The sequence below is a fragment of the Hydra vulgaris genome, chromosome 09 (genome assembly GCF_038396675.1).
Source record: "Hydra vulgaris chromosome 09, alternate assembly HydraT2T_AEP".
Classification (NCBI taxonomy): domain Eukaryota; kingdom Metazoa; phylum Cnidaria; class Hydrozoa; order Anthoathecata; family Hydridae; genus Hydra; species Hydra vulgaris.
Window position 1 is genome coordinate 31574977 of NC_088928.1, and position 72089 is coordinate 31647065.

General features: G+C 27.6%; 2 protein-coding genes and 1 long non-coding RNA gene across 3 annotated transcripts; all 3 read left to right on the forward strand.

Moving 5' to 3' along the window:
• The first annotated feature begins 17953 nt into the window (after window positions 1–17953).
• Window positions 17954–45302, forward strand: LOC100215586 (ubiquitin thioesterase OTUB1). The gene is made up of 8 exons (XM_065805363.1): window positions 17954–18106; window positions 20326–20375; window positions 21440–21538; window positions 21744–21862; window positions 25486–25570; window positions 31424–31480; window positions 32332–32469; window positions 44877–45302. The coding sequence occupies exons 1-8, from the start codon at window positions 18070–18072 to the stop codon at window positions 45090–45092; spliced, it is 801 nt and encodes a 266-aa protein (XP_065661435.1). The 5' UTR covers window positions 17954–18069; the 3' UTR covers window positions 45093–45302.
• An 11694-nt stretch (window positions 45303–56996) lies between these two features.
• LOC136084717 (uncharacterized) lies at window positions 56997–63787 on the forward strand. Its single transcript, XR_010640809.1, has 3 exons — window positions 56997–57305; window positions 63223–63291; window positions 63610–63787. It is a non-coding gene; the product is annotated as an uncharacterized LOC136084717 (long non-coding RNA).
• A 1509-nt stretch (window positions 63788–65296) lies between these two features.
• LOC100209615 (small ribosomal subunit protein eS27-like) lies at window positions 65297–68669 on the forward strand. Its single transcript, XM_065805364.1, has 4 exons — window positions 65297–65419; window positions 66028–66136; window positions 68344–68454; window positions 68540–68669. Exons 1-4 carry the CDS (start codon window positions 65414–65416, stop codon window positions 68566–68568), a joined length of 255 nt encoding a protein of 84 aa, XP_065661436.1. The 5' UTR covers window positions 65297–65413; the 3' UTR covers window positions 68569–68669.
• The last annotated feature ends 3420 nt before the right edge of the window (window positions 68670–72089 follow it).

Here is a 72089-nt window from a genome sequence, read left to right on the forward strand (position 1 = left end):
CCTGTATAGTTCTATTAGCTCTTTCAACCAGACCACTTGCTTGAGGATGGTAAGCAGAAGTAATAAGTTGACAGGTTCCAGTAAGATTTAACAAAATTTCAGAAACTTTATTACAAAATTCTTGACCTTAATCATTAATTTTATTCGATGCACAACCATAACGACAAATGAGTTCATAAAGAAATCTAGATACCTCTTCAGCACTTTTATTATAAATAGACTTTGCTTCGATCCATTTTGAGAAGTAATCAACAACTACACAAATGCCAATGTAACCTTCTGGATTTTTAGGAAGACTACAGAGATCAACACCAACTTGATGCCATACTTTTGTTGGAACTGGTATTGTATGCAACTCTGGAGAGACTTTTTTCATTTTTGAATTTGATTTTTGGCAAGACATACAAGTGGCAACATAACTTCTAATATCTTTATTCATATTAGGTCACCAATATCCTGAATCAATCAATTTCCATATTGTTTTATCCCTCCCTACATGTCCACCTGTAGCCTTCGATTAAGTTGATGTGCCTAACCCATCATGTGCTGCTTTTTTGTACTGATCACGAGATATTTGATCTTTGACGACAGATAAAGTCTCTGGACCAGAAGTAACTTTCATGATTTTTCTATATTTGTAATGTAACAGTCCATTAACAATTACAAACCTGTCGCTTTGTTTTTTAAAGTTTGTTTTATTACCTATGTTTTCTCTTCCTTGTAAATGTTCAGGAAAAACTCCTGATTATAAATAATTCTCAATGTCACAAAATTTTGGTTCTTTAATTATTTTTTCAGATAATTTTGAGTCATCAATCTCTGAATTTTTTTCTTCCGTTTTATACTAAAATATATATAATAGTAAAAGAAGTGTTCATAGCATGTCCATAACATATCCATGTCCATAACATATATAGTATAAAGAATAATTATGATAAATGTAGAATAAAATGTAAACAATATTGAAAGAAATAATTTAAAATGGGGGCATTTTAAATTATTTAATAGAACGTTATAGAATGATTATCACTTTAAAACAGCTATAAAATCTAGTATTTAATAATCTTAATTTGATCTAAAAAAGTTACTACACAATTTTCAAAATTTTAAATGTTTGATTTTAAAATTTTATTTAAACTATACGGCTAGTGATCATATGTTTTTCGTATCTTTTCCCACGTTTATTACTTTTTTTTATATGTTAAGTGTTCGGTACCCAAGTACAGTGTTCGGCACCTAGGTAGAAATCACTTGTCGAGTGATCGGTACCGTCAGGTAGGAGTTACTGTACAGTGATCCGTATGGGTTTAGTACTTCGTACCTCCTACACCGAAGCAAGAAAAAGACAAATACCGTCTTATCGCTGAGCCCCGTTACATTATCGCCGTTACTTAATATTACTGTTTAAAAATTAATTATTAATTAATTACTGATGCAAATTAATATTACTATTTAAAACTAATAAAAAAAAAAATAGAATATAAGTAAATTACAATACAATCCACACAGATATTACAAACGCTAACCAGTATGATAAGATATGAAAAATAAATAATTTAGCAGCCGTGGCGCGGTGTTTAGAGTTCTGGCTCAGAACCCAGAGGTCCGAGGTTCGACGCCGGCCAATAAACAGCTCAATAAACAACATTGGTAATGAAGGAGGCGTGAACTTCCTTGTTAAATGTTCTTCCGCGGTGCTCTGTGTAGACAGTAAGGACTTCTGGGAGCACCTTATTAACTAAAAAAAAAAATACCAATGCTGACTTTTTCCGTTCGGGGTCATCCATAAATGATGTCAGTAAGAATAGGGGTGGGGGAGTGAGTGCTGGAAAGTTTGACACTAATTGACTATGGGGAGGGGGTGTTGTGACCAAAATGATGTCAATCTAAATTGTTTTTTTAGTTTTAATGAGCAGATTTTAACGGTATTTACATCTACTAAATGGTATAGAAATAATGTTTTGTTTGCGGGGAAAATTAATATTAAATGCGGGGAATTTGATATTATATTTTATTAAGTTATTTATAATACAACATAAATTAATATAATAAGTTTCCCAGAGACATTAAATAAATAACAACTACTAACGTAAACAAAAATTACTATTGTCTTATTAATATATTACCATTTGACTGCGAATCAAATTATGTAAGAAATATTACCTCTTTGTATATTAAATTCACAATCGTTATTCGCTCCCTAGCGGATAATAAAATGTGGTTCAAAGTAAACTCATAAAAGTAAACTCATAAATTTGTCACTTTTTGAAATTAAGTTGTCGCTATTTCAAATACGAAACTCTAAATGCTCTCAAGTTGATTGTAAAACGTGATGTAGTGCAAACACATAAAGTCTATTGAAAATTCGAAACGCTAATTTCTCCCTAGCGCACAGTGAGTCAAAATCCATAAAAAACGGCAAAAAACCCCCCATAAAAAAAGTATTGCTGAAATTAATTAATTTAATTATAATGTTACTAAATACCACTAAAAGTCAATAATTAACTTTTTTGTGAACAGTTTTCAAGATTTCACCAATTTATACGCCTTTTTCCGAGACTTATTTATTTTATTTTATTTATCGGAAAACTCGTTCAAAAAAATCTAGCTTTTGTGTCACTCTTTTAAGATTGACATGGGTAAAAACAGTTTAAAATTTAATTTGAAGTCATATCTTTAAGATGATTGGCAACTACTAACAACATTTTTGACAATAAATTTTGTTTTTAGTTTTTCATTACTGAGATCTTAAAAATGTGTCATAAATTGATTTTTTTAAATTAGTTTAATTATGAGTTTAGTTTAAAAACTAAACGATTCCACTAGATTCCATGGTAGTTTTAATATTTTCCTATTAATAGGTATATATGAAAGCAGAAAAAATAAAAATCATTTGCCCAAACTTGCCCCAATTAAAATAAGACCTTTCAAATACTTCGGTTTTTTTGTGTTTTTTTTTTCGTTTTTAATTAAAACTTGCCGTATAAAGTAGCAAATATTAGTTCATTGCTTTCATTCATTACACAAATTATACATTTAGTTCCTATTAGTAAAAAAACTCATGCTCATGCAGATGGTGCTAATTATCAAATCTCAAAAACCAATATATGCAACGTTTGATGGCATAGTGCACGTTTTAAAATTAAAACTTGTGTATAAAATAACTTAAAATAGTTCATTGCTTACATTCAACATGAAAAGAATACATTTAGTTCCTATAATTCAAGAGTTAGGAATTAATCATGATAACTTACTCGAGGCTCTTCTACGTGAGTTTTGTAGACTGGAGGGTCTATACTATGAAAGTATTGAAAAACCTGAAATGATAAATCTAAAGAAAACTCTAATAATATTTAAATGTAAATTCCGATCAAAGTTGCGGAAGTTTGCAAGAACCTTCTCTAGACTTTTAGAACACGAGCGACCTTGGTTGAACAAAGATATTACTGTTAACAAAAAAAATGTTGCATCAGGTTCAGGTAGAAAGTGCAAAAACTGGGAAGATTTAGGTGATAGAAGCAGAAGATCTAAGGTATTAATAAATAAATTAAATTCAACCCAGTTAAAAAAATAGTTTATAAGCTTAAATATTAAATATTATCTTGTTTAAGGTTGCCAAATTGGCTGAACATCCTGCTGAAGCATTGGCATTAGCTTCAATAAAAAAAGCCACTAGAGATCCTAGCTAAAAAGACTTCGTTGATCTTGTGAAAAGTGCTACAAACTCTGAAAAAGATAAAATCAAAAAGATAAATTTTCCGATAAAAATGAAAACCGAAGATGCCTTGAGCTTAAAAATTCAGTGTGACCTTTCTGATGAACAGTATCAAATTATTAGAAATTCATCGATAATACATAATGCCGATATTTATCCTTCACTTCATGAAATTAAGAATGAGAGACACAAATGTTATCCTGAGGGTTTAATTGTGACAGAAACATCTGCTTCAACTTCTCTACAGGATATGTTTAATCATACTCTGACAAGGATATTAACTTTTACGGAATGCCAAGACTCTATGAGAATGTTTGCTGAAATTGGGGGGAGGTTTAAAGGCCTACTTCATTTTAAAGGTGGTTTTGATGATGCCTCCAGTCAAAGTATCTATAAACAAAAATACACTGATACAAATATCGGTGAAGCCCAAGTTAATGAACAAGTCTTTTCCAGACAGCTGTTGTTCCACTTAAATTAACCATCATGAACAAAAGTGTATGGTTAAATAAAATACCCTCTAGTACACATTACTGTAGACCCCTTCATCTCCAATATCAAAAAGAAACGGAAGAATTGATAAGAAATGAATATGATTTTTTATTTAGGTTATATTTTACGCGCGTAAAAATTATTTTTAATGGAAAATTTAAATTTTTTGACCCAAAATACGATAATATTGATGTATCACATAATTATATATGATAGTTATATAATTTTTGCCGTTTTTTCACCTTTCTGACTCATTGTGTAGCGGGTTGAAGAAACTCTTTTAAAAAGCTCGCGCTAACGATGAGCAAAATCATTATTCTGATTGTGATGTAAACAATACTAATAAATCAATATTAAAATATGGATAAAACCGCATTACTTAACTTATTGATGGTCTCGTATGGAAATGCTCATCCCGATAAAAAAAAGGCTAATATCCAGAAAGAAGTCCATAGTATATGGAATTCATTAAAAGAAGAGAAACTGGTGCACAAGGATCTTGAATCAAGAGTAATGTATTTAATCAATTTATTTAATGAAAAGGCAACGAAGTTCAAGAGCAAGCAATTATCATTTTGGGCCAATACTCCAAAACAGTCTGCCCCCACGTATACTCCACTTGAATTTGACAAGAATTCCTCACAGTTTGTTGAGCCCACCAATGAGCGATCTGTTATTGATGATCAACAAAGTGCATTAACTTTGAGTTTGTTGACCACGAAAAATCAAAAAAATACAAAAACAGTGGCTCAAGATCGACTCAATTCTGAGATTGCAGCTTTAAATTTTGAAGTTGCTGGACTGAAGACTAGAAAGAGAAGTGGATTCATTGCTGAAGCTGATGAGGATGATTTGAAAAAGAAAAAGAAGAAACTAGCTTATCTATGTAAAGAACTGGCCAAAAAAAATATGATCAAGCTCAACAGAAGAAAACTAGAGAACCGAAAAAAGTTAGAATGGAGGAAATCTGCTTGGAGCATCCAGAAGTCAAAGGAAAACTAAAAATCAGAAAGAAACCTGGTCGACCGTCATTAGAAGTAGATCAACCTCTTTTTTTGAAGGCAATTATGGATATTGCTCTCCATGGTTCGTCCGCTGATGAAAGACGTCGGTCAGAGGTTCTTCGAGTAATGATAGCTTAGCTATGTTTGTTAATATTGTATTTGTTAGAATTTTACTCTTAATTAGTACTTGCACTATTGTAAATATTCTTGAAATGTTAACAACTAATTTCAAGATTTGATTTGAATATAACTTACGAAATAAATCCCGTTTTCTGTAAAAAAGTTAATTATAACCAAATATATTTTTTTATTATTTAAAGCATTAAAACTCTCGACGAATTGACATCCGAGATGAACAAAATTGGATTTGCAATCAGCAAGAGCGCCCTCTATACTCGTCTACTTCCGAGAAGTTACGGAACATTAGAAGGCAAAAGGCATGTCAAAACAGTCCTGTTAGATTGATCAGTCCTCAGAATGAATCTCATTTAAAACATGTTGACGGACTCTTTTGCAGTTCAAATATAAAATATGTGGAAGAAGTTTGTTCTATTTTAGGGCCAGATGAAGTGTGTTTCATTAGCCAAGACGACAAGGCTAGAGTGCCAATTGGAATCACAGCAGCCAATAAACAGGCGCCGTTGTTGATGCATATGGAGATCATCAAGTTTAGAAGAGTTTTGATTTTAGCAATATTTGATAAGAAATTTTTCAACAGAAATGGTCCACGATATTAAATTTGAAATGAACTGAGTTTTAAATAAGATCTTGGAATAACAAATCTATAATTTGAAAATTTTGTAGGGTGTTAGGGTGTTTATGAGAAAATTTGTTAAAGTAAGAGTAAAAGATATTAGGATATAAACCATGTTTTGATTTAAATATGAACAGCATAACTTGGTATATATTAAGCTTATAAACATTGAGTGCATTAAATTCCTTTAAAAGAGATTCTCCATTACCAGTTCTGTTAATGCCAAATATAATCCTGCAAGCACGTTTTTGTATACCATAAATTTTTTTAAGTTTTCCATAGTTGGTACTTTTTTTGTTGTTGTTATTAATTACCTTTTAAACAACGTGTCGTTATAAACTTCCCCATACAGTATTGCAATGGGAAAGATAGCTGTAGGCGAGTCTTTTTTTTATAGAAGCATTCATTTTTGGTGGTTTTTAACAAAATATGAGTTCATTAAGATTTTTAATTTATCATAAACAAAGATATTTGTAACAAATAAATAGAAAAAAAGTCGTATATTAAAGGTAATCTAGTCAAATTTTATTAAAGATAAAACTTTTCCAAAACCAAACTACAATTAGTTTAAAAGAAAAGATTTTCGGACCATATCAGTCAAATTTAAAAGAAAGTTCATTCGCTTATCATTGTTTGATGAAAAAACTGCACGATATTTATCTCTAGCACAGATATCCTCATAAAGTCTTTTAACATTAACAATTTTGAAAAATTTGATAAAAAATAGATTAAAAACTGTTGTATCATCAACATTTTCCATTGATGGGTGAGTTTTTAAAGCAGCTAAAGTCTCATCACAAAATACTCTTAAACAAGTTGACACATTTTGACGTTCAATTGGTTTAGGAAAAATTGCTGTTTCGTTAAGTTTAGACAATTTTATAGTAGAATCTTTTTCAAATTGAAAAAGCTTTTAAAGATCTGACCATTTTGCAGTTCTTGAAATACCTTCATAAGTAAAACAGAGTTCTTGGCATTTTTCTGTGAGCCAATTGTTGCGAATAGATTTTATTAAATGAACAAAGTAATACAGAAGAAAAATGTCATCATTAGTGCACCAATTATTATGTAGATTAAACATTTTAATAAACTTTTTATTTACTTTGTTATTGTCACAAAGAATAGCAACAACAGAACCGCCACAATTTTTTATTGTTTCAATTGTTTGATCATATTGAAAGCTAGCATCTAAACCTGTTAAAGAAAAACAAATCATTAAACCCAAAACTGTTTTTGTCAATTCATTTGGGGAGTTTACAGATTTACCAAAAATGTGTTACCTCCTTGATATGTTAACTGTGGTTTTTCTAACTTTAGACGTCAATTTTGTCATCAGTGATATACTTGGTAGTTCATAATCATCACGTAATGCGGTAGTGGTGTAGTGGTAGACCGCTCGCTTCGTAAGCGAGAGGTTCCGTATTCGATTACCACCACGTCCCTGGTAGTACCGCGCTCAACTTGTTTCTCCGCGCAGCGGCCTTGTTCGTCAAGGTTCGTGTTTCGGAAATATAGAGTTGAGAGAGGGTGATAACCACAAGTAGCCTCCTCATCTGTAGTGGCCTTCTCGGCTTTGGAGAGGTGAATTATTTAAAAAAAAAAAAAAAAAGCAAGAATGAAGAGTTTTTGACAATGAAAAGTATTTAAACGCCCTAGCAACCATATCAGGAGAATATTTTTTTTCCCCAATGAACACTAATGAGTTCATACTTAACATTTGTTCCATAACAATACTTTTCTTGTGATCAATTGGAAAAGAATTCAGATAGTGTATAGCAGCATGGAGCCGATTAAAATAGTCAATATTATTCATATAATTGTAAGAAAAAGGTTTTATGGTGCACTTAACACTACAGTGGTAGCTATCAAAGGATAAATCATTTTTTATTTTCAAAATAAACTTTGCAACACCCAAGTTGTCCGTGTATCAGCAGATTGAAGATGTAAACAGTTTTCATCAATATTTGATATTATCGAAAATGGAAAAGATATAGTTTTAGACATTATTTTATTACACAAATCTTCAAAGGATGAAATTTTGTCAGCCTTTAAAAAATCCTCCATTCATCAGGCACAATATTTCTTAAAGATGGCAATGATTTAGTTGTTAATCTTGGCAGTACATGTGGAGTCGGAACTTGACTTGGATTTACACAAGAAAATACATATGGTGGATGTTTTAGTCTTAACTTTCCATAAACTAAAACTTTTTCATAATCTTTAGGCCAATGATCTTCGCAAATAAAAGTATTTGGGTTATCTGGAATATTCTCACGAGGTATAGCACTTATCCATCTTTTTCGTTCATCTACATTTTTTTTATTTGAAAAGCAAAAAACTTTTACAGACTTTGTCACATCGTAGTAACCTCTGCATCCAGTGACACAACACTTAAAAACCATATTATAACAATCTAATTATTTAGCTCTAAAAATAAAGCAAATTTAATATACATATAAGTGAAATTTATCACATAATAAATTAAAAGTTTAATTTATCCCATAATAAATTAAAAATAAAAATTTATCACATCACAAATTAAAATTTTTTTGCCCTCCTGCTCCTGCAGCGAAAAGTGTTTATATAAAAAAAGAATATTACGATGAAAAACATCAAAAAAATTATTTCAAGTAAACTTGAGGAACATAAAAAAAAGTATTCTCAAAGAAACGGAACGTTTATTAAAAGACCAGGAAAAATCATTTACCTCAATAATCAGTGCAAAAAATTATCACAGATAGATTAGACATACTAGAGAGAGACATTAATAATAACAAATGTAAAATATCAAATATAGAAAGACTTCGGTGACATTAAAGACTAAATTTTCAAGATAATAACATCTCGGAAAAAATATCACAAATAAAGAAATACTATGACAAAGAAATCAATTCAATATATAAAAAATCCATAGATCTAGAAATTCGATCGAGAAGAAACAACTTAAGAATAGATGGACTACAAGAAACACCAGGCGAAAGTTGGAAAGACTGCGAAAAAGCTGTTAAAGAAATTTTAAAACAATTTGCGAAAAAGCTGTTAAAACAAAACTGAAAATACAAAGCAAAGTGGTTGTTGAACGAGCTCATCGTATTGGACAATTTAAAGACAACAAACCAAGAACATTAGTCTTAAAACTTTTAAACTTCCAAGACAAAAACAAAATTCTCAATGCTGTAAAGTATCTTAAAGGAACTGGTCTATACATAAATGAAGACTTTGCTCAAGAAACAATATATCATCGAAGAATGCTCTGGGAAGAAGTTAAAAAACTAAGAAACGAAGATAAATACGCCATTTTAAAATATATAAATACACGATTAAATACATGATTAAAAAATACACGAGATTTTAAAAAATAGCGCAACTCACTTTAGTTTTATCATAGTCATAATAACACATAGTCCGGCCAGTTGGGCCGTTATCGCAAGATTCTTTTGTTTTTTAACAACAAAAATTAAAAATTTGAATTAATGTTGAAAATAGTTTATTTATCGTGCCCAGACTACCAACCACAATAATTTAAAAAATGTCAGACTATGGAGAGGAACAGTCCATTGATCTCTTATTTTAGATCTAGAATCAGAAGTTTCTTAATGATGTCGATGCTTTTCTTACAGAAATTGATAATGGAAGCGTTTCAAACAACTTTAACTGCCAGCAGTGTGTGAAAAAATGCAAATCAGTGAAAGAACTCAAACGCCACATAACAACACATCACTCTAAGATTGACTCTTCAACACTGCAATAATGTGTATAAGTTTTTGTTTACAAACAGTGTGCACTAGTTAGTAGACTAGGTTCTAAAAAAACGCCAACAATAAGATAAACAAAAGCGCTCTTCAACTGGCCAGACTACGTATTTTATGACTATGGTTTTATTGTTAATATAAAAAATAATATAAACGCGTTCTAAATTTTACATTCTAAAATAATAGCAATAAAAAATCTCAATGACGCTGATACGCAAATTTTTCATATGAATAATTTTAATTCTCGATATTTTGAAACAGAAACTTTTAAAATTGAACTTGAAGCTTATAAAAATAATTTGACGGTAATTCACATAAATATAAGAAGCATAAATTAAAATTTTGACAAACTTAAACATTTCCTAATTGATTGAAATTATTTATTCAGTATGATTTGCCTAACAGAAACTTGGCGTTCTGATAAATCAATCCAAAATAACTCTAACTTTCAAATTCCCAATTATAAATTATTATCTTCTGAAAGAAAAGCATCCAAAAAAGGAGGAGGGATCGCAACTTATGTTCGGAATGATCAAGTGATAAAAATGAGAAAAGATCACTCCATTTCTAATCCCGATAGTAAGGTCTTTACAATAGAGATCATTAACTCCAAATTTAAAAATATTATAGTCTCTGTCTGTTATAGACCACCTGAAAATGATATTAAAAAATGTTCTAATTATCTAGAAGAAATTTTTCTCAAAATCATTAAAGAGCAAAAAAAGATGTTCTGTATCGGGAACTTAAACATTGATTGTTTAAAATACAAAGAGTATCCGATTACTAAATTATTTTTTGATAACATGTTTCAACAGTATTTAACCAATTATTAATAAACCCACAAGGGTAACCTCGAATTCTATTTCTGCTATAGATAGCATATTAAAAAACTCATTTCTAGATACCTCCTTAAAAGCAGGAATAATAAAAATTGATATAACAGATCATTTTCCAATTTACTTTACAATAAAACATGATTCAAAAATAAATAATAACTCGAAAAAATTTATAAAAAAAAGATAAATAAAAATTCTACTCAATTTTTTAAGACACACTATCGGCAGTAGATTGGGTTAAAGTGTATCAAGAATGTAACCTTGGGAACACAAACTCTGCATATAATACTTTAACAGATATTTTTCTAAAACACTTTAATTAATTTTCCAATCAAAGAAAAAGAAATCAAAGTAAAACATTTGAGCTGTCCATGGATCACCAGCGGAATCAAAAAATCTTCAAAAACAAAACAAAAACTATATGTTTGATATTTGAAGATAACCTATCTACTTATAAACAATATAAAAATCTTTTTGAAAAAATCAGAAAACATCCTAAAAAAATTTATTATTCTAAATTACTTCAAAAAACAAATGGAGATACCAAAAAAACATAGAACATCATGAAAGAAATAATCGGAAAAAAATATGTAAAAGTAAACAACTTACCGGATAGAATTATTATAAGTGAAACAAAACACAACGATAAGAACTTTATTGCCGAACAATTCAACAATTTCTTCGCAAATATTGGCCCTAACATGGCTTCTAACATTCAAACCCCAAGTAACTCCTTTGAAAATTATTTTACTGATCTAAATAGCGAACTTTCAACGGATTAAGCTATGAAGAACTCGAAAATGCAAAAAACTCTTTAAAAATCAACAAAGCACCAGGAATTGATGAAATTTGTGGCAATGTAGTATTGAGTATCTTTCCGATAATAAAGAAATCCCTCTTTGAAATATTTAAATCTTCAATTACAACAGGAACCGTTCCAGAGAAATTAAAAAATTGCAAAAATTGTACCAGTATATAAAACTGGAGAACCATACTTGCTAAACAATTATAGACCAATCTCAATTCTTGCTGTATTCTCAAAACTCCTCGAAAGAATAATTTATAATAAATTATACGAATATATAACAAACAATAACATTTTAAATACAAAACAATTCGGCTTTCAAAAGTAACATGCAACCGAACATGCAATCGTAGATCTTGTAAATAGTATCAATTACTCATTTGTTAATAAAGAGTTCGTTCTTGGAATCTTAATAGATCTATCGAAAGCATTCAATACTGTTGATCTATCCTGCTCAAAAAATTGGAAAAATATGGCGTAAAAAATGTTGCATTACTCTGGTTTAAAAACTTTTTGCTAAACAGACAGCAATTTGTTAATACTGATGAAAACATCTGTTCAAAAATACTTAAGATTAAATGTGGCGTTCCCCAAGGTTCCATTCTAGCTCCCTTATTGTTCTTAATATACATTAATGGTCTTCCGAAAGTCTTAAACAAACTTGATGTTATAATGTTTGCAGATGATACTAGTTTATTTTATTCATTCGTCTATTAAAGAATTCGTTGAAACAACGAATATTGAATTTGAAAAACTTAATATCTGGCTAAAATCTAATATATATAGATAATAAGATAATAAATTATCTTTAAACACAGAAAAAATCAATTACACCTTTTTCCATCCCAACCAAAAAAGAAAAAAAATACCAAATATATTACCATTGCTAAAAATAGAAAAAAAAATGTTGAAAGAACCTCAACAACAAAATTTCTAGGTTTACTAATTGACGAAAATATTTTATGGAAAGCACACATTGACTATTTAAATACTAAAATAACCAAAAACATTGGCGTGCTATACAAAGCTAGACCAATGTTATCCCAAGAAAATCTAAAACATCTTTATTTCTCATTTATATAGACCTATTATACCTGTGGTAATATAGCATGGGCAAGTACCAATAAATCCAATTTGAAATCACTTTATCGACGTCAAAAACATGCCGTTAGAATTGTATATAAAAAAGATAAATTCACTAATGCTGAACCTTTGTTAAAACTCCTTAATGTATTAAACGTCTATAGAATAAACATTTATCAAAACTTATTGTTTATGCTTAAATATAAATATGGCTTGTTTATGCTTGTTTAAATATAAATATAAATATGGCTTAAATATAAATATGCTTGTTTAAATATAAATATGGCTTGTTTACTTATTGTTTATGCTTAAATATAAATATGGCTTGTCCCATCACATTTCTCAAATGATTTCTTTAAAAGCAATAGAAATAGATATGACACTCGAGAAGTAGGAAACTTTAACATACCGTTTAGAAAAACAAAACTATCGCGTTTCATAATTTCATATCGCGGTCTCTATCTCTATAATAAACTGATGTCCAGAAATGCCACAATTACAAAATTAGATAACCTAAATTGTTTGAAAATTTTACTAAAAAAATTCGTTTTAAATATAAACAATTATATGAACTTACACTAAACTAATACTAAAACTTGAGCCAAAATTAACGTTGAAACAAAAATCCCCAAAAATTTCAATAACAAATATCAATATAAAAAATATATAAATCAAAAATAATTTTATTTATGCCTAATCATATATTTATGTGTACAAAATCTAGCATTAATCAATTATTAATTATCTTACATTTTATTATATGTGAATCCAATACAAAATGAACTGCAATTATATTTTGTGAAACTAGAAATATGTAAAACAAAAATACAAAAAATATTACTAATACAAGCGGTTTCTTGATGAATAGACCATCTGGCCTTCTGCAAGTTTCCCACGTTCTTTTAATATTAATGATACCCTACAGTTATATTTTTTGTATTCCATAAAGTTGTGAGATTTTTTTTTTTTTCTCTTACCAATATATATTTTATAAACATTGTAAATTTGTATCAGTTATATAGAATCACATAATTGATTTATATCAATTTTTAGATGATATAAAAGAATTATGTGATATTCATAACTGAATATGAAAACCTTAATGCTGGTTAAAAAAAGGAAAACTTAGAGTCTCAGAGAATGTAATTTCTGAACCCACTCTTCATATTTTGGTACAGACGGTTCAATCTCTCTTTTTTCTTAGTTTGTATTTTTACCTTGTAAATATGTTTTACACAGGGTGATTAATAAAATAATTATATATATATATATATATATATATATATATATATATATATATATATATATATACATATATATATATATATATATATATATATATATATATATATATATATATATATATATATATATATATATATATATATATATATATACATACATATATATATTTCGTGGAGCTTTTCTTTGGAATAAAATAGTTTTAAAACATTTTTCTTTGGAATGGAGAGTTATCTCTTATTCATAAAAAAAGCTTAAGGAAATCTGCTTTAACTCTCTAGCTGAAAAAACTGCTTTAACTCTCGTAGTGGCACGGTTTTGAAATTTTTTAAGTTTTTTAATGTTGTGTGCAGAAAGAGAATTCCATACAGGAGCAGCATACTCGAGGTAACGTCTGACCAGCAATGTGATAATCTCGAAACCGTTTTTGCAACGCTCAACACATTCTTGATACCTATCAAAACTTGAAGCTGGTGTAGTTGAGAAAGATGTTATTCGGTGTGTAGTTGGAGTAGGTGCTGCGGCAGCTTTTGAAGATGATGAAGCTATGATGGTTGAGCAAGATGGTTTCGGTGCTGCGGAAGCTGCTAAAGTTGGTGAAGGTGGATTAAACGTTTGTGTGATTGCTAAAGCCTTGTGATTTATATTATTTTTATTAAGTGGAAATAAACCAGTGTACTGGAAACCAGCGATTGCATGCAAGCGTGTAAAACGTTAACCACTCTCGTACAGCAGTTTGAGCAACAGTGGAATTTGTAATACTTTGTAAGAACTTCTTTCAATGCTTGTTTGACAATAGAAAATAGACATCTCTATCCAATGGTTGTAGAATATGCGAAGAATGCTTTGGTAGATAAATCAAGATTATATTGTGCTTTTTGCACAGCAATACCGCTTCCAAAGCTATGTGAGTTGTATGCCTATCTAATACTAAAATATGAATACCACCAATTTGCTCAGTTTCGGCTATAAATACTTCTTTCAGCCATTCAATAAACGTATTGTGGTCTATCCAACCTAATTTTGAAATTGAATATTTGGTGCCAACTAGACCACCTCTGTTTACAGTCTAAGGAATTTTTTCATTGTTGCCAGAAAGTTTAAATGCACGTCTTGTCCTTTTTCGACACACAACGATTGCTTTGCCTTGATCACCCGAAAAACCTGTTTCATTAAATTTCAAATATGCAACCCAGAAGTTATACCAGTCCGTTGATATTGCTTGGCGATTCATTCAAAATAACGATCAACTATTTCTGGCGTATAAGAAGCAGCTCTTTAAGTTATCCGCTTTTCATGTTGAAATTTCTTATGGCCATCTCTTCATAAAGGCATAAAACCAGCCTTTACCAGGCTTGCCAATTTTGAATAAGTGCAATTGATCTTCGTGTTTAAGGTAGCCATATACAAATCTAGGATTTCATTTTGGGTTAAACCATAACCCCAGTCACCAAGTAATTGGAACGCATGCACCATCAATCTTTCTGTTTCATTTTAGAGTACCGTTATTATAACTGAGCCATGGAAGCCTTTGTTGTCGTTATTTTTGTGATCTTCGAGCGTTGAGACTGGAACGCCATGTTTGAATGCAGCTTTTCTCAGTGATGTTTTATTTTCTTTCATATCAGTTAATGCGGCTAATATATCGACTTCCTTGTATGCTTTTGCTTTTTTAGTTGACATGTTAAAGTGAGTAAGTTAAATTGAATTGAGTAAGTGATGAATATATTGAGAAAAAATATAGTAATTGGTTTTTAATGAGTAGGAGATGATTATATTAGCAAATAACATTATAGTTCATTTTTAATTAAACCGGAACTAACACCAAGTTAATTAGATAAAGATAGGCGCTTAGTCACTTGCGAAAGATAGGCGCTTACTCACTTACGAAAAACTAAACTATGTAATTAATCGAGTGTGCGGTTTTATCAGAAAAATAAGTTTTTTTTACTTTTTTGATTTTTTATTTAACTTTTTTTTTCTAGCTGTATAAAAATTATACTATCAGAATAACAATTAAATTTCCAACAAAGTAGTGCTAAAATTATTCTTATATCAGTTTCGGTTCAAGTGCTATTTTGTTTGCAACGAAAAAAAATATATAAAAAATTTTGATACTCCGTTAATGTTGTATAAAAAAAAGGAAAAAATGGAGTTTGAATCAGCATATAATATTATCAATTCGAATAAAGGAAATAGTTCTGTATGAGAACCTATTTTTATTTTTTTCAAAGCCATATCCGTTTAGTTTTTATTTGATAATTTCGATCAGTGTGCGGAATGCTATGGTGTGCGGTTTGACCCGGTTTTACTGTATATTTTTTGTTTATTTATATTTTCTAGTTGTAAAAGGATTTTTTAATCTTAACAATTTAATTTGTTTGTATGACGACTTTTATAATTTGTATAAATTTTAAGTTTCAAGTTCTTCATCAGCAGTTCTCTGTAACAAGATCTAATGGTCTTTTCTTTGAGTCTCCACGTTCTTTTGTTTATTTATTTTTTATTTTTTTATTTTTACAATATCTTCACTTGTGATTTTTCTCTTGTATATTTGTATTTGTATCTTAAAAAATTGTAATAAAGAACAAAAAAAAAAAAAGGAAACGGTTTAATTCTATATTGCAGAAAAATGTTTTGGAGATTTTATTTTCAAGAAATTTAATATGAGATTTTCGTGATATATTCACTCCACGGAAGTTAACAGCTGATTCTCTTGTATTACTCATAAAAAGATTGGATAATTTTAAAAGAAAGGGATCACCCTTACTATGTTTGTGGTACAACATAAGTTTTTTCTATATTTAATAAAAGTTTATTACTTTTAATCTACATTAATTTTTAATACTTCTTCAATAAATGTTTTAAACAGATCTTTTATATTTTTGTTTAAGTAAAAAAGATTGAAGTCATCATCAAACAAAATAATGTTCAAAATTTCTTATGCTAAATATAAATCATTTATATACATTAGGTATAACAGTGGTGCTAAAATTGATCCCTGGGTAACACCACAAGTTAAAACGTGTTTATTGGTTTTATTATTACTATGTATTGTTTTCTGTTTGGCAGGTAATGCTTCATAAAGTTCTAGTTTTTTTATAAGTATGTCATGGTTAACTATGTCAAATGCTTTCGATAGATCAATAAAAACTCCTAATGTATAATAACCATTATTGAACCCATTGGAAATATAGTTTATTAGTTTTTATAGGTCTATGACTAAACATGCTTGTATCATCATTAGTTTTAATAGTAAGTGTGATTTTAGCAATTAATAACTTCTCCGGCATTATACCTGATTTTAATGAAAGGTAAAAATTTGAAACAAAGATGACACAATAATATCAAAGGTTGCTTTAACTACGTTCACGCTAATTTTATCCATGCCAGCAGATTTATTATGTTTATATTAATTATGTTTATATTAATTGATTTCAATTTTTTATCGATTTCAGGTAGGATTCAAAATTTGTGATGTTTTTTGGAATTTTATCAGCCAACTTTAGCCCAATATCAAAAAAAAAGTTGTTGACCTTTTCACTTATGGCTCCTTTATTATTAATCATTTTATGATAAATTTTTGTGCAAATTATTGTTTGCACATTTATCTTTATCAATTATTTGCTTAATCCTTTTCCTCATTTTTTTGTGTTTTCTTGGGTTTTTTTCATCATCTACACATATTATACTATTTTTGCGTTTTACTTTATTGTCATCATTATATGATAAACAGTCTATATTGAAATCCCCTATTAAATAGATCTTTTTCTTTTTGCCTTTGTTATATATGTTTGACGAGCTAAATTGGTGCAAAGGAAAAAATAAAATATAAAAAATATATCGTGGAGAAATCATGTTGGGCACATTGAACTAAAAATTCCATCTTCAATAGGTATTTTATATAAATCTGGCTTGATATAAATTATGATATAAATTTCTAGATTTCTGTTTAAGAAAAAAACTTTAGTTTAGTTTGATTTTTAGTCATCTTACATATGCTAGTATAGTGTGGGCTAATACACACGAAACAAAATTAATCAAACTACAAGGCTTGCGAAACCATGATTTCATTATGGAGGGAAGGGCGGAGAGAGCTCCGAACAACTTACCACGGCACTGGATATAAGTATATATCCAGTGCCTTGCATTAAATAGTTTATAATATAAAATGAATGTAAAAATACAAAAGCTTGGAGACTAGAATTGATTCCGAACAAAAAAAAAAATTCTGGGATTACAAAATTTCAAAATATGTTCCTCATTTGAATACGAACGTGTCCGTACAAACTTGTGCGAGCGTATACGAACAGGAACGAGACGCTAAACAGACTAAAAGAAAATAATTGGTATAATTAAATATCTAAATTAAATAAACAAATTAACATGGCGGAAAAAAGCTCCTCTCAAGTCCGTTTTGCGGGTATTACTAATTTTTTATTGTTTTTATAAGGTAACATTTTTTAAAAAATGATAAAATGAGCTTTCTTTTTAATGATACTGTGCTATACATATGCTATGCTATAGCATAGTCTATGTTAATCAACTTTTGCTGAAGTAAATTAAAAATACAGTCTAAAATATTATTTTACTGCTAAAATTGCTTTTAGCTTATTATTTTAATATTCCATTGGGGAATATAAAAAAAACCTAAAATAAAAAAATAAAAAACACCTTAAAACTAATAATTCGCTTTTTAAAGGTAAATATAAAACTATAACTCTAATGTTTGTTTTGTGAACGTGATAAAATGGTCTTTCACATTTAGCTGCTGGTCTTAATCATACTTCCTTTAATATCACTAAGTTTGTTTCATATGTTTATTAAATGTTTTTACTGGTAAAAAAGACGCCTTGACTGTTTCTTAACTCAGTAGTAAGTTAAGTGCTATCTTATAGATTTATCCTTATCATAGATCTAAAATGACAAACATGATCTTACTGATAGTCACTCGAATGTAGCTCTTTTTTTTATTATATAAAATAATTTAATTTTCAATATTGTTTCCAAAATAATAACTTGCAATAGTAATTTAATTTTAAATTAAAATTAAAACTTTTGATAGCTGCCCCCTTGTTTTTTAATAAAGATGATCCATAAAAAAACTTTTTTTAATGGTTTTGATAATGGCTGGTAGTAAAGTTTCCAGTACTCTTGTAGCTCTTGTAGAGATGCTAATTCCATCAATAACTGTAAAATATCAGAGTATTAAGAGTGCCATATTGCACATAGATAGTGCCACTATTAGTGCAAAATTCAATTTTCTAGAGGGTAATTATGCTTACATCATTTTATTTTATCAAATTTTACATTCTCCTATCAATTTTTACTCACTGTTAATGAGTAAAAATTGCTTCTGAGGCTGAATTTCACAATCTTAATTTACACAATAATTAAGTTGATGTAAGGTGCGGGTTTAAATCCTTCTAGGAGAATTTTTTATTTAATTACTTTAAATTTAATTTGTATAAGTTTTATCTGTTTTAACTATTATTTTTGTTTATTAATAATTATATTTGTTTATTTTTCAAAGTTTAATAGATTAAGTGCATCATACATTGACTTTTCAAAGTTTAATAGATTAAGTGCATTCATACATTGACTAATATACCCATATGTATTTTGACAGCATGGTGTCTTTTGAATACTTTTTATTTTTAAAAGATTTTTTATGGTTGGCAAAACATTTTATTCATTCACCCTCTGTTAAGCGAACATATTGATATCAGATACATTCTTAGAGGAATCCACACAATCATATACCGTGTTTTTTGATTATAAAAATTTCTACTCATTGGAAAATTGTTTTTTGTTTACAACTACAATTTTCTGTTGTTTTTTCATTTAGGATCTTTTTTGTTTTGTTTTATTGTGACTTTTTATAGTTTTTTTTCCCGCACTTCAACCCTTTGGAACTATTTTCCATCTTCGTGTTTTCCTGGCTCATACAAACTACAACTTTTGAAGTCTTTTGTCGCTTCCTTGCTCTTTAGCTCTTTTTTTTTCTTGTAACTCCCGATTAATAATAGTTGCTTACAGTCTTGTTGTTTCTTTTGTTTCTCTTTTTCTTAGTGAAATTTTTTTTTTTCTAATTTGAAATAGCTTTAAGCTAGAGAGGTATTTATAGAGTAATTGTAAGAAAAGTTTTTTGTAATTAAAACTTGAATGAATGACTTCGATAATTTTAAATTTTTTTTGTTACGTAGTTCAAATTTAAGTGAACAAATTTTTATAACTGTTTATGAAAAAAGATTGTTAAAAATGTGTATCTGTTATTTACGCTTTAATTAAGTCATATTTTACATACTAAGTGAAAAACCCAATTATATAAGTATTGCATATTAAAATGTTCATTTTGTTTTTGGAATAAAAAGTTTACTTCGGTTTATTATTATACTTTGTTCTTAAAAAATTTTTAATCAAAAATATAAAACTAAAAATATAAATTTATTTATGTTTGCCCCTAGCATTTTAAGTTGATAATAATTTATTTAAATAAATATACCTTTTTAAACCCAAATGATATCTTGATGTTACTTAGAATATTCAAAAATTAGGTTTTTGTTGCTTATTTAGTTTACCATCATCTTTATAAATTTGATTTGACTTGTTTTATTAGATTTTTTTTTTAATTATTTTTAGAAAATATAGATTTAGCCACTATTGAACAAGTTAGAGACATAGAAAAGGAGGTAATGCACAAACCTTTATTTTAAATCATCTATCTTCGTTTTTTATGTTATGTTTTACAATAGCAAATTGAAAGCTGGTTTCTTGGAGAAGTTCTGTTTTTTGTTCTCATTTTCTAAAAAAAAATTCATGAGAAGTTTAATATTTATCAAATATACTTTAAAGTATTTCTTTGAATTTTTAACATTGGTTTTTATCTTCGAAAAAAAAAAGCTTTACATATGCTTTCTATTTTTATATATATTTTACATTTATTTATTTTTTGATCACCATATTCAACATATTTGTTTTTATTTTAAAAAGCTCTGTAAATATTATCAAGCTTTAATAAAATTAACTCAATTGCTAATCAAAAAACACAAAGATTTTTTTAATGCTCAAAATTATTCAAAATAGTTTTATTTTGTTGAATATTTACTATTGTTTAACTTTATTCTGTTATTGTTGAATTTTTTATTTCCTTTAATTAATATTAAAGATGATTTAAAATCAAAAAAGATGTTATGTTCTCACATAAATGCTGACAACTTAATTAATTACTTTGAAATTGCAATCATGAAAATTTTGCATTAATGTTACATTATAAGTTTATACATTAGTATTTCTAGATTCTAGAATGTACTAATGTATAAACTTATGTAACATTAATGCAGAATTTTCATGATTGCAATTGATAAAAGTTAATAAAAAGTGTTGTCAACATTTATGTGGAGAACGTAACATCTTTTTTGATTTTAAATCATCTTTAACATTTAAGTTTTAATTAGAAAATAAAAAATTAATATTTAGTTAGTAATAAATAATTAGTTAATAATTAGAAAATAAAAAATTCAACAATAGCAAAATAAAGTTAAACAATAGTAAATATTCATTAAAATAAAACTATTTTGAATAATTTTGAGCATTTAAAAATCTTTTGTTTTTTGATACTTGATGAGAAAGAAAAAAAAAATTTACTCATCTAGAATTTCTAGATAATTAAATTTTATTTTCTAATCCAGTATTACATCATTCCTGTTTTATTTTTTTTTCTTGATTAGTGCATTATTTCTGTTTTTTTTTCTAGATAAGTACACTATTTCCACTAGTTGGAGAGTTAGAGTGTGTTGAGTCATTGCTTCATGATTATGCTTCTGATGATCAAGTATATCAAAACAAACTAAAGGTTTCATTATTAGTTTTTTAGTATTTATTGTTGAGTATTTTTATTTTCTGTTATTTTATTTTATATAGATTTTGTTATGCTGCTTATAATTGTTTTATAATTAGTACTTTTATTTAGTTAACATTGTGATTTTATAACATGTGATTGAATTACTAATTTAAATAGTACTTTTTATCTTTGAAGTTTTATAAAATCATAAATTTAGGATCTTTTCCATCGTTATTCTCACCTACGCAGAACCCGAGGTGATGGAAATTGCTTTTATAGAGCCTTTGGTTTCAAGACTCTTGAAACTTGTTTGGTTGATTCTGAGCTTTTAGAAAGGTATTTGTGTTTATGTAAAAAGGTACATAAAAAAGGTAGGTTACACTGAAAAGTTTTTCAAACTAATCATGCTATAGTGGCTGCTTAAATATTGTTGTATTATAATAATTAAGAAAACATCTTTTATTATGAAATTTTTTTGTCTCTAGCAAAAAAAATAATGTAATGATTCCATGTAGACTTGTTCTAATTTTTATATTATTCTGCAAAATACTTATTACTATTTATGAAACTGCAATTGATTAAATTAAACAAATAAAATTCATTCTGATGAAAGAGAGTTTTTAAGTAGTGTTTACTAAAAATAGATGAAATATAACCTAGTAAACATAAAGCGTATTTTAGATGTCTAAAAAATGTAATAAAACATTTTTTTAATTGTGATAAAGAAGTCTTTTGTTTACTGGGAAGTTATTATATTCAACATTATTCTTTTTTTAAAGTTTTACTACGTACACAAACTAACTTATTTATTTAGGTGGCTTTAAGTCTTAGAACATTTTAGAATTTAAAAGTTAAATTAAGTATGAGTTTAGGTAACATTTTCAAACAGTAACCCATTTTTTTTATAAGTAAAAAAACTCCCTAAAATTTTTTTCGCTAGCTTTTTTAAAGTTTCATTTGAATCAAAAACTTTTAAAACAGATATTTTTTTGTTTTAAAAGTGTTTATTTATTTAACTTTTTTACCTATTTTTCTGTGTTAATGATAAAAATCTTTTTGTTTCTGTGACACTACAATTGCATACAGGTGACCAACAAAGAATTTTTAAAAGAGAATTTTTACTTCTAGAGTGCACAACATCATAAATTCACATGTTGAGCAAAATTGATAGTTTTTCTAGTTAATTAAAATGTGGTCGTTTTCTGACGTGTATTTTGATTTATAAAGGACCAAAAAGAGAGCCCATAAAACGTTTCTTTTCCCTAAAAAGAAATTTTTTTTTGTTAATATAGTTACGAGGGTTGTCCCAGAACTACCTAGCTAAACAAAGAAAACACAAAAATTTTGAAAAAATTTATTTCTCAACATAGTCTCCTTTTAGCTGGATACACTTTTCTCAGCGATGTTTAATTGCTTCGATACCTTGTTTATAGTAAGAACCATCGAACTCTGCAAAATAGCCATCAACTGAGACTATACCTCTTCATTTGTAAAAAATCTTCTCCCACCAAGTTATTTTTTCAAGTTTGGAAATAGAAAATAATCTGTGGGGGCTAAATCTGGTGAATAGGGTGCGTGAAGAAGCAATTCAAACTTTAGTTCATTAATTTTAGCCATAGCAATAACAGATGTGTGAATCGGTGCATTGTCTTAATGAAACAACACTTTCTTCTTTGCCAAATGCGGACATTTTTCCTTGATTTCTTCACTCAATTGCTGTAATAAGTTTGCATAATATGCGCTTATGCGCGTTGATGGTTTTTGAAGATAATCAATGAAAATTATCCCACACACATCCCAAAAAACTGAGGCTATAATTTTTCTAGTTGATAAATTTGTTTTTGCCTTTTTTTGAGCTGATTCCTTTTGGTCCAATATTTTGACTGGTCTTTTGTTTCAGGACTGAAATGATTAACCCATGTTTCATCCACAGTTATAAATCAACGCAAAAATTTGGCCTTGTTTTTGTGAAATATCATCAAACAATTCATCGAAACATCCTCACAACATTATTTTTGGTTGATTGTGAGTAAAAATTTTTATGTCAAAATTTTCAGTCATATGCACTGTACAGCACTTTTTGATATGCCTGCCATATCAGCTAACTTACACACTTCCAATCGACGATTGTCCAGTATAATTTTGTGGATTTTCTTAACCAATTCTGGCGTGGTGACTTCATTTTGTCAACCACTGCGGGGTTCATCTTGACAGGTCATACGGCCTCTTTTAAAATCTGCAACCCAATATTTTACAGTTGCAAATGAGGGAGCAAACTCCCCTAGAGTAGAATCCAGTTCACTTTTGATATCGGTTGGACTGAGACCTTTTAAATAAAAATATTGAATGACATAATGATGACCAATTAAAAATTTACTGAAATGGTCCACTATTAATGGTCACTAATCTGAAAAGAAAAAAAAAAAAATTTAATTTCACAGTTAAGCTTTCAAAGGTTAAGACTTTCAGCCATAGTTATTTTTTTTTCAAAATTTTTGTGTTTTCTTTAGGTAGTTCTGGGACAACCATCGTATGAAGCACTTTTATCAATAAAATACTCCATATTTCATTGTGAGCTCGTTTCTATAAAAATTTATTGGTCTCAACTCAAAAACTATTTTAGAAAGATCAATGGGTAAAGCAATAATGGAGTGTTAATGGAACAAAGCTTGAGTCAGAAGAAAAAAGTGATGTCATTGATACACTTTTGGATTGTTTTTTAGAATCGTAATTGATTATAAAGATGAGTTATAAACATATATTAAAAAATATTTTAAACTTGAAGATAAAATAAAATCACTTAGGAAAATTACTTTGATGTTAAAAGTAATCTAATTAATTCAAATCAAAGCTAATGCTGAATTTTATATGATTTACAGTTTAGATTTATGAAGTTTTCAATTTTTGGCCTTAAAGTAAAAACTATAATAATTTATTTAAAAAATGCTTCACAACTATTTTGCTAGCAGCAAAATAGTTGTGATGAATGGCATATACGTTACAAATTTCTCCTATTAATATTTTAAACTTTTCAAAAAATTCTCTTCCTTTTGTTTTTTATAGTGAATAATATCTTTACATACAGGGTTGGAAAAAATCACCATTTTTTAAAAAAAATTAAAAAATTCAGATTTTTTTGATTTAAATAAAAAAATTTTTGATGAACTTTTAATATGATTTAAAGTAATATGAAATTGGTTGACTGTGTTTTTTACTATTTTGTTAGTCTATTTTAAAATTTTTCTTAAATATCTAATGATCCCTGATAGACACAAAGTGAATCGCTGCCCAAGAATTACTTTTACATATATCTTTCAAAAGATGCATAAACTATAAAAAAAATTTTTAACCTAATTCCCAAAGAACAAAAAAAAAAAAACTTAATTTAAATACAAGTAGGAATAGAGTTTTCTAAAAGCTTAATTTTATTAATTATTTAGTAGCAGCAGATCCCTATATATAGTGATTTAAAAAAATTGTTTTTTAAATTTTATAATTGCAGGTTATAAAAGCATAGATTAAAAGGATGAGATTAAAAAGTTATATAAATTTTCAAATATTTAGTCAGAAGAAGAAAAGTTCTAAAAAATATCAATGATAATGTGTATTAACCATTCATTCTACATTTTTAAAAAAAATTGTTTTTAATTTTTCAAAGTTTTTTGAATTTTTTTATTACAAAATTTCAATGAACAAATTTTGAGTTTTTAAAGTTTTTGAAAAGTATGAAAGTTAAATAAAAAATCAAGTTTAGGTTTTTGTTGCTTTGTTACTAGTTATTATCACATGATAGTAAGATTCTAAGATTTGATGATAAAATAGTAGGAAAATTCTTAATACTTTAGAGTTTTTAATTTATTTTTAAGTTTTTAATTTCTCTTTTTATTTAATTTAATAATTTTGTGATGTTTAGTTTTTATAAAATAATCAAATTTTTAATAACTTTTTTTTCATTTAAGATTATGTGATGTTGCTACATCTACTAAAAATAAATTAGTTGCACTGGGTTACTCATCTTATACAGTAGAGGATTTTCATGAAACGGTAGGCCACACTTGTATTTTTGTTAATAAAAACTTGAATTTGTGTTCAAATTTATTAGTTGATATTAGTCAATGTTATTCAATTTTGTTATGTTTACATAAATCAACAGGTGACTAAATCTTTCAAGTTGATTCAGTGCTGAATGGATTGTTTTATATCATTTTAATGGATTTTTTTATATCATTATTTTCAACTATTGCTTATCGAAGCAATACTAACACTGAAAACTTCTGCAGGCATTAGAGTTAAATTATTTAATTTTTTCCTTTTTGTGTTTTGATAAAGATTAACTATGAACCAGAAAGTTATTGTCAGCACTTTTACTCGTATGAAAATGAAAAATAAACATCAGTTATAAGAAATTTCTTTCAACAGCAGTATGTTCTAAAAAAACTTTATATTCTATATGTTAAAAAACTTTGAAACTATATTGTTATAAAATAATAATGTAGTCTGAAAAATGAGAACATATGTTCTGAAAAATTTTTATAATATCCCAAGGATATTTACAGTATATCAAAAAATTATTATAATGATTACCATGAGTATAACTACAAATTATCACGATAACATAATTACCATGAGTATAACAATAAATTATTCCAATAGCAAAACTACTATGAGTATTAGAGCAGTTCATTTTTCAACTTTTTACAGTAAATGCTTAGGCCATATGAATTTTAAATGTATTGGCCTTTATATAAAAATAATTTAAAAATATGTTTTTAGATTTTCAAATTTTGACCTCAAAGACCGAGATTTTGCATAAAAAATATGATAAAAACAGTTTGCTACCACTTTTAACTGGTCATTCCAATTGACTCAAAAATATCTTAGTTTGAATCCTCAATCCCAAATACCTCTAATTAGAAACTTTTAGCTCAACTTGTAGTTTTAATAGTATACAAAGATTGTTAATGTCTTGTATATCTTGCATTGTTACAAAAAAAATTTTTTGTTAAACTTGAATTTATATATATATATATATATATATATATATATATATATATATATATATATATATATATAGTTTTTTTGACCAAAAGTAAAAAGTAAAATGCAAGACCAGAATTTTTTTTTTGTTACTTGATACACTGCCTGTCCTAACCAAACCCTCAGTCGATGTAGCAACACTCCGTTGCGAGTCAGGCTATTTGTCAGTCGATGACATTCTAAGACAATCTAACATTAGAGGAGAAACACCAACTTGACCACTTTCTGCCATTTTTTTTTTTATAGATTCTCAAGATTAAACAAGATAATTAGAAAATACTATAAAACTTTATTTTCGCACGTTTATTTACATACTCGTAGTGCCATGTTGTGTTCATAATATATTCTCTTTAAGACCGGCACCAATATATAAGATAGGGCCGTATATATATATACATGTATAATAATATGACACACCTTTATATAAAATATATCATGAATTTTAAATAACAATAATATATTTATAAGGAATATCAATAGTAATGCAGCCCCGGTCACAACCCGGCACCGCCTATGTTATATCAAACCCGACCCCGCCTATGTTTTATCAAACCCGGCCCCAGTCAAATATCAACCCTGGTCGCTTACTAATCATTATCATCATCATCATCGCTATCATCATTATCATCATCATTATTGTTGTCGTCATCATCATCAGTAGCAGCAGGCTTTAGCCTTCCTCTTTTATGCTGTTTCTCTAATCATGGTCAATGCTCAAACAAGCTATTATCTCTATTACAATAAACCAAAACTCATTCTTGCTTGACTTCTTATTCAACAAGTTTTTTTTTTACTGTATCTGTCCTTATTTATTAAATACTAGCATAATCATATGCCAGAATTTAATAAATAGTAAATATAAGTACAAAGTTGTAATATATAAAGAATTATAAATTTTTTTCTAGCCCCGGCTATCAACCTCTGCTAGATCTTATAATTTTGCCGGGGCTGGGGCCAGATTTGCAAAAAGTCTCATTTTTAGCCAGGGTTGGGGTCCTGGTCACTTACTCTTTCTCTCTCTCTCTCTCTCTCTCTCTCTCTCTCTCTCTCTCTCTCTCTCTCTATATATATATATATATATATATATATATATATATATATATATATATATATATATATATATATATATATATATATATGTATATATATATATATATATATATATATATATTTATATATACATATATATATATGACTTATGAAATATCATTCATAAGTTGCTACATTGCTGAAGCATTTGAATTTGATAAATTTGAAATGCTGCATTTGAGTTGACACAACTTTTCAAAAAATGCACAACATTTCAAATGATACAATTTACCACAAATATTGTTTATTATTAACTTTGAATTTTCAGCGATGACTTAAGAAACACGAAAGCGATGGCTGAAGGAAAACGAAAGGAAAACATAATGGAACAAATGTTGAAATTCCAATTGCGGCCAACAAAGTCGGTATTAATAAAATGCATAAAGTATGGAAACTACAGATATTGTTAATTTCAGGTGTAATCCTGAGATCATTTCTAAATTTAATGGAAAAGCTATTTGATATAGCAAAGTTCAAGAGTAACATTATTTCTTGTGAGAAGGCAAATGGTAATTCTTGTGTTTTTAAAACTTGTATTCCTTGTCAATGCAAGTGAAAAAAAAATTCCTGAAATAAAACCTTAGTTCATAAAATTAAAAAAAAAATGTTTGGAACAAAATGTAGTATGCAAATGGGTTTTCCTGATTTTAAAGAAGCATACAAGAAAGTAATAGTAAAAGGAAGCTTACTGGAAAAAAGGAGACACAAATAGATTACCTATATTTTTATCTTCAAGAAAACAAAACCAATTGATAACGTTGAGCATCAATAAGATATGGGATATTAAATAAAGATAACGTTAGCATCAATAAGATATAGGATATCAAATAAAGAAAATATTCTCATTTCAACACTAACACTGAAAGCAGCTATAGAGGCAGGCTATATTATTTGTTGACAGTATAATATTGTCAGAGTCAAAAAATGACATAAAAAAATTGAATGCTTTAAATTGAAGGAAATGAAACAGTTAAAATCTGAAAATGATAATATTGTAAGAAAATGATGAAGTTTAATGTATAATTTTTGATGGAAGAAAGGATGAGACAAAATTTTCTTTCATGAGTGAAAATTTAGACTTGTAGAAGAAGTCCATTACTTGGTTTCTGCAGAGCCAGGTGGTTTATATCTGTACCAATTTACATGACAAAAGAAAATATATTTTAGTATAAAACCAAAGCAGAGCAAGTAGCAGAACACATATATAAATGAATCACATGGAATAGAATCAAATCTAGTTGCTGTTGGCTGTGATTCTACCCATTTTAATGCAAGTAAATGGTTGATAATAAATACAGATAGATTTTTGATGATAAAAACCATGTATATATTTAAACATTTGTTTTTTAGGCCGGAAAGGAGATATCATTTATTTAAAGAAAAAATTCAAACCAAACTTCTTTTGATAGTTTGTGCCTTGCATGAACTACCTTTAAATGAACTACCTTTGAGGCACTTAATGTCAGTTATTGATGGGAAAACAATTTCAAACAACAAGCTTTTTGACAATATTTGAAAACTGGCGATAGACCAATGATCTCAAAATTTCCACTAATGTAATTCAAAATTTAAGATATAGATATTCAAAATAATTTATTAGATATTGACAAAGATATTTTAAAAACTCTATCTAGTGATGTTTATACTGAATAACAAAAGCTGTTAAAAATGAAATAATACCAGGCGACTTAAAAGAAATTCAAGTTTGTCTTCACAATCTTGCACAATGATTAAACTTGGCATGTAGATTTTGCTGAATCTGATGTTCACAGCATGGACTAAATGGAAATGATGTACAATTCTGTGTTAGTGTATATTCTGTATTATGGTTTGAAGTTAAGGTAATATCTCCAAGTCCTCTTCTTTAGGTCTTCTTGAAATATCATAAACCACTGACCTCTCATGAAAAATGCATTGTAAATATAATTAGACCTGCTTTATCTGCCTAGCTGAGCCTCTCTCCTACCATCATATGATTGAATCTCTTTCTCTTTTCTACAAATACTATCATAGTTGCAGTTCAAAAGGGCTATCATGCTCTAAAACTTTTATTCGTTTACTTTTTTTCCCCTTCAATGCTTTAGAACTCTCTCCCATCTTTATGTTTTCCTAACTTATACAACCTTCAACTTATACAGCCTTCAACTTTTCAAGTCTTCTGTCAAGTGTTTTCTTGTTCTTTAACTCTATTCTTTGTTATCTAGTAACTCCCAACATAATAATGGTTGCTTGCAGCCTTGTCGGGAGTAAATTAAATTTAAAAAATATTTTTTTATATTTAACTTTATCATTATTTTTTTTGTGGAAAATGTGTTAATAAAAAATGTTCAGGTAAAACATAAATAGACCAATGGACCATACCATTTTATTAAACAGCTGGAACTTGCCTAAAAAATATATTTTAATATTTAACAAACAGATTTGCCCTATGTTTGTTCCTCTACCTGAAATGCTCACAATGGGTCAATAAACCCATTTTACAAGCACTTTGTTGAAGCAAAGAAAAAGAAAAAAGATAATGGCAGTAAAAATAAAATACTTTTGAAAAGAAATTTAAGCTCCTAGGAAGTTTTGAATACTGATATTTATGAACTTTTGCTTACATACAAAATTGGTTAAGACAAACTTGTTAAGTTCTTAGATGTTCTGATAGAAGTTCCAGAATTTTATGTACACAGACAATCCATAGAAAATTGTGTGAAAAATTTTACAAGAGCTTCTAGCATAGTTTACGGACAAGAAAGTTTGTAAAATCGACAATGTTTAATGGAGAACTTCTTGTTTTAGAATCTAAACAGAATGTTTCGGTTTTTTTAGGAAATTGTTTTTAATTTTATTGTACAATTAGTATGAAATTCTGCAACTTGTAAACAATATATAATGAAGTAAATACAGCAACTTATAAACAATATGTAATGATTTTCCATGTTTCTAATTAGTTATATTTGGGCTGGTGATTGAGGAATCTTTTAAAACTATTTTTTTTATTTTTTATTACGGTCATATAGTTTGTTATGCAAAAATATTACAGCAAAATATAGCAAAAATATCTTTGTAAATTTTTAAAATAAAGTTTTTTTAGCTAAAATGACTATCTATTTGGGACAAAAGATTTGATTGAAGATATTTTTGAGTCAATCGGAATGACCAGATAAAAGTGGTGTCAAACTGCATATACCGCATTTTTTTACCCAAAACCTTGGTTTTTGAGATTTTTCTTTTTTTTTTTTCATTTTGTATAATAATTGATTGTTGTAGCAACCATTAACTGCTTGTTGTAAAAACCAATAATTGCTTGTTGTGGCAACCAGTATTGCTTGTTTTAACAATAGTTGTTAATATCAACTAATTTTGTTAAAGTTAGTTAAAGAAATAATTTTAGAAATTTAAAATATTTAATAAATCCTAAAAAAGTTTATGAATCTTTTTTTAATAATAACAGTTTAAAATATAGTATATATTTATTATTTGTTTACAAATTTCTTTGTTGAGAGATGTAAAACAATTTAATAGTTTTTTTATTGTGCAAATTTGAAAAAACCTTGTGTTTATGTAAATGTTGATTTGTTTTTGTTGTATTTATATTCAGAGTTGAAATATTGTTTATTTGGTTTTAAAAATGTATTGTTTAAGGTGTTTCAGATAAAATAATATAATAATAGAATGGACTTGGGGTAAATAAAACAAGTTTAGTTTCATATATATTTATATTTGTAATTTTTTTTGTTTGGATTAAATCTTTTCTTGGATATAAATGTGTTTTTATTTTAGTTTATGGATGTTCTCGAAATTGCTAAAAAAGAAAAAAATCTTCAAGAAATAATCAAGGTTTGATTTAGCATAAATAGAATAAATATTAACATGCTCATCTCTCAAGTCAAAAATAAAATATTAATTATTTTATCTCTAAAATGGACATTCAAAATTAAATAACTGAATTTTTTGAAATAAAAACATTTAAAAATAAAATTATTATAGCATGATGATTTCAAATAAACTGCTAACATTGGTTCTACATTTACAAAGTTGGGAAATTTCTGATAATTAAAACATTAAATAAAAAAAAGTCTATTATAAAAAATATTAAACATTTTTTTAACTTTAATATTTAATTTGAAATCTAAAAATTATCTAAGTTAAAATAAGAAAATAGATAAATATATGTTATATCTTAAATATGTTATATTGAAAATATAAAAAGGAAAAATATTGTTCAAACAATTAAAGCAATTTTAGAAAGCTCTTTCACGCATTTTTCACTTATATCATGACTATTTGCATCAATACTCAGTCTTGTCAAGTCTGCAAGAAACTCAGCCCTTAAATAGGAAAATTAAATTATTTTTTTAAAATTTCCATAAATCTTAGTATTCTTAGTGAAATCTTGCTTTTATTTTAAATTTCTCTTCGAAAAAAACTGATACTATTTAAAAACTGGACTATGAAATAAAATTACAAAAATATTAAAGCTTTTCAATGATAAAACAATGTTGAATTTATTAAATCCAATACCTTGCCATCAATAGGTTCCTGCTAATTTCTGGTTTACCAAACCACTTTTTTGCAGAAAAGTTTACTTTATATATTTAAATTTTAATTAATTTTTTTTTTTTAGTTTTTTTTGTATTCAGATATTATGTAAAGTAATATTTTCATTAATTGTTGTTGAACTTTTTTAGGTGTATAATGAGCAGGGGTATTCTGATTATTTTGTTGTGTTTTTGCGATTGATGGTTTCATGTTATTTACAAGAAAATGAAGAGTTCTACTCTGCATTTATAGAGGGTCATACTAATATGAAAGATTTTTGTAGTCAAGTAAGTTATTTTATTTGTAGTAAATAAGTTATTTTGTTTGTAGTAAGTTATTTGAGAATAGTAATAAGTTTTTAAAATCAAAAAAAATTAAATGTCTAAAAAGTTGTTTTTCTTGAAATATTACCCCATCTCTCAAATAAAGTAAAACAAAACTTTTAAAAGTAATTATTTTATGAAAAATATTTGGTTTGTTTTTTAAATATAAAAGAAAGAGATTCCATCAAAAAAAAAAACTTCTGGCCTCTTGCTTTTGTCCCCATAGATCCATTTAATTGAGGCAACACCTTCCTCATCCTCACTTTTCTCATCCTGTGACATTCCACTGTGAACATAGAGCTTTTAATAGAAGTAAACAATGTGTGTGTAATACAATGTTTTTATCATAATTTGCGCATTTTACATATATTTGTCCTCCCATAGTAAACCTAAAGTACCAGATATGTTTTTGTACACAGCTGGAGGCATAAATAAACTGTTTTGGCATACATTGGTTGTTTCTAGATATTCATCTATGATTATCTATAGCTTCATCTATTTATTTTATTTAGATTTATACATAATTTTGCCAACTTTTGTTATTTTTTCTTGGCAAATTCAAGAACAATATCTATTACAATGATAAATGACAGCTTCATGCACTGGCAGGTAGATAAGACTTACAAATTTTTCCCAGTGGACATGAGTTGTCCGGGAAATGTCAGTTGGACTTATTACGGGCATCCAGGCATATGACAGACATTATCTAGATTACGAATGCCCATTGGGTTACATCAATGACTTTTTGTTTTAAACTTTAAACTGTAACAACTATAAAATAATAAATAACAAGTATACTTGATACAGCAGTCTACTTGGCTTTGGGGAAGTGAATACAGTAAAAAATAAATATCAGTTAATTAAAGTTAATTAAATATAGTAATTTAATAAATATTTATAATAACAAGCAATTTTTTTCATGATAACAATAAGCAATTTTTTAAAAATGATTTTCTGTTGAAATCTTAAGTGTTAACATTATGGAACAAAATTCAGTTTAGTGCATTTTTCCACATGTTGGCTAATAGTCTCTTCCTCATTACTATATATATATATATATATATATATATATATATATATATATATATATATATATATATATATATATATATATATATATATATATATGTATATGTATATATATATATATATATATATATATATATATATATATATATATATATATATATATATGTATACATACATATATATATATCTGTATGTATATATATACATACATATATATATCAACCCTCAGAATTAGGGTTGGCATTTGGCAATGCTGACCTAACTGCCAAAAAATTGCCGACCTTAAACACTTTAAAATTGCTCGTTTCTATGTTTTATGATAAGACCTTTGTATCAAATAATTTGATGCCCTCAATCTTTTAGAGGTCGGCAATAATTGCCGACCTCTAAAAGATTGAGGGCACCAAATTATTGCCAACCTCATTTTTCCTAATTCCAAGGGTTGGTATATATATATGAATATATATGTATATTAATATGTGTGTATTTATATATGTATATATATATGTGTATATATATATATATATATATATATATATATATATATATATATATATATATATATATATATATATATATGTATATATTTGTGGATATATATATATCACAGCCGTTTGCAAGTTTTTTTATATTAGGTCGGGTGAATAAAAAAAAGCAATTGCTTTTACTCAATATTTGGTTAGCTGTACGTGAATAAAAATTTGAGGGAGTTTGCTAAAATTTTTATTCTTGTAAAGCTAAACAATTACTCCAAAAATGCTATTGCTTTTTTTTATTTACCCGGCCTATTAATCATTGCGCAAAAAACTAAGTTTTAAAAACAAAGCAAAAAAAATACTTTTATGTGTAATTTTTTTATTATATAATTATATTTATTTGTACATAAGTATACGTATGATTAGCTTATTTTGATAAAGACTAGTCAGACCACACTAGTTTCACTTTTTGCAAGATTGTTTTCAATTGAAATCATAAGTAATTTATTACTGAAAAAGCGCTCTTCTTTAGTTACTGAAACCGGGGTTGTATTAAAAATGGGAAGCAAAATGCAGATTGAAGGATATATTGACTGAAGACCATTTTGGTAGATTCTGTTGAGCAACTTGACAGAAGAAAGAGATTTTATTTGTCCAAAAGTATTTGATCGCTTCAAAACATCTAGATGACGGATTTCTTCAATCAACTCCTAAATTTCATACCACTTAGATGCCTCATTACTTATTGACTTTTCAAGTTCTGAATTGATCCTGCTCTGATTTTTCAAGGCTTCAAAGACTGATTTCCAGATGATGTAATGATTTCCAGATGATGTAATGATTTCTGTGTTGAACACTAGTGGCTTTTAATTTTTCTCTTAGCTTTGGCCAGCTATTTTTTATTTCGTCATTCCACATCAAGAGTAAAGACTGAAATCCGAGGCAAAAATTATGCTTTTGTCCAAAAATAGAGCAGGGAAAACAAGCGAAACCTTTTGCAGTTCCACTCTAGATAAGCCTGTCTCTGTTAATCTTCTCTGAGAGAAGTTTTGTAAAAAGCAGTGGAGGCAGGAACTTTTTTGTTTGTAAAATCTCTAGAAAAAGTGCTCAATTTTGAGGTGGTCCATTTAGTATGACTAGATCGCGTTCGACTTTGGATAAAACCCTCTTCCACAAAGTGGGGTCATTTCGAACTGCTTGATCACCCAGTTGAATCTACTCTTGATCCTAAATTAAAAGAAGCATTTTAGAATTGTGGTATGTTTTTAATATCTGCAGATATGTTTTTAGAATTTGCAAATATTAAATTAAATATTTTTAGAATCTGCAGATATTAAGTGATATGTTTTTAGAATCTGCAAATATTAAATGATATGTTTTTAATATCTGCAGATTTTTCATAAAATAAGAATGCATCCCAAACTCACCTGATTATCATCTCTTTCTTCAGAAACCATTGAAAAATTTGCTGGAGAAGATGGTTTTCTTGGACTCAAGGGTTTATCAATGCTGTTGGTAGCATGGTCCGTCTAAAAAAGAATCCTTTTTACAGTTTTGGAATGAAATTATAAATATAAGATTGTGAATAAAAAAATTAAGCTGTTAACATTTACCTTGACTACTTGGACATAGAGATATCTAAAATTAAAAAAAAAAATTTCAAAGGAATTTAAGAGAAAAAGAACTAAATGCAATTTCACAATATCAATTTAATTAGAATGAATGTATTGAGAAAGAATATTTGAAAAGTGTTGGAATGAGAGTAACTTAACTGATTTATGTAACATAACATTGATAATGTTCTAAAACAAGCCTTTTGTTGAGATAAGTGTTATGTAATTTGAATTTTAACTACATTTAAATTGGAACCATTGCAATCAGTCCTTCCACGCAGAAAAAATAGAAATTGTGAAATTTCCATTTAACTTAACCTAAATTTCAATTTCATTTCATGTTATAAAATTCTAAAAATCTTACAAAATATCTTACAGAAAAAAAAATCTTCTATTTTGTCTTAAATTTTTTGCTTAAAATTATGGAAATAATCTTCCTCTTTTTTGTTGCTGTTTGATAATTTGAAAGTTTGTTGTTTGATAAATTTACAAATAAATACATACTACATATAAAAGTTTAGGCCGAAGTAAGAAGAAGACATAAACTGTCTTATCACCAAACAAATATATACATAATCCGTTAGGGTTATTAAAAATACATATAGATTTTGCAAAATGATAAAAATCTCTTTAAAAGAATGTGAAACTATAGTATATTTCTACTGATTTAAAATAAATGTAATATAAACATACATATATATTAATGCATAGATAATATCTATATTATGGTTTAATTCAGATATTTTAAATTTCTCCAAGGAAAAGTGCTCTTTATGATTATTAAAAGTTTTATTAAAATCTTTTATTGAGGGTTGCATGTGCCCCCTTTGTCCGTGTGCTAGGTAAAATGTACCCAGTTGCCCCCCTCTGGACGGTCCTGTATATATGTGTGTGAGCCTTACATAGAAAATACACTGAAAGGCTTAAATGGTATAAAAAATCTAAATGTGAAGAGATGTGTATCATTCATAAATGTACAACAAAAAGATTTTTATATACAAAAAAGAAAAGATAAATGGTTAAACACAAATATATGACCAGCGCTATATAAAAGAAAAACAATTCTAAAGAATTAGATTGGTAGGATTTGAACCACAGACATTCCGTATATTGAAGGAGACGCTTTATTCAAATAAGCTAAACATATGTGTTCTTATGAACAAATAAATGTAATTATATAATTAAAAAAGTTATACATAAAAGTATACGCACGCATTACATAGATGTTTTCGTATCGGGACAATATATACTTGTTACATTAAATTTATAGAAATGTATTTTACAAAAAGATAGCAATTTATATTTTGCTTTTCTCTTTAAATAAAAAACAAATAAATTATAGGAAAATCATCCTTTTTAACGTCGGCTTAAAACTGTTTTTTTATTTTGCTTTGCCTTATCAAATTTTGTTGCTGAAAACAACAACCACTCTAAAGAAATAAAAAGAGTACACAAATTATTTAAATAATTCTTTATTTTTATTTTTTTCTATTTAAATTTATATTAATTTTCTATTTTGTTAGTTTTGCAGTACATATATATATATATATATATATATATATATATATATATCTGTGTGTGTGTGTGTGCGCGTGTGTGTGTGTGTGTGTGTGTGTGTGTGTGTGTGTGTGTGTGTGTGTGTGTGTGTGTGTGTGTGTGTGTGTGTGAAAGGGAGTACCTAAAAGACCAAAGAGCTAAAAAGGGTGGAAAAGGGTCATTTCAGATTGGCAAAATCGATCAAAAAGGACTAATCAAGTTAAAGAATAAACAAGTAATTGGAACTTTGTACAAACAAGAGTCTTATGTGGAAAGTCTTGAAGAATCGAATTTAGTGGTAAATAAGCATATATATATTTGTTATTAGTGATTCATAAGTACAATTAAATATTTAGAAAGAAGTGTCTTAAATTGGTACTTAAATTGGTTTAACCAGTGCTATTGGGCTAGCACAACTGATATCTGATATATATATATAACTGCAGGTATATTGTTTTATTCAAGTATATACAATTTTTGTTTAGTGTGATGATCCTTGTTCTGATGATAACGATTGTGATGACGGTGAAAGTAACAATGATCCATATTTTTATGAAGAGATGTCTACTTTATATAATTACAAACACTTGCCTAACTTTGCAAAAGCAGCAATACGTTATGGAATTAGTAACAATGCCGCTGCTCATTTAGGTACAGGGTTACTAATTGACTATGGCATAGTAACAGCTGCTGAAAAAACTAATATCATTACAGAAAAGAAAGTTTTTAGTGAGAAGTTTAGAATAGGAGAACAACTTGACATTGACCATAGTAAAGAGGTTTTTCATTTAAAAGTTATTGGAGTTGATGATAAAAAAGAAACACTTGTTCACACAATTGCTTACAATTCAGAAGGTGAGCTAATTATAATACTTGGAATTGAAAAAGAAGCACATCTCACATTTACTGCAGAAAGTGGAACAAAGACAAGAAAATATTTAACACATAAAATTATTACAAGTGGAACTGGAGTTTCCGAAGCAAATGCAACTAAAGAAGTTTTAAATGAGTTTAACTGCACTGAAACTCTTGAAGCTGTGGTTCTTGACAATACAAGTTCAAATACTGGTACAGACAATGGTCTTGTGGTTAAGCTAGAAAAATTTATAAATAGAAAATTACATTTAGTTGGATGTCAACTACACCAAAATGAATTGTCATTAAGACAAGTAAATATTCTACTTGATGGAAAAATATATGATCCAAAGAAATATAAAGGTCCAGTTTGTTCATCGGTTTCAGAAAATTCCATACATGAACTCCCTATAATAGTTTTTTCTACAATAATGTCCGAAATTCAGTCATTTATGGATGAGCGTGTTGTTTCTGATTTAAGTAATGATCAAAGAAAATTGTATGAATACACCATTGGTATATCTACAGGTAAAATTTCAAAAAAGTATGCAATAACAAAACCTGGACCTGTGAACCATGCAAGGTGGTTGACACTTGCATTACGCATTATGTATAAATATACTAGAGAAACAAATCCATCGGCAGAGTTGGTTATGATAACGAAGTATATAGTCCAAGTATATTCTCCAATTTGGTTTGCTATAAAACGATCAGGTCATTATAAAGATTCAGTAAAAATTCTGTTTAAAATGATTGAGTTGACTAAATTGCAAGATAAAAAGATTCAAGAAGTCATTTTTAAAAACCTAGCTGGAAATTCATTTTGCTGTTTACAGGAGAATTTTCTCTATTGCATGATAATGGATGATGAGAAAGTAAATCACGACAAAGCCATAGATCGAATACTCATTATTAGGAAACTAAATGAAGAAAATAAAGAATTTGTTCCTAAGCTTAAACCCAAAACAATAATGAAAATTGATTTTGATTGTAACTGCTGGATTGATCTTGTTCAAATATGCCAAATTGAAGTGGAACCTTCTACTACAATTTATTTTTCATCTGTTGAACTGATGAACGCAAAAGAATCTGGAAAGGTTTTACCACTTACATTTCTTCCAAACAACTCTCAGTTGGTTGAACGTGCAGTTAAGTCAGTAACCGAAGCATCAAAACTGGTTTATGGTCTCAAAAAAAGGCACAACTTTATTCTTACCAAAGATCAGAGTAGGAAAGAAAATCATAGAAATGTTACCAAAAGCAATTATTTTGTTCCGAGCATTTAAAAAAACTGTCATTATTATTACAAGGCATTATTTAGGAAAGGTGACTCGAATCTTAAATAGGCTTTTTATAAAAAAGTTCCCTAAAATAAAACATTTTTTTTAATATATTGATCATAGCAGTGGGTAGGATTCCCCACGCAACTTCACTAACTCCTAACTAGAAGCGGGGACAGCCAGAACTCGCTGTTTTTTTATTAATTTTTTTTAGTAATATCTACAAAGAGAAAGTTTCTTCAGATATTTACGAGTGGGGGTCCACGGGGCATGAAGAGCCATCACGTCACCTAAAAAAAACCCTGATTGGCGCCCCTATTATTTTAAATTTTTCTATATCAATGAAGGACCTTATTTTTTTACGTAACGTTTCTTTGGCACCCCTTAGACATCTGCTGCCTGGGACAAACTGTCATGTCACTAGTCGTGCCAATGATAATAATCATTATTATTTTTGTTCAACTTCTGTTTTGCTTTTATTATATTATTGTCTTGGATGCTTAAAAGTGTTAATTTATGACTAGCATGTTCAGCGCTTTCTATCACCCTAGTATTACATGGGTGGTTGGCCGTAAAATATTTACAATAATGTTCTTTGCTATTAGTGATAGCAAACAACATTAATATAAGCCTTAAACATTAGATTCGAACCATTTTTTGTTACATGCTTTATTCAACAAAAGTTTATGTATTCGCACAAAAATACCCAATTTTATCCATTTTTAAATGTTAAAGCTCGAATCAGTGCTTAGATTTATACATTAAATCTTCCACGCCCATACCAGTTTTTGTTTTCGAAAAATTTTGCTCAATGGGATTGCCCTAATATACATATACATATTTATATACATATACATATACATATACATATATATATATATATATATATATATACATATATATATATATATATATATATATATATATATATATATATATATATATATATAAATATATATATATATATATATATATATATATATATATATATATTTTTATATACATATATATATATATATATATAAAAAATATATATATATATATATATATTTATATATATATATATATATATATATATCTATATATATATATATATATATATATATATATAAAAGAAAAATTTGAAAAGCTTCAGCATGTCTGCAAATTTTTAAAATTTTCAAAAATCATTAATTTTAAAATCATTTAAAGTACGTTAAGTAATTCGATATTTAAAGCATTAAACATGAAAATCTTTTAACTGGGTGTATATATTGGCCTGTCTACAAATTTTTGGACACAAATTATTGTTTATCTGCTATACAATAACTAATACACTATATTTTATACTTATTCAATATTTTGCAGAAGTTATTTAGTATATTTTAGTAACATTTTCAAATAAATTTTATTGGATGCTATTGATTTTTTTTTCTTTCTAAATTTAAATAAAACTCCTGGAATTTTTCATTTTTTGATAGAACTTTTCTAAATGTTTTAGCAATAATAAAGTTAACTTGTTTGTATCTATTGTCTTCTTGTATATATCTTATGTCTAATAATAGTTTATATCTTTTCATCTAATAGATGCTCATAATGCTCTCTGAAAAATAGATGATAATAATGCTCTCTGAAAAATACCTATTGCTACTATTGGCTACACTAATAAATAGTGACATATACTTCTTACTATTGGCTACACTCATAAATAGTGATATTTACTTCTTACTATTGGCTACTTTATTAAAGTAATAAATTGCACCAAAACAGTTAACAGAAAACTTAAAAAACTGTAAATTGTATGAGTTAGGAAAACATGAAGGTAAAGAAGAATTCCTGAGAATTCACGAAAAAAGCTAAATGATTAAATTTTTAAAGCATGAGGGAACAGTTACTATAAAAGAACGTGACTTGGCTAAATGACTAGTCAAAATTGATTTTTGGTTGATGGAACAAGATATGATAGCTTGCTTAAGCAGTGACCATGGTAGTATTATAGAAAAAGAAAAAAACTTATTACAATGGAAAGAAATTTTTTTTGTCAATGACATTCTCCACTGTTACTGACAACATTAAAAAAAGTTGTTATTATGTTTGACTACAGAAACAATCGGCAACATGACATTGCGGCATGGCCAATATTGTCAAAGAAAATTCCTGCCCATCTCTAAAAAGTTAAAAATGTACTTTGAGTCAGTGGTACAATTTCAGCCTTGTGGAAATTTGTCATTTTTTTTAATAATACGATAAACTTAAATTTAATTAAGTAGAAACTTTGTTATTTCTATTTTTTCAGCCTGGAAGCACTGGCAGCAACATAACTCTTGGAGATTTGAGAACATTATAGGGTATATGAGTTGTTGTTTCACTTAGAGTGGTCAAGTTTTACAATAGGGATGTTACTCATTTTTTCTTGCTTTTACGGTCTTTCTTTTGACAGTCTTCTTTGAATGTAACGTCAAATTTTTTTCATGAAAACCAAATGATTTTGTCTGGTCTGTTTTCATGGACTTTACTTACAGTACTTTGTCTTTGCTATTCTTTAAGGCTTTTTCAGCATCTTTCACCGACAGTGGAAATGCTAAACTGAGTTCTTTTGATGTCTGCTCCAGCTTGGCAAATGCTGATAACAATGAATGATGATCTAAAGGAAGTTAATGAAGTTTTGCATTCTTCTCAGACAGTGCAATTATTTTTTACAGGCTTTCTATTCTGTTGTCATTGAAATATTTCCTTTCTATAAAAAAACAATGATCTGGTTCAACACAATTTTTGCACTATCATGTTTCGATTGCTTTGTAGCTTATCTACGAAGCAACAGCTTGTCATTTGTTAGTAATCAACTGCTTCTGTAGTAAAACAACTCATCAATTAATTTATAAACACATAGAGTATCTTCGATAGTGTTAATATGAGAAACTTCAATTACTGCTGATTGCATACTTATCCGTGGTACTATTCTTATAAGCTTCTATTGCTTGTTTGTTAGACCAAAACCATTATTTCTCAAACATAAATTTTGTTAAAGATGCAAATGATAAAAAACCACAACTAATTTCAACAACTAATGTAACCAGCCCAATTTCAAAAACTGTGCTTTTTTTTCTTTTTAGATCAAGACTTCACTAGAGATTGAGCTATGTTGTTGCTATAAATAAAAATATTGTTTTGGTTTTAACATAAACATGTACTCTAACAGTAACACAGTTAATTAAGTCATCTGCAATTCGGCTTCTGCAATTCTTACACTGCATACTGTTGAAATTGTTGATTAATAGTTCAGTTTGTTAAAATTCAAACAAACTTAAGTTCTTAAGTTTAATTAAAATCGAACAAGAAATACAATCATCGATTGAACTAAAGTGGGAAATTTAATATATAAAGAATAAGTAAGAAGGATTTGCAGTTTTGCAACAATATTGTAATAATGCAGCAGTATGCTGTACTTCATGTAGTCAAGTTGTAATTGTTTTTTTTTATATAACATTTTACATAAAGGAATATTTTTGCTACAAATGCAACCATGATATTTGTAGAAAAAGAAAAAGATGCAACTTTATGTGATGGAGAAAGACTCTAAATCACGTAAGGTTAAGTCTAAAAATGAAAAGACATTATTACAAGAATCAGCTTAAGTATGGCAGAGTATTCCATACAAGGAAATAAAAAAAATAAAAAAGAATAAAGATTTTTAGTGTTAGGGATGGAATCAGAAGAAAATAACACAATAAAGAGAGTTTAGTAGATACTTTGCAATGGATTGTGTTTCCATGAGAAGTCAATAACAAAAAACAATCAGAGAAAATGTAAAGCAGAGGCAAGGATTTCAGGTAGAGTTTGCGTGTAGATAAAAACAACACTGGATTAAGGATGGAACCTTGTGGCACCCTGAAAGTGACTGATAATAAAGAAAAGTGATGTCCATTAAGGGCAATTTGAATACTGCGGTTAGAAAGGAATGATTGAGTAATTTTAAACACTTTCTCCGATACATTTTACGAAGAGAACTTATAGAGAAGACCAGCATGCTAGACTTTATTAAAAAGTTTTGATATGTTGAGAGCATTAGCACTTGACTCTTAACATCAAAATGCACTACATAATGTTTTTTATTTTATTTTTTTAAACAACTTTCTAAGACTGTCAGGAATATCGTTGAGACCTCAACTGTAGAAGAGTTCAAGTGAGAAATTTATCAATCGAAGTCAGAGTGATTGGTGTGTTTAACAATTGATTAGACTGTTTCTCTGAAATAATAGAAAGTGTGGTTGTTAGATTTAAGAGATGAATTTTGTGTTGTCATTACATTTAAGAGATAAAAATGAAAAGAGAAAAAGTACTTTGTAAATGATTCTTTCTTGTTCTTTGGAGAGGTAATAAGATTAGATCTCATGTATGAAAGATGGGATGTTAGGTTTGCATTTGTTAGTGGTTAAAGATTTTTCAAAACTCTTCAGAGCTTAACTTCTGAGAAAAATGTAAGATTTAATAACTGAGAATAATACACATTTTTAATAATGTAATAATACAGTAAAATAATAATAAGAATATAGTTTTATGAATGAGAGAAATGTGTTGCTAATAAATTGGTTTTAAATAATGTATAGTAATAAAAGTTCTAAATAGTATATTAAAGTTTAATCATGTTAATCATAAAATTCAAACTTAATAATATCCTTTAGAAAAGTCTCATTTTGTAAAATTCCTCTAAAAAAATGCAAAGCAAAGATAAAAAGCAATGTGCTCACCAGTATTGGAAAGATCTTTTGTTCTGTGTGGCGTATCAAGATGCTAAAATCTTAATATCTGCTGTTGCCAAAAAAGGTTTTACTGAACTTTATAACAGATGGGGTAATTTAGTCATGAAGCTAAATGTAATTATTCTCTACAATTAAACATCAAGGGAGCTTGTGTGATGCACAACTATGTTTATTTGACTAAAAGAAGTACTATTAAGTGAAGAACAGTTGTTGCCTTTTCTTTATTTAGAAGGGCTAATGTAACAGTTTACTTAACTTTTTATATAAGATCAGAATCAAGTAATTCGAGAATTTTATGATGTCAATTATATAGCTTAGCTGGTAACTTTCATGCAGCCAAAGTTATTAACTACTATCCAGGAAAAGGTTATTTACTATCTAGTTATTTATATAAAATTATTATATATAAATATATATAAAATTTTGCCAACATAATGTTTTAGGCATATTTTTAAGTAACACAACGGTAAACATAGCATTAAAATTTTATCCCTGTTATGTAATCATTAATTTATCGTTATGCTTTTTGGATAATTTTTCATGTCGTCTTTATGCCCTACTGCTTCCAAACTGCTTGAATTTGAAGTCTTATCTTTTATATGAGTTAGTTTAATACTTTTAAAACACTCCCGTAAATTTTATTTCTTATTTGCGACGGTTGGCTGGGGATGTTATTCAATATCTATTTGCGACGTTTGACTAGAGACGTTGTTCAATATCTATTTAACAGATTGATATGAATTTTGTATTATTTTTAACTTTTTTTATGATTATAGTTTTTTTTGTTGTTGTTTTTTTTTGTTTTTTTTGAATACGAACATTTTATGAAAAAGATTTTTTTAGGAAGTTGAACCCATGGCAAAAGAAAGCGATCATATACACATAATAGCACTTACAAATATTCTAAAAACAACAGTTCAAGTTGAATATATGGATAGAGGCGGTCACAAAGACTTGGTCAACCATCATAATTTTCCAGATGATGGTTCAAAGCCCGCTATATATCTATTGTATAGACCAGGACATTACGATATTTTATACCCACGAGAGGAAACATAAATACTATTATATATTTTTGTTTATATATATATTTATAATTGTCTTATTAATATGTGTTGAATGTCTTATTTCATACAAATTAAGAATCTTGCTTTATAGTTCTGATTTTATTACATGAGAATTTGAATTAATGTTAACTATTGTCTCTATGTTTTCATAAATGTTATGGTTTTTTTTATTTCAATAAATAAAAAGATAAAATTTTTTGAACATTTGAGTGATTTAATATTGTTGCTTGTGTTCCTGTCAAAACTTTTCAATATCTTAAATGGTCGCGCAAAATTTCATTAAGGCTTTTTTAAGAATTTTTAAAAATAATATATTAAATATTACTAATAATATTTGAGTTTATGTTTTATTTTAATATTTAGTTTTATTTAAGAAAAATTAAATTTGTATTTGATAAAATAATATTTTATATTTTATTAATTTATAATTTTAAAATTAAATAAAGTTTTATTAAATCACATAACAATATATATATATATATATATATATATATATATATATATATATATATATATATATATATATATATATATATAAATATATATATATATATATATATATATATACATATATATATATTTAAATAATAATTATTTAAAAAGTACGTTTTTAATTTCTCATAATTAAAAATTCCAATGGTTAGTTAATTAAAATTCTGGATTAAAAAATGTTATCAAATTGAATCAGGAAACAGGAGTAACATCAAATCTCAGAGCTATTAGGCCGGGTGAATAAAAAAAAAGCAATTACGTGAATAAAAGTTTTAGCAAACTTGCTCAAATTTTTATTCACCGTAAAGCTAAGCAATTTACTCTAAAAACGCTGAGTAATTGTTCCGCGAATAAAAATTTGAGCAAAATTGCTCAAGTTTTTATTTACGTAAAGCTGACCAATTACTGAGTAAAAGCAGTTGCTTTTTTATATTCACCCAGCCTATTGTTTTGATGCAAGGCAGCTTTTCCACCTCTAAAAGCCAAACGCATGGCTCTGTTCATAGTCTGAGAATGAAAAACTTTAAATTTAAAAAATCAAACATATTGTTAAGGCTGTCGACGGGTACCTGACCGTTGATTACTGCCCGGGTAGCATTATTAAATGACGGGTAACCGTCGTTTGATAAGTTCGATAATCCATTTTACTCATTTTTTAAAGTTTAAAATCGTTTATCGTAATATAACAATTTAATAATACTAATTTATTATGTGAAAAAAAATCTTGTTGTTACATGTTTTAACAGTTACGATTTCTTTATCACCATCAGAATTTCTAAAAACATAGAACATTATGTTCAGAAAGTTATTTGACTTTCTTATTCAAACACCCATCTATTATTCCTCAATAATTATTATTGTTATTATTATTCCTATGTACAATGTATGCCTTAATGTAAATCATAAGTTCTCCAACTTATTTATTTGTCTCTCGGACAAAACTCTTTCAAAATATGTAAGATATAATTTTGCTATTTAGGCGCGAAAATGTGCATACATGCGACTTTCATGCCATAAAAATGTGCTTTCTCGACTGCTGGTCATGCGGTTGATTGACATTGTACATCTCTGGCACCCGAAACAGTAGACATGCTAATATTTCGTAATTGGGACTTTGGCTACTTGGTCACTTAGAGTAAAACAAAGTTTAGATATAAATGAAAAAGAACATAACTAAATAAATTACATTATTAAATGAAAATATTTTAATAGCTGTTTATAAGAACAACTTTTAGGGGAAAAAATTGTTGTTTTTTTTTAACGGGTACCTGCCCGGTCATTCGATGGGTACCCGGGCAGGTATTTTTACAGTTTCCGTCAGCCCTATATATCAAATCCGCGTGGAAGTTTATGGTATGCTTAATTGTTGTTTTTTTTTCAGACTCTGGCATGCCTTTAGATAATACTGGACAGAGATAAGTACTTTTTTTTTTCCGTTTACAATGTTAGCCGTGATAAAATAAAATAAACTATTAAAAGTACTTTACAAATATATATATATATATATATATATATATATATATATATATATATATATATATATATATATATATATATATATATATATATATATATATATATATATATATATATATATATATATATATATATATATATATATATATATATGCAAAGCGTGATAACAATATAAACTAGATTTTCGAAAGAAGATTACTAAGATCTAATCATTGGAATCTTAAAAAACAATAATAAACATATTAGTTTACGAATACTTTGTAAAGTTAAAATAAAGTAGAACATATATATAGAATCTTATACTTTTAATATGTATATGGATGTACATATTAATAGTACTACTACAATTTTCAGTTTTAAACAAAAGAATACAACTTAAATTTTGCTGACTGATTGTGACAGTGTTTTGAATTTCTTTTTTTTTAGTGTTGTATTTCTTTATTTTTTTCTGTGACTATTTGTATTTAATGTCATAAATTTAATTTTTAATTAAATTTATGAGCTCTGTTACACGAAAATTTGCTTCTGCTTGCGGTTGCTTAAAACCTATTGCTCTATGAAAAGATTAGGTGGCTTTCATATTTTATTTGATAACGATTATGATAATTTTCATTCATTCGACTAGATCATTTATTTACTAGTCAAAAAAGAAACATTGTAATAGCAGGGCTAATAAAAAAAACACACACACACACAAAAATGAGTAGCCTCCTCGACTGTAGTGGCCCCCCTCGGGCCTTGGGCAGGTGAATAATCTAAAAATAAAAAATAAAAAAATAAAAAAAATCGAGACAAATTCCCTTTGTACCAAGGTATTACTCCTAGTAAGTGTTTTTCATTGAAATTACCAAGTTTAAAGTCTTAACTGGTTTTAATTGCATTTTGAATAAAAACGAAACATCGTAAAAAAAATTTATATTTTAACAATACTAACTATTTTTCTGTAATTTAAATTCAAAAAATTTGAACTTTTATCATTCAAAGGTTTGAGTTAATAAAATTGAAAAAATAACAAACTAATTTTTTTCATTTTTTTTTGCGGAAAACAAAGTAGTATTGTATCAACAAAAAGTGGCTTAAAATTTGATCTTTTAATGATAAGTTTTGTTTATAAAGAATCATTATATTTCAAAAATTAGTTCTAATTATCAGGTTGGTATTTTTTTACTTAATTTATGTTATTTTTTTGAGCTAATTTAAAGTGCTCATATTACCAAATGATCTGGGTAGTGTGAGCACTTTTGCTACTTTTTAAAACCTCTGCGTTTTTAAAAAAAAATTTCGGGTAAAACCCTAAAAATTGTTTATTCGCAAAAATGTTGGATCCAGCATAATTATATTTGAAAATATTCCAATACTTGCTTAAGGTGCTCATATTACCCTAATCTACTCTAAACTATGTAAGTTTTAAAGAAATTTTTTAAAGAGATTTTTTAATCAAATTTCCGTAACGCTGCGTAGTATTCTAGAGATTTTTTCCGTGGCCATAATTACTAAAAGTGTCAATTCTTCTAAACACTTTTTTCTTTTATTTATGCATCATAGGTCCCTTATTCTACTCAGGGCCGCTGTGAGGGAGGGGCAAAAGGGGCGTTTGTCCCCTGGCGCCATTATAATAGGGGCGCCAGAAGACATGAGACAAAAAAACCTAATGAGATTTTCATTACAAAAAAGTAAAAAAAGAAAATTTTTATTGATGAGGTATAAAATAAATTTACTCAGCGATGCGCATAGCAACTCACTTTTCTTTAGTTATATTATCAAAATAGTTTTTAAATATTACCTTATAGTTTTTAAACAACTTATCTCTTTTTTTTGGTTGTTGGAAACAAAACAAAGAAAAAAATTTGGCTTGTTTTTTATATTAACGGCATTGAAGTAGACACTAGATCTTATCAATACAAAACATTTTATTGTTAAAAATAAAATTTATCAGGTTATTTCAGAAAAAAATCTTTCTGAAAAAAAAATTTAATCGCGATTTTAAATAGCAAAATAGAAAAAAAACTTATTTAATAAACTTTATTTGATAAAGTTTAACGACTTCTTAAAGAGTGTTAAAATCTCAACGCTAATAAAATTTCATGCTTACCCACAAGAAAGGAATCAAAGTCAAGATTTATAACTACAAACTCTCACCTATACCGTGCAAGGTGGCAGAGATAACTGATAGGAATCACAAATAGGATTATGAAATACTGTGCACAACCTAGTATCAAAGTTTCAACATAGATTTATACATCACGAAGGTTGCCTTACAAACCTGATTGAATCTCGTAATATTTTAAAGGAAGCAGTTTACATTGGACATCTGGTTTATATAATTTTTATCGACTTTGCGAAAGCATTCAACAAATTGTCACTTAACGGCTTCTTCATAAGATTCATGCGTATGGCATTTGAGGCCAGATATTAAACTAGATCACTGGTATCACTTGCTAATAGACAATAATGAGTAATAATTGGAGAACAAACGTCCGAGTGGGAATGGTTGACAAGTGGTATCCCTCAAGGATCAGTTCTTACATCACTGTTATTTTTGTTCTTCATGAATGACTTACCGAATTGAATTTATAACCATGCCAAAATAAACGCTAATGGTGGCAACATCACATGATTTATCGATGTCAATCAATTTTCCTATGATTATGAAAAGCTGCAAGCGGACGTTGACAGCACTGTAAATTGGTTGCCGTGTGAACTTTAACGTCGAGAAGTGTAAAGTAATGTAAGTTAGTTGTTGCAAAAGCTAATTAATAATAACAAACCTGACATTAATGGTTACAGACGCAATCTAGTTTAGCATACATTGAGCAAGACATTGAAGTATATATATATATATATTGAGATTTCAGGCTGTTTTGTATTATAATAATAAAACCAAACTCATAATTGTAAAAGAGTGCTCAATATTAAAAAGATATTTCAAATAATACGAAGAAAAAACATTTTTTTTTATGGTACGATAAGTTTCATGCCTAAACATGCCCATTGAATACAATGGCTGATGATTGCCATTTAGACATGAAACTTAAAGTACCATAGAAAAAGTTGTTTTTTCTTTGTTAATACATACATATGTATATATGTATGTATGTATGTATATATGTATGTATGTATGTATGTATGTATGTATGTATGTATGTATGTATGTATGTATGTATGTATGTATGTATGTATGTATGTATGTATGTATGTATGTATGTATGTATGTATGTATGTATGTATGTATATATATATGTGTGTGTGTGTGTGTGTGTGTGTGTGTGTGTGTGTGTGTGTGTGTGTGTGTGTGTGTATGTGTATATATATACATACATACATACATACACACAGTGGGTTGCCAAATTATTAGCTACAGTTTACTTTGTAATTTTAAATTTTAAATGAATTTTGCGAGTAAATAGATAGTTAATAAATATTTTTGCTTGTATATTTCAGTTACTTATATCATCATTAATAACAATAAAGTATAACAGTTACAACCAGTGTAACAGTTACAACCAGTATAACAGTTACAACCAGTGTATATAACAATAAAGTATAACAGTTACAACCAGTGATATGATAATACATGTTACAACCAGTGTAAACAGTTATGAAGTGCAATAATAGTTTTTTTGTTTTTGTTTTAACAAATAATTTTTGTAAAGTTTAGATATGTCTGGTTTATTTTTGAATTTATTAATTGAATCAGCTTCTATTATTTCAGACGACAACATGTTCCATGATTTACTATTCGATTTTGGAAAAATTGATATGCGAAGGTATTTCTGCAAAAATGTTTGAATTTATGTTGTTGCAAATATGGACCTTCTGATATATTGGCAATTATTTTTCTGTATATTGATATTGGTTTGTAAACCAATAATTTTTTATCGCGGCTATGCTAAATAAGTTCCCGCCTTGTTTACATTTCTTTAGTGTTGTTATTTTTATAATGTTTAACCTAGCTTCATAAGATAATTTTTTAATTTTAGGCGCTATTTTCGTTGGTTGATGCTAGTATCATCTTGATTTTGTCTATGTCTTGCTGTAGGTATGGAAACCATGCCAGAACCGCAAGATGTGGATATATGAATATCGTTTAGAGCTTTTTTATTATGTTTATGTGTAAATATTTAATGTTTTTAAATTTTGGCAATGTCACCTCATCTGTCAAAAAGTTGAATTCTTTCTCGTTTAGCTGTAAATTGCTAAGAAAAACTATCAAAAAGCTGTTCAGTTTTTTATAGTTTTTCTTGTTCAGGACTAACAAAACGTAAGTATTGGTTAATAGTTTGATTAGTTATGGTTAATAATTTATTATTTGTACTAACTTTAAGGCATAAGTATTGATTCGTAACCATTCTAACACCTCATTGTCTGTTTAGTATGGCAAGTCTTTAGACTTAATTCCAAGAAAATGTATAGAAGTAAAAACTTTACTACTTTACTCCACACATTTTCAGATAGAGGTAGCAGCAACTACAAGTGTTTTGAAGTTAGTTTTATTTTGCTCCTTGTCTTTAGTATATATATATGTTTCACCATCAGTAGGTTTCACCATCAGTAGGTTTCACCATCAGTAGGTTTCACCATCAGTAGGTTCATCAAGAAGAAGCTTCTTCCTGATGAACCTACTTTATATTATAGCCTATATTTTATAAATGACTTTAATTAATTAAGAAGGTAAAGAATATTGATTTAAAATATTTGTTATACTGTACATATATAATACATTAAAGTGTAGATGTGGGTCGACCTTTATTGTTGTGGATGTTGGGCGACCTTTAAAAAATAAAATAAAGTTAGACAACAAATTGATCTAATTTTGGAAAGAACCACACCGCGTTCTGGTCTTTTCTAAAACTGTATTTTTATAAAAGTGGGATATATATATATATATATATATATATATATATATATATATATATATATATATATATAAATTAGTAGAAAATCACTTAACAAAAATTTTATTTTATTTTATTTTTATTTCTGATGTCAAATCCAGTTAATTTGTTCAACGATATTTTCTTAATGTATTCCTGTACCAAAAAAAAAACGCTGTACTTATTAATTTAAGAAATATGTTGTTCCAATCTTTCACTGATTACAGTAAATAAATTAACACTTTGGCTATTGTAAAGTGATTTTTTGTTGATCTATGAGGTTTTTTCCAGTTATACGACAAACTTTATGGTTTTAACCTCTTTTTGGTATCAAATAAATTTTTTTTTAAATACTGCTACTGGAGTCTTGGATCAAACCAAATCCAAGATAGTTTCTTGTTTTGGGTAAAGGACTTCCGATTGGGTAAAGGACTTCCGAATTTTTGTTGTAAACTAAACTAGATCAAAGTGTATAAAAGCATCATTATTTGACATAAGTATAAAGATACAAATGTTTCGAGTTATTAACATGCCTGTTAGTTATCTCAAACACTAAAAAATGCTGGATTCTTGTCGAAAAAAAGTCTACGCTTGCTTCATGTCGAAAAAAAGTCTACAGTAGGCATCAAACCACAGATTAGTGAAGAATCCAGCATTTTTTAGTGTTTGAGATAACTAACAGACATGTTAATAACTCGAAACATTTGTATCTTTATACTTATGTCAAATAATGATGCTTTGCAAGATATTGCAATGATTGGAAGCTGGGAGCAAATAAAGCCCTAAAATTTCACCCCTTCCCCCCCCCCTCCTTCCTGCCCTAAAGGTGAGAGCAACAAGTTGGTAAAATAATTTTTTTGCTACTCTTAACTAAGTTTATATTCATCGATAAATTTTAGGGCTTTTTTGTTCCCAGTCTCTAATTATTGCAACTTTTTAAAAAGCATCATTATTTGAAATAAGTATAAACATACAAATGTTTCAGTTTTGCTCCATGTTAGCTATCTCAAACACCAAAATATGCTGGATCCGTCACTGCCACAGATTTCTTGTTTCTGAAGCAATTTGCTTCAGAATTCAGCGTTTAAACGCTGCAAATTTTTAAAGTGTAGATGTGGGGCGACCAGGCTTGGGAATAAAGTACAACAGGCTTGGGAATAGACAACAAATCTAATTTTCGAAAGAACCGCGCCGCTTTCGGGTTATATATTTAGATACATACATAAATGAAAGAACTCTTTATTTGAAGCTTCTCAAAGTTCATCACACGCTCTACATTATCTTGAATAAATTTTACTGTTAGCACTGCAAAATTGAATTTTTTATTAATACGTTTTTTGTTTTAAGAAATAAATATCCTACTCTGCAATTTATTTTTAAAAACATAAAACATATTTCTTGTTTTGAGAAATAAATTTTTTAAACTATGGTCAATAGATTTACGATTTTGCTGTGAGTTCTAATGAGTTGTTAGCAACTTTAAAAGATTTTAAAAGTTTTGGAATTCATTGTATCCAAAAAGTCTGAGGGAATCTCGTTCGAAAGCATTTTTTTCAAACTTTGACCTAGAAAATCAAAAATTCACCAGTAGTCTGGTGAAATATACAACTTAAGGCCTAGTGACTGGTCTTTATCAACAAAAACTGCTTCCAAAATAATTTCAGCTTTGATTCTATTCGTTTTTACATCTTTTTGGACCTCCTTTTGTTTTTGAATACAGAACTTTTTACAATTTTTATATTGTGATCTCGGTTAAAAAATGCTAACGCCAGCACCAAACACCTAATGGTTTTACCATGATTTGAATTTCGCCTCTGCAGCAGGCTCAATATACATTGGCCAATAGTCTTGTTGAACTTAAAAGTGTAAATTAAAAATAATGTAGATAAAATAAGGTTTAAAGTGACACTGCTAAAAATTTATTACATTTAATTTTTGACAAGACAACTGTTTCTATAGATTTTATTTTTATTATATTTCTACTGATTTTAAGAAAAGTCTGTCATTAAAAAAAATAATTGGTTTATAGTTATTTTATTTTTATTTTACATCTGATTGTAAACCATTATACAAACCATTGTTTTTAAACAATTTGTTACTTTATGACATAAATTATTCTTAAATAGTAAGACTAAAATATCAAAACTTATGAAATTAAGTTTTACTTTAAAAATTGGAAAATCAGAAATGTCGTAGGTCAAAAACCACGATGCCTAGGAGAGAGAAATGTAGTCAGCCATTTTATTGACCTCTTTGAGTATTTAATTACTCAGAATAAAAACCTGTCTAACTTTAGAGAAATGCAACTTGATTTTCATGAAATTTAAGGCGTGTGAAACAGCTCCATATTTGATAGTTTTCACCTAATGGTCTGATTTTTTCTCTCAATAATCTTCACAATAATAGTTCACAATAATCTCTTCACTTCTCAAAAGTCTGAATGTAAATAACTTTAAAATAAGAAAATTATCATTTTTTTTGCAAAACGGTATTTTAAAGTGAAGTAGTTTTATCTTAACCTGACTATATTTTAACCTTTTATGGTTTCATGATGTAAATAATTTATTCTCTGGCTTAACAGTTTTACTTATGGCTACGGCTTTATGAAGCTCTACGACATGGTAGCAGGAGGTTAACAAGAATAATGGTTGGCCTGGAAACTTGGCTAAAAAAGCTCTTGTAAGAACCCCTTTTAAATAGCCAGGTCTTGAAGTGAATGAACTGTATGAGATAAAAAGCATCTAAAAATTTTTTAATTGCTTTGTATTGGGCCTCAACGCTATCGTGTTTAAAACCCACGTATTTTTAATTTTATAACGAATTTGTGCGTTTTTAAAATGCCACCAGTTAACAAAAATAAGATTAATAAAAAGGAGCACAATCGGTATAGATAGAAAACCTTCCATTATTTGTAACGACGTTATTATATAGTTAATGATTTGTAAATTTCTATACGCACCAATTGTTTGAAAATGCCCTTAAAAACTCAAAAAAATGTAAAAAAACTTTAAAAGAGTGGCGCAAGTATAAATAGTTATCCAAAAAAAACAAAAAACAATTTCATTAGGAAAACAATATCATGGGAATATTTTATGACACTCCGCGTATTAAAATTTGTTCATGAGGGTCAAAAATTAGTAAAAACGCTTATCTATTTTTTTCTTCTAGAACTTGTTTCTCTTTCAATAGGTTTATCAGTAAGCCTTTCTGATAAACCTATTGAAGGAGAAACAAATCGTAAAATAAAAAAGGTAGATAAGTGTTTTTACTAATTAAATGTTTGCAATATTTGCTTTGTCAACGTTTAAACGATGTTAGAACAACATTAAAATGGCTTTAGGCAAGCAATATTTAAAACAAAGTACCAAGGTTAAAGCGACGCTAATCCGATGTTTAGGAATAGGTTTTAACAACGTTTAAACGATAGTTGGGTTCGACGTCGTCCCGATTTTCAAGTTAGCGCTTTGTCAACGTCGGTTTGTGATAATTGGCCGATCAAATTCCCGATGTTGTTTCAATGTTGGCCCAACGTATCTGTGCTTTCTGGGTCGGGAGGATTGCATGAGTTATTACTTCTGCCCCATATGAGATGGTATTTTATAAGCTAAATAAAGAAGCGGTTTGACCAAAATGTTTAATAGAGATGGGTTCTGTATTGATTTGTTCTTTATTAATAAATTTACTGAAATCTTTTGATGCTTCTTCACAAATATAGCACCTCATAGTGGATTTAGTATCAGTCGCAGCTTTGCACACTTTATCATCTACCATATTAAAAAGCAAGGTATATTTTTTTTTGTCTATTATTATGGAATAATAGTCAAATTAGGTGATATAACTAGTCAAACTCGTTTCACTTTTTGTAGTCTTTATTTAAATTTTTTAACACTAGTTCCAGCAATCTTAAATAAGTTAATAAACTTACTGTGAAAATTTAAAGATAAAAGCTTCAACAAAACTGACAATATTAATATTTTCGAAAGTAAACGATGTTAAGATTAGAAAGATACATCAATACTGCTTAACAGTAGACACATAACAGTATATCTTTTATATAAATAAATATATATATAAATTGATTTTTATAAAAAAGGCATCAGGTAATAAAAAAAAAAAAATTTTTATTACCTGATGACGCTGACCACAATAGGTCAACAAAGTATTGTAAATATATTATTATATCTAAAATATATTTAAAAAAATAGTTATACGCTACCTTTTTTAAAAAAATCAATTTATTTATATACATATCGTATAACAAGATATGACTTTTAAAGATTATATATATATATATATATATATATATATATATATATATATATATATATATATATATATATATATATATATATATATATATATATACATATATATATATATATATATTTAAGTTTTTCCCGAAGCACTTACGGCCTTATCACAGAGCACCGCGGGCATATTTACATACTCCACAAGGCGATAGCACACATGCGCCCGCGCACGATTTTTCGTACTTTTTTATAAAGAAACATATTTTTAAATTTTTGAAGAAGTACTTACTGTACCTATATATTGTTTTCTTTCTGACTATATTACTAAAACAAAAAAAAAATTTGAAACGCTGTGGTCGTCCACTTAAGTGTATAAAAAAGAACAAACCACAAAAACGTCCACGAAATTTGGCTTTAAATATATCCCAAGATAGAGCAAACGCCAAAAGTCATGGAGAAGGGCATTAATTACATTCAACTTTTCTTTTAAAATAAACCCTCACGATCTTTGTATAGTTGTGTACTTTAATTAAAAAAATGTTATTCTAATATACTTACGTGTTCTTTGATTACTATACATTTATAAAGCGACACTTCAAATGTAAACACAAAGGTAAATAAAGTATAGTATATAGTACGTAATTTAAAAATATGTTTCTTTATAAAAAAGTACGAAAAATCGTGCGCGGGCGCATGTGTGCTATCGCCTTGTGGAGTATGTAAATATGCGCACCGCGGAAGAACATTTAACTAGGAAGTTCAAGCCTCCTTTCTTACTAATCCCAGTGAAAAATAAAACCGCGTCCCACATGGGTTCCGCGTGGGTTCCGTATGGGATTGATGGGATTTACGTGGGACGGATTTTCCCATGTGGTATCCGTATGGAAATTTGTCACCTTAAACCCATGTGGGTAATCCCACATGGGTTACTTGTGGGAACCATATGGTATTTACACACATGGGAAATCCCACGTGGGTTTCCTGTGGGATTTGCATGGGAATTAATTTGAAAGCTGGAAACTAAAAAAAAAAATTTAAATCGACATGGCATTGCGTTACGTTTATACTGTGTGAAAATATTTTATATTAAAATAGAGAATGGCAAGCAAGTATGTAAGTACCACGAATAATGTTTATCTTTCTTTATAGAAATAAGATTAAGATTTGTTTAAATAGACGTATTATTAGGATAATATAATATTTATTTGAATATAGATCTTGAGTAAATTATTTGCAAACAATTGACTGATGCAAGTTCAAATGTTGTCAAAAACCAATCTTGCATGCATGAGACACTGCAGTGTCCCACAAAGAAATGCAGGTTTGAAAGTCAGAATTCCCAATTTTCTTTATTAAAAAAAGAAAAAAATAGGATGGAGATGGGTTTCTGTAACTTTTTTTATGCTCCAAAACTCCTTAAGACTTATGGGACTTACGAACTGTATTGAGGAACAAAAACAGGATATTTTTCAGAAACTTTTCAATTTTTAATCTGGAGTACCACAGTGTTATTGAGAATAAAGCCTCTGGGTCCAGTTTTCAAAGTAATATGATCTAAACTAATGTTTAAATAAAATATTATGCTTTGAAATGCATATAGTTATACATATAACTGATAGTTAACTATATGTATAACTGGTTATACATATAATTTGTTATAAAAACTTATTTTATAAAGTTATACATGAACAAATTAGTACCAATTAATTCAAATTCAAGATTAGAGTTCAAGTTGAAATTCTTATTTATTCATTGTTTGTGTTAATTTTATATTTATTTGTTCAAATTTATCAGTTATTACTATTTTTTACTACAGTAAGAATGTTTATCATTGTTAAATGTGATTTTATTAAAAACCTAATTTTATTTTCAACATATTTTGACAACACCCTTTATATTTTAAATAATGACAGCTTTACTTTTCTATTGATGTTAAATTTATTACGTTTCAGTAACTCAGATTAAATCTTAACTGAGTTATTGTAAGCTTTGTAGGGGGTTGTATATCAAATGGTGTTGTAAATAAAGTAAAAATTATATGTATATACACATATATATATATATATATATATATATATATATATATATATATATATATATATATATATATTTATATATATATATACATAGATATATATATATTTATATATATATATATACATAGATATATATATATATATATATATAACAAACATCTAAATTTCTATAAGTAAATTTATTCTTTGATCATTGCCTTCATATCCTATCTTATTTTCATATCATAATCTATTATGGAATTATTTATATAACATATCACAACAATATTATTAAATATAAACATCTTTATTGTCAGCTAAAGCATGTAGCACGTCTTATTATATATTTTATAGATCGTTATACTCATGCTAAGCCCCAGTGAAAAATAAAACCGCGTCCCACATGGGTTCCACGTGGGTTCCCATGGGTTCAGAACAATATTATTAATATATATATATATATATATATATATATATATATATATATATATATATATATATATATATATATATATATATATATATATATATAAATTGATTACTTATTATTACTTTATTTACAACACCATTTGATATACAACTAACCCTTACAAAGCTTACAATAATTCAGTTAAAATTCAATCTGAGTTATTGAAACGTAATAAATTTAACATCAATAGAAAAGTAAAGCTGTCATTATTTAAAATGTAAAGGGTGTTGTCAAAATATGTTGATAGTAAAATTAAGTTACTAATAAATTCACGTTCAACAATAATTTATATTCTTACTGTCGTAAGAATTAGTACTAGTTAACAAATTTGAACAAATAAGTATAAAATAGTGAAAAAACAATGAACAAATAACTTGAACTTGAACTAAATCTTGAATTTAAATTAATTGGTACTAATTTGTTCAAGCATAACCTTAAAAAAGTTATATGTATTATAAAGGAGTTATATGTATAACTGCATGCATTTTAAAGCATTTTATTTAATTTATATATTACTTTAGATCATATTTCTTTGAATACTGGACCCAGAGACTTTATTCCCAATTACACTGTGGTACTCCAGATTAAAAATTGAAAAGTTTCTGTATATATCCTGTTTTTGTTCCTCAATGTACTTCGTAAGTCCTTTAAGTTTTATGAACCTTATTACATATAAAGTTAAAAGTTTTGGCCCCTAAAAAAAGTTACAGAAACCTCCCTATCTCCCCCCTATTTTAATTTTTTTTTTCAATAAAGAAAATTTGACTTTCAAACCTGCATTTCTTTGTGGGACACTGCAGTGTCCCATGCATGCATACTTGGTTTTTGACAACATTTGAACTTGCATCAGTCAATTGTTTGCAGATAATATACTCAAGAACTATATTCAAATATCATATGAACATTTTAGAGAATGTTCATATGATATTTGAACATCACAAATTTAATAATATTGTTGTGATATGTTATATAAATAATTCCATAATAGATTATGATATGAAAATAAGATAGGATATGAAGGCAATGATCAAAGAATAAATTTACTTATAGAAATTTAGATGTTTGTTTATTAGTTTCAGAATATTATGTTATGTGTGACCGCGGCCTTCTATAATAAAAGGCCTTGACATCGCGCAACAAAGTTGTTAAACTGAAGGCCAATTCCTAATACTTTGTTTACATTTTCATCTTTGAACATTAGACGAAAGTTTGTGTTCGCGCTTTTTTAATAAATCTCTAAAATGTGATTGGTTTATAAATTAGATAGCCCAACATCAAGACGATAACGTTGTAAGGTTCAAGGCGTTAACATTGTAAGGTAATAATATTGTCAAACTAACGATAAGTTTTTTTAATAATTAAAATGCCTTAAAAATGCCTTTAAAATGCTGTGTATCTCTTTGCAAGTCGAACTATCTCAACTACAACAAAACTATCAATTTATACAACTACAATTACAATATCAATTACAACTACAACAAAAATATCAATACTCAACTACAACAAAAATATCAATTTATAAATTCCCGAAGAATCTAGAGGAGAGAAAAAGATGTAGTGAAGCTATCCCAAGAACTGGTTTTATTGTTACAGACTATACAGCAGTATGTCAACTGCATTGGCCAAATGAAGCACCTTTTGAAAGCAAATATGGGAAGCAACGACCTTTAAGCCTACCATCTGTTTTTAAAAATGTTCCGCCTAGTTGTTTAGCCACACCAGCAAGTGAAGTTAGAAAAACTGTAACTTCAAGTGGTTTTCGAAGCATTTTACCAAATGAGTTAAATGATTTTCTAAAAGAGGATGAACTTATATTTGACGATATTCAATCTTTGTTAAGTGATAATAACGATGTTATTGTTTTCCAGCTTATTAAAAAAAGTTTACACGTACTATCAAAAATGTACAAACTTGGTGCTCCATTATTTATTTTAGTAATTTTCAATGATTATTGATTTGTAGCTAACCATAATGGCACAACTTGTAATATTTCATCTTTAGCTGTAAACAAATTAAAGTTAATAAAAACAAAATCAGCTTTATTTGAAGCAGTTAGATTTTTAAAAGATAAAGAAAGTTCACTTCAGTCAAATATTCTATTCGAACACCTTAATGCTATGAGAAAAGTTAATGTCGGTGAAGTTTTATATACTTCAGATATTGTATGTAGAGCATATGAGTATTTTGCTATGCGACGAAGTTTATATGATTGTTTGCGTATTGACTACAAGTTGCCAAGTATAAGGACTTTAACACGATTGACTTCAAAAATAAGCTCAATGGAGGACCTAAGTTTCATAAATAGTATTATTATGAATTTAAATCCATTGAAAAGAACTTCCATACTACTAATTGATGAGGTCTATGTCAAAGCTTCATTACTTTACCAAAGAGGTGCTTTGTTTGGTCAAGCAGTAAACTACCCTGAAAAGTTAGCTAAAACAATTTTATCATTTATGATTAAATGTCTTTTTGGAGGTCCAGAATTTATATGTAGAGCTCAACCTGTTGCAAATCTTTCCTCTGAATTTCAGTTTGCTTAATGTCAACAAATTGTTGATACGATAAATAATATTGAAAATAGTAATAATTACTGATGGTAACCGTGTAAATCAAAGATTTTTTCGGAATGTTTAAAACAGTTGATAGTAAACCATGGTTAACAATATCAGGTATATATTTATTGTATGATTATGTGCATCTCTTAAAATCTATACGAAACAATTGGTTGACAAAAAAAAGACTGGGGAACTTCAATTTTTGAACAATAAAGAACTGGCTTTGGCTAAGTGGAGTGATTTAGAAACTTTATATAAAACTGAGTGCAATAGTCTTTTTAAACTCTCTAAACTTACAGCTAAATCAGTTTATCCAAAACCAATAGAGAGACAATCTGTAAAGTTTTGTTTGCCTGTTTTTTGCGAAGAAACAGTAGATGCATTAAGAACGCATCCAGAGATTGAAAATAAAGCATTTGAAGGTACTGCTGTATTTATTGAAAAAATACTTTTTTTTTAGAATGTTGTTAATGTCAAAGCACCTGGTGCTGGCATTCGGTTTAGAAATGAATTATGCGGAGAAATCCACTCAGTTGGTGATCAACAGTTACAACTGCTATGAGATATTGCTGAACTGTCAAATTTTATGAAACCTTCAGGTAAGCGTGTAAAACAGCTTATGCTAGATACTAGCAATGCTGTAGCACATTCATGTTATGGCTTTATTGATCTCGTAGAAACTTTGTTGAGTAATGGAGCAAAGTATGTCTTATTAGGTTGGTTTTCAACAGATCCACTTGAAAAAGCTTTTTCTAAGCTTCGACAGGGATCTGGAGGTACTTACTTTATAAACGCTAAATCTGTAATTGAAAAAATTAATATTAAACATACTAAATTGATATTACAACTTGACATTCCTGTTGATGGTATCGATGGTCATACTTGTGACATATGTTTTAGAGATATTTCTACTGATGAAAAAGAACTTCTGGATAATATACATGATCTTGAAAGCTCAGTTAATAAATCTACATTAGTGGCTATAGTTTACATAGCTGGCTATGTGCAAAAAAGCGAAATAAAAATTTATGATGATTCTACCAAATATTATTATAAATATGGAAGTTATCTGTATAGTCTAAACAGAGGCGGACTTGAAATTCCTTCTGATACTCTTTTCTAATGGTCAATATTTTGCTTTTTTTTTTTTCAAGGTGCTACTGACCCTTTATGCAGAACATTTTGTGTTACTTTGTTTCAGTTCATTGCTGCTAAATATTAATTTAAAATCACAAAAAAACGATGCAGAGTATATTCTAATATTCTGCTAAAGAATTACTCACTAATTACCACTCCCAAAATACTAAAGCTATCATAATTTATGTGAAAATTAGTTTTGTAATTTATTATGCTATTTACTAGTTATGTTTTTTATTTTCTCATTAGCCTATATGTCTCTCAATATGTTTGGATTTGTAAATATTTACCCTGTTGAGATATATTGATAAAACTTTTTTTTTGCTTGAATCAATTTTTGTTGGTGTTTTTTATTGTTGGTGATTTTTATTGTTACCATTTTTAGCAAAAAAAATTAACAATACAGTTATCTTTCTAATATATAGATATATACTTTGTTATGGTTCTGCTTGTTATTGATAATATTTAACATTACATAAATATTCTTAATGAAATTTGAAATACGAAAAACATGATTATCTTTCAACAATTTTTTGGTTTTCTTTTTATATTTCCGTCTTTACTAGAGATTATTATTAGAAATCATAGGCTGCCATTACACCCTACCTAATATAAAAATATATCAATATAAGTAAAAGTGAAAGTTTAATCGGCCTTCAGTTTTTACGGCAATTTGCGCGATGTCAAGGCCTGTTATTATAGAAGGCCGTGTGTGTGACGAAAAAGTAAAGATACTTTTGCATTCAGTGGCTATTACACCTAAGGTTTATATCATTGAAAAAGTAGGTTTTTACATTTTTGCTTTTGTTTTTTTGTTTAACTACTTATCCTAATTGATCACTTTTTTTCAGGATTCTCCTCATGGGTTCAAGGTCATTACGCATAATATGTGTTCAATTACCCATAATACGTTAGTCATTGTAAGTAATAAATTAGGAAATAATTATTTGTGAAATATTGTAGTCATTAATGACTTCAACCTGGCTAATAATTAAAATTGCACGACTAACAAGGTTCCTTATTAAAATTGCTCTCTTAAAATATCTCTCTCTCTTTCTCTCTCTCTTTATATATATATATATATATATATATATATATATATTTATATATATATATATATATATATATATATATATATATATATATATATATATATATATATATATATATATATATATATATACATATATATATATATTTATATTTATATATATTTGTATTTATTTATTTTTTTTTAGAAAATGTTTGAAGAAAGTTAGAAGATACTAAAAACCTTGGTATTATACAAGCCGAAGCGATTTAATTAATTCAATCGATAAAAAACGGCGTGTAAATCGCAAAAGATAATATTTTTAATATTCATTTTGGATGTATTGCTTAATAGCATTTTTTTAAAAATAAATTCATTTTGCAACACGTTTTTTAATTTTATAAAATTTTGTCATAATAGTTAAGGTAAATCCCACATAGGTTATAGGTGGAAAACATCACATTTAAAAGATCAAAAATGCTACACATTTTGAATACCAAATGGGATAAAGTAGCAAATACCAGATTAAGTTAAGCCTCTCTGAAAGCTTCGATGATTAATTTTAAATTACTATTTAAGTAATTTTTAAATTAAAAGAATTTTAAAAATTATCATAGAAGCATTCGGACTTTCATTTGTCTAGTATTGACTACTTTTATACCATTTGGATAAAAATATGTGGCATTTAAGATCTATAACATGTAGTATTTTCCGCCTATATCCCATGTAGGATTTACCACATAAAACCCATGTGGGATTTACCATATGAAACCCACATGGGACAAAATAATAATCCCCATATGGGTTACATATGGTAAAAACCCACGCGTATCCCATATGGGATTTACCATATGGAATCCATGTGGGATTTACCATATGAAACCCACATGGGACAAAATAATAATCCCCACATGGGTTACATGTGGACAAAATCCACGCGTATCCCATGTGCGCTTTTTCACTGGGTATCGTTTATTGGGCAAGAGCCGGCGTCGAACCTAAGACCTTTTGGTTTTGAGCAAAACTTTTACCACAGCGCCATTGCTGCACACGTACAATCTGAACAAGACAAAATGAGAAGCATTAAGAAACCTAGAATCCAATAAAAATATTATCATAAAAAGTAGATAAAAGAGGCAATAATGTTTCACACGAAAGAAAACGAAATAATTTTTTTTTTTTACCTTTACTTTTTTGCACAGTTGAACTGTTTTGACTATTGTAGAAATGAATGTGAAATTGGTACATAAGAATTCGATACTAAGAACTGGCAAATATAAATTATTATAAAACAACTTTGGAGCTAAACTTATTACTTAAACAACATAATACAGAGCCAGAGGCAATTTTAGGGGGGAGGGTTAACCCCCAAAGTAAGTGTTTTTCAAGTTATAGTTGGTTTTTTGACAATTTCAGACTATTCGGGTATTTGAAATAATTCGGTCGGGTGATTTTTAGTTTTGACGACCTTTTTTCTTTATCCCCCTCATTTTGTTTGTAGAACCGTCTCTGTACTGAACATTCTCACCATATTGTTTTATAGTTTTTAAAATTAAAAAAATAAAACGTGTTATATGGTAAGCAGACCAGATAATATATTGATATATTGAGAACATAAAAAGGAGAGCTGCTATATCGACTGATTTAGGTAGAATATACAAGGGGATGCAACTACATCAACTGAGGGTTTGGGTTGAGGCAGGTATAAATCGGTAAATTCAGTAGCACTCTTACATTTCTCACGAAAACAGTATATCTGGTCTGCGTTTTTTTAAAAACTCAAAACCTCATTTTTAGCCATACTATCTTCTGGTTACCGTTTTATATAAGGAATTTGTACGGCTTATTTGGAACTATGATAACTATGCCGTTCCTCTTTTTACTCAATAACAAAATTTTCTTCGCATGTTGCATCATCCGGGTCGTTTTTTAATGGTGTATAAATGCTTTAGATGGTCTTTCCCAGACTTCCTTTACAGTAAGCGGCCAAGTGAAAAAGGCGAGCATTTAGAATGCCTGTACGTTATGTTTGATTTTGTGAAATTCAGTTTACTATTACATTGTTATAAGTATTGTGACTAAGAGCATTTTATGTTCGTCCCATTTACATGTATAAAAATGATGATATGTTAATAAAAGAAATACTTGTAAGTTCTTGCATTAAGATATGCAAAAATGGCTAAATTATGAGACAGGGACTATTTTAGTATTGCTTCCTATTTTTGTATCAGATTATGTAAAAGATTTTTTGGTTTAACAAAAAAATTGATATAAAACGAGTTAAGGAATTTGTTTTTAATGATTTCATTCAAAATTAACTTTGTTCGTCTCATCTATTCCGCCATCTTTTTTGTCACGATGTCGATTTAGCTCGATATCGCTGCATAAAAACAAAATATCTAATAGTAAAAGGAGCCATAAACCATGCATGCGCACACTACCTGATTATGTAGGTTGGTTAATCGAACAGAAATAGTATTTTTTTTCTTTATTAACCCTGTATGTATAAAAATATAAGTTGTATTTATCGTGAAAGTATTTCTGCCATATCTGAATATAGAATCTGCTATACAATAAAATATTTTTATTACCACTTAAGGCCGATATTTTGTTTTTTCTTTAATAGCTCTTTAAAGACTTGTTGCATCCTTCCCTTGAAGAAGAAAGACGAAAACATAAATTCAGCAGACTGGTTCCTTCTCCTAATTCTTATTTTATGGATGTAAAATGTCCAGGTAAGAGGTAAAACTCTACTAAAAGCTAAAATTGTCGATGATTGCCTCACTTGATTGTTTTTGATTGATTGGTGAATTTTTTAGTTAACATATTCACCTGACGTTTTATATATATATATTTTTTATATAGATGTATATTTATATAAATAAAAAAGCAATTGTTATAAGTATTCAGAAATAATAATGACTAAAAAAATTAATGACTATTAAATGTAGTAAATTTTGATTTGTTTTTTTAAAAATGTTAAAGAATTTTTTTTAAATTGTTAAGTAATAAAAAACATTTTATTGATATTTTCAACATCAAACTAAAGTACTTTGACTTTAAAGCTATTAGAATTGGAAATTAAAAATGGATATATATATATTTAATGTAAAATTATTTTGTGTAATAATTCATTATATAAGTAGCTATTTAAATTAATATATAGTTTAAATTACAATTATATTAGTAATAGTAGTCCATTTTATTATGGATCAAAAAATTATGTTTCATTGGTTTTTGTGATAAATTAAAATCTGTGGGTTATAAATTTGTTTACAGTTTAGTGGCCTAAAATAGTTTTATTTTGCGTTTTTTAAAAATGGAGAAGAGTGTAATAAATGATAATTATTTATAATGATAATTTTTATGTTTACAATAATATTTACTATTGTTAAAAAAAGTATTAATAATTTTTATAATTAATGAAGTATTTACATTAATTATATATAATGATAATTTGTCTATAATAAGTGCTATTAATCATTAGAAAAAGTATTTATAATAATTGTTGTAATATTTATAAATGAATATTTTAAGATACTTTAAAGTCTCTACAAAGTAGAGGGCAAAAATAGAATTATTTTAGGCTGCCAAACTGTAGATTAAATCATTTTAATATAAAATTTTAATGTTTATTTTCTTTTTGAGCTTAAAAAGTGTTTAAAAGTCTCCTGTTGAAAATAAGTAGAAAATTAGATAACTTTTATTTATTATTTGTATTTTTTTACTGTACTCTCTTCAACACTAAGGAAATCAAGGAATTTTATTTATTTTTTCCTGATGCTTTTATTAACTTCTCCTGTTTGTCTGTGAGCATCAAGTCTTGCAATCAATTTTTGAGTCACTTCTTGCTGATAGATTTCCTACAAATTTTGCATACTCTTGCTTGGTAACAAAACTATTCAATAATTAGTTTTGCAATAATTTAAATTAAGTTTATTTTTTATATGGAAAGAATGTTAATTTTTAAAATTAGTATAATATTTGTTTCCTGCTTAAATGGGCATTCAGCTTATTTGTATACGGTGTTGACTTCTAAGCAGAAGGTTTCAAACCCTGTGGTTTGAGACCCGCCTTGTCCTGAATTTGTTTTTTTACACGCGCATACATTCGATTGTTAATAAAATAGTAATATCAGAAAAATTTTATTGCAAAATTTGTGTTTTAATAGCATACAAAAGCATTGGATTTCAAAATTTTGTTTTTAATTTTACTTGTTTCGCTGTTACAATCCTTAGTAACCTAGGTGATGATCAAAATCAAAGTTCTGTTAAGCTCTTTAAAGCTAAGGCAATAACAGCATTGTGAGCAATTGATATGAGTTGCAAAAATTTTATGCCATAAGAATCTTGTGTGAAAATCTTAATATTATTTTATCTTTATATTATTTTATTAATATTATCTTCGATAGTTTCTGATTTTGGTTTAAAATGTTTAAAAGTTTTAATTTTATTGTTTTTTAATTATTTAAAATATCTTAGAATAAAAAAAGTTTTTAAATGTTTGGTGCCTGTGTTCCAACAAATAGTACAACAGTTTTTAATGACCTATAAAAGATCTTTTGTTTGTACTATAAAAAAAATTTATTTATGCAAAGCTGGTGTTTGTTTTGGATTTTTTATATTACCACTTGTTAACCATTTTTGTTGTTTTAAAAAGAGAAAGTGCTATATTATAGAAATATTATAAATATGATATGTTTGAATGTTCTTAAGTCATCTTAAAAATATTTTCATTAAAATATTCATGTGTGTATTGCATTATTGCTCAAGTAAATAGTAAAATCTTGAAAAAATTAAGTTATAAATATATATTTATAAATGAATTAATTTTTTGGTAGTCGGATAGTTACAGAATAATGTTTTGCTGTTTTTTTTTCGTGATTTTTTTTTAATAGTTTTGAGAGATGTTAGTGAGTTGACTTCAGTTAATTTTGTTTTAGGCTGTTATAAAATAACTACAGTATTCAGTCATGCTCAAACAGTTGTTTTGTGTACAAGCTGTTCAACTGTTTTATGTCAACCAACGGGTGGAAAAGCTAGATTGACAGAAGGTTTTTAATTATTTTTTTTTTCAAATTTAGTTTTCTTTAGGTTGTCGTCAATTAGTAAGAAGTTTTAATTTAAATTTATGTTTAGGTTCCTCCTTTCGAAAGAAGGCTCAATAAACAATCGCATTTAAAGATGATTTGCTTTGTGATCGAGATTTAATGTAAATGAATAATTGATTGTATAAAGCTTAGTAATAACAAGGAAGTATTAAAACAAACTTATTCATTGAATGTCTTCTCAAAAGTAACAAAGAAATACATTTTTTACCTACATTTTATTTAATATACAGTATAATCAAAACTTAAACTGGGAAAGTTAACGTAAACTTTACCGCTCGGGCTCATATTTTTCTTATATAAATACTTGCGGAAAAGTATTTTGTATTAATTTTTGTTTTATTTACCGATTTATATAAATAGATTTAAATATGGGGTTTGTTTAATTCAATTTTAAAACCCCATTTGGTCTTGATTAAAGTTCAAGTTAGTAGGCGAATAATATGAAACCTTGTCCTGGCTCAACGATATGCGCAGTCTGATTGGCTGATCTCGAAAGAGGTATGTGCGTGTTTGCTTAAATCGAAACGTGTCTAAAAGCGAAAGTTTAATAATTGTATAACGAAAAAATTATGATTTACTATCGAATTTTGTACGTCCTAAGTACCTTTACAAAACATCCGTGATTTTCAGTGTACAAAATATTAAAAATATAAACAGAGTTCTAATAACTGGATATGATTTTCTCGCATTAAGTTCCCTTAAATCATTTAGCTACAACAATTGCTTTTCGAGACGTTACTTATCATATGTAAATTATATTTATTACAAAAACTTATTAAGGTGGAAAACCCCTGAAAATTTTTCTTTGAGTAAATATCAATATTTTATAAATCTACCTTCATATACATAAACAAAATTACCTGACAAAAACAAAAAATCTTTTTTGAGTAAAATGGTGTAGGTGCCAAAAACCTAAATATTGAAAGACCCCGGCCAACGTATCTAAAGATGTACACAATTTTAACAAAATCTTTTTTCCATACTTGTTCTAACAAGGTAGTTCTGTGATATGAGCGAAGCAGATTTTTCATAATTCTTAATAGACTAATATATTAGACCAAAGTACATGTAAAAAATTTGACCAAATTTTATGAATTTGTTGACCTATTTAAAGACTGGATTCAATTTTTAAAAAAATCTCTCACGTTTAAATCACAGATGACAAACAAATTCATACTTAAAATTTTAACTTAACACTACTTTTAGTTATTTAGATATGCTGGCTGGTGTCTTAAAAACTCTTCATATGAGAAAAACAGCTTTTAAAAATGCTAACAAAAAATTTCAAAACAGTGTAAATAAATATGCAAATCTATATATACTAAAAAAAAGTTAAATCTTAAAATACACCAAAACTACTGCAAAAATACTGCAAAAAGAATAAAATTCATCTGCAAAAAGAATAAAAAGGACCTAGAATAGATTCCTGGGGAACGCCACAAGTAATGGTTTGAAGGGAAGTGTAAGTTTTATTGTAATATAAAGCTTGTTTACGATTGTTTAGATAGCACCTAAACCATTTTAGATTTTTATTTTTTATACCATAATTACTAAGTTTGTATAGAAGAATCTTGTGATCCACTGTATCGAACGCCTTTGACAGATCGATAAATACTCCAACTGAATATTGATTTTTGTCAAACCCATTCAAAATTTCGTTAACTAACTTTATTACTGCATGTTCAGTTGAATGGTCTTTTTTAAATCCGTATTGGTTGTTAAAAAGGATATTGTGATTTTGGAGGTATAAAAAAAGTCTGTTGTACATAATGCGTTCTAGTACTTTCGAGAAGCATGAAAGTATGGAGATAGGCCTATAGTTTGATAAAGTAGATTTATCTCCGCTTTTATATATTGGAACTACGCGTGCTAATTTTAAGTATCAGGAAAAACTACACTTTTTAATGAGAGATTAAAGATATACAATAGGGGATATTCAATAACATCATAAACTTCTTTAACCACATGAGAGCTGATATCATCAAGGCCCGGACTCTTTTTGATTGTATTGTTTTAAATGCGTTTCGAAGCTCATCAGAAGATAAGTCAAACTCGTCCATTACAAAGTCCACTTCTTTTAAATACGATTTAAATATTTTTTTACTTTGAGTTATTTTATTAGCTAGTGTGTTTCCGATGTTTGTAAAATAATTGTTAAAACTTTCAGCAATCTTTTTTTGATCATTAATAACAATGTTTTTGTTATCAATATTTAAATGGTTTGGCAGGATATTACCTGGATCAATCTTTTCCTTTCCTATTACTTTTTTTATAACATACCATGTTTTTTTATCATTACCAATATTATTTTGTAAAATATTTGAATAATAATTTTTTTTAGCTTGTTTCTTAAGTTTTTCAAAAAGGTTTTTATAAGTTTTATATATTTTTTTCATTTTTGTAGGTTGTTTTTTTTAATAGTTTTCGTAGAGTTTTTGTTTTTTTTTTGGAAGATTTGATGAAGCCTTGTGAAATCCATGGACTTTGTAAACTTTTGAGCTTGACTCTTTTTTCTTGTTTTTGAAATGCTTTTTCATAAGCATTACTGAACTCACAGATAAAATGTTCATAAGCTTTATTTGCGTCTTTGTAATTAATAAGTTGTTGCCAGTTTATTAGCGATAAGTGACCGCGAAAAATTTTTATACTATTTTTATTTGTTTCCCTTTTTTTTATATATATTATTTTGTTTGATATCCCATCAGATTTTTCTTTGCATATTGAATTAGAAGTAAAAAAGATTGGAAAATGATCACTTACATCGGTTTTTATGATCCCACTTTGAGTGTTATATTTTGAAAAATTATTAGTAAAGATATTGTCTATGAGTGTTTTAGTTTGATGAGTAACACGAGTTGGCTTGTTAATTAATGGTAATATACCATGTTGATAAAGAATATTTATAAAGCGTTTAACTTTATTATCAGTTTTATGTCTTAAAGGTTTATATTGAAGTCCCCCATTAAGTATAGTTGTTTATTTCTAACCGTTTCTAAATACTGTTCTAAATATTTTTCAAACAATTTTATATTACCACTAGGTGGTCTATATATTGCAGTTAAAATAACGTTTTGTACTTTTTTCTTATTATTAATCAGTTCTAAGGATAATGACTCACATTCTTCACTACAATGGCTAAGATTTTCTGCTTTTTTAAATTGCAGTGTATTGTGGATAAAAAAACATATACCGCCACCTATACCTTTACCTCTAGTTTGATGAATTGATTTGTACCCTGTCAATTGAAGATTTGAATTATTGGAATCTTCATCTTGACACCAAGTTTCTATAACGCATATTACCTTAAATTCACAGTTTATGTTATGTAACATAGACTTAAAATTTTCAAAATTTTTTTTCAGACTTCTAATGTTTAAAGTTAATGACGTAAAGGATGGTTGCGTAGAGCCTATATAGCAAGAAACTTCCTCAACATTACAGTAACAAGACTCAATATCAATATCCTCAAAAAGATTTATATCAGGATCATTATTTTTATTAAAAAGTAGTGTATTTTTCTTATCAAAAATCTCAAAAGTTTTTGCTTTAGTTATTTTATCAGTCATTTTTGTTATTAA

Bases quoted from the DNA above. Each gene is read 5' to 3' on its own strand.
- LOC100209615 (XM_065805364.1), top strand. The intron at 66,137-68,343 runs GTAAGAGGTAAA...ATTTTGTTTTAG, and splicing joins TATGGATGTAAAATGTCCAG to GCTGTTATAAAATAACTACA. The intron at 68,455-68,539 runs GTTTTTAATTAT...ATTTATGTTTAG, and splicing joins AAAAGCTAGATTGACAGAAG to GTTCCTCCTTTCGAAAGAAG.
- LOC100215586 (XM_065805363.1), top strand. From the start codon at position 18,070: ATGGCGGAAAAAAGCTCCTCTCAAGTCCGTTTTGCGG. The intron at 25,571-31,423 runs GTAGGCCACACT...TTTTTATTTTAG, and splicing joins TAGAGGATTTTCATGAAACG to TTTATGGATGTTCTCGAAAT. The intron at 31,481-32,331 runs GTTTGATTTAGC...GAACTTTTTTAG, and splicing joins ATCTTCAAGAAATAATCAAG to GTGTATAATGAGCAGGGGTA.